We start from the raw sequence: 72,089 nt of genomic DNA on the forward strand, positions 1-72,089 counted from the left end.
TATTTGGAAACCAGAACAGAGAAGATGAGCAGAGCTAGAAATGTCAGAGTTCAGGAATGTCTTCCTCTGGCAAGTCCTGGCTAGCTAACCATCATATACCCACCATTAATGCCTGGAATAATCCGAGGGTGCTTGAAGGAAATGTGAGACCCTTTGAAAAAAACAAACAAAAAAACCCCCCCACAAAAACACCATGACAGCTGATAGTAATTATTTCTGTGCAATTTCTCTTGATTAGGTATAACTTGATTTCTGGACCAATTTGAGTGGACCAGTTTGTGGTTACAGACGTGTATGTCTGATCCATTTCTTTCCTCGTGTTGTTTTCAGTGGCTTTGCTGCTTATAAAAAAATGTAAGCAATCGACCAGTTTGATAAAAACATGTGTCCGTGGAGGATCCTCAGTTTTTTTTTTAAGTGAAATTCTTCCTGTACAGGTGAATTAATGTTTTCCCCTATTCTTTAAATGAAAAGATCACATAACCACAATTTCATAAATTGTGTTTTTTTTTATTGTCACTGTACATTCAGTGCATTGTTAGATCTGGCTGTCCTACTCCCCCACAAAAGCATTTATTTACACATGGATACAGTAGGCATAAATACAACAAACAAAACACATGAAAATGCCACACAGTCCTGTCCAGTGAATCCCAGCTGTGTTTTGGCTTCTTTCCATTTTTTTAATTCATTTTCTTTTCTTCACAGAACAGTGCATATAGTTAGCCTGTCCCCCCTTCAAGCATGAAGAAAGTTTGTAATTACAATGAACCAAAGCTCCCTTTTAACTTGATTCATATATCACAAATGCAAACATATTGCTTTTGAAGAGGGAGAGAAACCTCTTGGGTAATCACTAGTCTGTGGTGCGCACACCTAGCAGGTTCCTCTTTACACCGTGGAACAGATCGGCCGGGGAGGTTCCTCCATGTTTTATGTAAATCTCGTCATCTCAGAGTGCATGGAGATGAGGTAAGTCCGCAAATGGAGCAACGAATAAGTAGCTTTCCTCCGAGGAATGTGCGCCTCCTCCCCCCACCACCAATTGCGGTAACTTCATCTACATTTTTTTTAATACCCAGCCGGTGATGTCACTTTATTTCTGTGCCACTGGCTCCCAGGAGAATCCCATGGCCCGCTTCCAAGCCCAGTGTAATTTTCAAAATATGAATTGAGGTATAGGGTCTAGACGACTTTAGTCGCCGTTCGTCCTGCTTTGCTGATAACCAAAACACACGGAGAAACCGAGAGACAAAAAAAATAAAAAAATAAAATACAGAAAAAACAACCTCGTCTTAAAACAAACACAATGAACTCGTCCATTATTCACTTGAAACAGAGACTTGTATAATACACTGGGCTGTAAATATGTTCCTAATGCTCACGAGAACACATTAAAGTGGCAAACCGAACACGTGATCATAGTCACATCAATGCACAGCAGATACAGTATAATACAGTGAGTTGCACAATGCAGTTATACAGTATGTTCAAGTTGTAAACAAAGCACAACTACAAGTCAGTCTGATGCTCCAAACACAAGGAGCACAGGTGGCCGTACTGCCTTGCATAGCCCAGTGATCGCTGCTGCTCTGTTAGGAAACTATTGCAGATACCCATGAAATCGCCTTTTGTAGAGACTTAGACGAAAAAGCCTCCCCACCATCAGCTAAAATAAAACGCCTCTCGTCCCCAGAGTAGAGCCAAAGCAGAAATTTAATTGCTCCATTTCTTTTGAGAATTTCAAGCTTAGGACACAATTAGAATTAATTGGATATTGTAGAACCGTTTTAGATGTCTGAACATAAATTAGGCATTTAAAAAAAAAAAAAAATTTTTTTATCACATTAATTTGTGAGTGGGGGAAATTTAAAATGACCTTTTTTTCTGCCACAACAGGTTTATAGGTTAGCCTTACAACAAAAACAACAGGAACTCGGGGAGTGTAATTTATGCCGTAAGCATTAAAAAGAAAAATAATTATACTCTCATGTCCTAATTACACTTCAGTCTTTTTCTTATGTTAACCGATGCAGTTATACAGTGTGTGCGCCTTCTTCGCTATTACAAACTTAAGAGTAAATGAACACAACAGAATTGAACTATTACCCATGATTATTATGTCGTGAATAAAATATTTACGTGAAAACAGCTCATCATTTCATAAATGCAGTTGTGTGAGTTGTGCTTCTGCTTTGGTTTGATACTAATCAGAGGTAATAAATCCCTTGTTTCACTTGGGGATGGATTAGCTGGCTAACAATTGGGGAGATGCACCATGGAAACTATTCTCATCAGCGCCCGGTTAAAATTATCTATGCATTATATTCTAGTTAATTAATATGGTCTCTCTGGTAGAGCCTCAGAGTTTCTAGTTGCTTATGCTTCCGTCGCTTTTGGGCGAAGCTTATGGCAGTTGACTTTTTAAAAGACACCACAGCCTCCGTGTGGAATTTATATTTTTCTCACTAAATCCCTAAAAGCTGCTGAGTAACCTGTCCTCTTATTATTGACACATGTTGGTTAAATGTTCCTTCCTACCTGCTTAGATTAACAAAACTGTAAGAAATATGTCATCAACTGAGGTAATATTATGATATGCATGGTACTGTCTTTAAATAATTTAGAGTCAACTCATGTCAGTTTGCCCCTTCACCAGTTCATATTTCCATTTTCTAACAACTTTTTATCATTTTCTTTCACCCTATTGACACTCCCTACCTGTGATCTTGTGTATGTAACCAGTGCATATCATTTAATTTCCCTTTGTAGATAAGTAGCTGAATGTTAGGTAGACGAATTTGGGACATAAATAAAGTTGAAATAAAAATATTAATTTATTATAAGTTAAATGTATTTTATTTATTTTATCTTGACTTAAAATGAATTTATTTTGTATTGATTTTAATCTCTTCCAATTCAATTTAACTTTATCTAATGATTAAAGTCTAATAACTATGATCCCCATCTTAATTTATTGGAGTTACTCCAAATTTGTTTATAGTTTTGTTTATAAAATTACTTTGAATCCTTTATTTTCTACGTTTATCCAAAGCATCCACTAGTCAGTTGTTACAAGATATTTTCTCTTCAGATCCAAAGAAGTCATATATATTAAAATACCAAAACTGTAAAACTGGTGAAGACGCAAAATGAACAGTATCCTTTGGTAACTAGTTTGCATCTGGCAGATCCTACGATCTTAAAACCTATGATTAACTGTGGATTATACTCATGTTTTACGTTAAGTGTTGGCTCTGAATGTTTAGCACCGCCATTAAAAAACAAATATGCTAAATGTCAGTGAGCTGTAATGACGCACACTACATTGTTACAGTTGTAATGAGGTACCATATCTTGTGTTATCCAAAATGATGAAAAATATTCAATTCAAACTTAGATGTGACTTAAAAAATTACAAGAAAGTGTAAGTCTCTTCAAAGTTTAAGCTGAGCTTCAAAATTTTACCCTGTGACCCACATTTGGAGAGAAAATAAGTCTTGCATTGTAACAATAGTCAAAAAATTACTTTGGTTGTTAAATATCCCTTCAACCAAAAAGTAGGGTATCAAATATTAATTCTGTTGATAATTTATTCGTATTTAGTTATGAATCTGCAAGAATTTCATGAGCAGTCTGATTTCTGTTGGGATTCAAGGAAGACATTATAAGCTAAATAAAACCCCCCAAGACCACTGGTTGTGGTAAAATTGAAAAACAAAAAAACAAAAACAAAAACAAAACAACAACAACAACAACAAACAAAAAACAAAACAAACCAAAACAAACAAATAAAAAAAAAAACAGTAACTCCCCCACCCCCAGAAAAGTCAAGAAGTCTAGCCGCTGAATGTTTTACTTGGATGCTAATTCCAGGATTTACTAAACAAAATGTGACTTTCCTTCAATTCGCCATATTACCTAAGCTAAAAAAAACAATTCAGATTAATAGCAGTTCGAGTGAGAACGCACTTTCACCTCAATGAATCAAGAAGTATTGAAGTAAAACAATTACTTGCACAGAAGACCAAATGTAATAAGTTTGCCATTTTGATGTTTGGTAGCTTCTCTGATAGCTTCTGCAAAATATTAGCCTCACCAGATGACGGCTAAAGAGCTTCAAGGCAAAATCAATATCAGTGACACCAAGTTTCTGAGTTAAACAAATACAGATGGAACTAAAAATACAAAACTTCTATAAATAAATGGGACCAATTACAATGCTGTCTAAAATTAAAAGCCTTAAAAACTAGCATAGCATCAAAAAAGCACCTAAAATCCTCACAAAGTTGGTATCTACAGCATGACCCTCCTGTTGTATCGGTTGATAATTACATGATTTTTGAAAAAAATAAAATAAAATACACTTTCATCAGTACAAGATATAGCTTATCATTGTTGAGTTGGTTTCACAGCATGTTTAGTTTCCAGTGTCAGCACAAAAAGAAGTGCGGTTTCCTAAAAATGACTAAACAATAGCCAGTACCCATTTTGTGTCACATTAATCATAAGTGCAAACATTTCTGCTGCGAATGAAATGTTCACTCGTTCTGTCACCAATTTTGTGGAGTCAACTAGTGATTATGAGAATACAGTGTGCATTTTGGAATATTTCCACAACACTGACAGGTTGCTCAAACATAGACTATTAACAGTTAACAGTAGCTTCAGTACACAAAAGTTATATTATTCATTAAAAGCTATGACATCGTCAATGGTTTTCGCGTACACTTATGCAACATTTTTCAGATTTGTAAGAAATATACAGTTTGGAAACTTTCCATTGGAAAGTTATGCTTGGATGACTGGCAGCTGGGTTTTATACGTTTTAAATTATAATAGGTCTTTTGTTTAGATTTTGCAAGAAAAGTTTCACATTTACCTCACAAAAATGACTTCACGATCCTCCAAGCATTTTTGGCGTATGTTGATATTTTTTCGATTTATAAAAAAAAAAACACAAAACAAATGAGGATTTAGAGCATATGAGCTTGAAGTTTTCAAAAAACTTGGGAATTCAGTACAATTTACAAAAGAGGAGCACGGAATGCCTTTATGTTGTCTTTCCACTGCAGCAAACTTCAAAAACAGTAGTCTACTACTAGATTGGTCTGCTTGCTGACCAATTCCACTGTCTGCTCTTCAAACTCATAATAAAAAGCCAATTATTGAGTCAAGTTCATGGCTATTTTTAATCTCTCATATCCACAAAAGTGTGCAATAACTAAATTTGGAAAATCCTTCAAAATTTCAGAATTTCAACACATTTTGCAGTCATTAGGTGTGAATGTTAGCATTGGAATGCTAATATTGGCATTTTGATGAGTAATAAGCGTGCTCTGTCCAATCAGGGCACAGTGCACTAATGTCAATTTAGTGAAGAGTTTAGTGTTGAACTGAACATAATAAGCATGTTGCATGTTACTAATTTCCACTGAAATACAAAGTGGATGAAATTCCAGTTTGAGCATTTAAAACTTATTGCTAAATGTTGAACTCTCACTCTGAAGTGGATAGTAATTTGAACGAGTGAACAATTCAGACACACCTTTAGTAAGAAATGATAGCTGACTGACCTCTGTCATTTGACCGACCGATCGGATTAAAATATCAGTTCAATGAAGCAACTATGAGGTAATTACGTGGAAGTGACTGTTTTTGATGATAAGTTCAGAAAGGATCTTTAAACAATTCTCCCTTCCACCCGGTGAGGCTTCACAAAATTTACAGTACGTGTAAATGACGACCAGTTAGAGTCTAGTGCTGGAACAAGTGAGATAAGAAAAGAGGAGAAACTGGGACACAAAGTATGGCTACGTTGCTGTACAGTTCTTTATATTATCACTTTTTCATTTTGAGATTAAAACAAAAATAAGAAACAGATTCACAGAAGACTCAAGTGATATAGAGCAATGGGTCTCTGGTTATAACAAGACCGCAGTTGCCTGATTTCTGTACACCTCTATATACATTATCATCATCCCGTTTGTGTCAAATTTAAAGTCACCCTCTTTAAAACTATTCCAAGTCTTTTTTTTTTCTTCCTTTTTCAAGTTTTGCTATTATTTTAATAGGTAAAATGACTTCAGAGCCCAAGTGTCATCCTTTGGCTGTTAATTGGCACTCCACCTTTATTTCTCATGGGCCATTGCTCGTCTCTGACTGAATGATGCAGCTGCTCCAGGTGTCAAGCCTTGGCCTCCAACATCTCGAGGAATAGTTTGTGCATGGGAACTTTGCCCTGCATTTTAATGCTGTAGAAGTGCTGAACAGCCTTTGTGGCGGTTTGACGGAGCAGAGGCAGGGTCATCAGCAGCTTGCCTGCCCGTCGGGGGTCCTCTGGGTGCTGGGATCCCTCGTAGTCCTGCAGAGCCTCATGGAGAGAGTCTTGGAGCCTTTGGACGGCTTCGACGCTCTCTATGTGCATGGAGTCTGGAGCAAGAGGAGGGGCGTGGAGAGAAAAGATGAAGAAAGAGGTACATGTGATGCGAGGAAGAGACTAAACTTCATTAGAACATTTAGAGCAGCAGAATATTTGGGGGTTTAATTTCTTGAAATGTGCAACGTTAAAGTTTCACTACAGTTCTGTAACTAAAGAAATCGTAAATGTAATTTTATAATATTGTGCTCCTCGTGTTTTGTCATATTTTAAAGCTGTCCTGTACACTAAAACACCAACTTTAACCTTCCACACGTTTAGCTACTTGATCACACTTTTTAAAAATGCCAGTCATGACAAAAACTGATTTTTGTAAAGACTTCAAATCTGGTCAAAATAACATCTTCTCTATAAATTGCATCATATAATCTTCCAGATATAGATGATTTTAAGACCTCACTATGCTGCTTAGATTAAAAGCTCTTGGGATGACTAAAAATATTTCAAAGTCTCCTTCAAATGGCTATTTGATTACCCTTTAACTAAAGAGACAGAAGTCAACTTAGCCTGTTAATTTGCATTTGAAATTCTTTTGGTCTCAGATCCAAAGTGAGGAATAATCAAATCATAAAACAACCCAGGGCAACCTCCCCCCACCAAAAAAAACCCAAAAAAAAAAACCAAAACAGTAAATCTCTTTGCAGCCTTGAGAGAGAGAGTTAGGTGCCAGTAGGAAGCAGAAACACTTGTTTCGGGGGAAGTAAACAGCCTCTTTCTACCTTTCTACCCAAAGTTATTCACTTTTCCTATAGTGCTAACTCTTGTGCTCTCTCATGTTCTGGTTCTGGCAAAGGAAATCCCGACATTCTTTGAATTCCTAAGAAAAATACTTCTTGGTGTAAAAGCAAAGTTACACCGCAAAAATACTCTTCATACACAGAGAACGGTACTTTTGCAATACACTTTAGACTTTTAATTAACTTAGACAATAATTTGAAAGTGTATTTCCTATTCCAATTTCTTTCCTCTTTACCATGTAACAGTCTGTAAAATTACTTAGTGTCTGTCTAACCCTGTTTCTTTTTACTTAATCAAATCATTAGGAAATACACCTTGTGTGAATACTAATAATATATAGTTCTAAGCTGAATAAAATTGCAATAAATATACAAAACCTATTCCTTTCTTCTTCAAAATATATGACAAACCTGCTCCCTAATTAGGAAAGAAGTTGAGACTGATCAGATTTTGATACATTAATATAAATTAGCGTAGCCCCTCATTGCTACAAAGCTATTTAAAAATGGATTCAGTGACAATAAAGTATGTTTTTGTCGTGTGCAACGGAACACAAATATGCAGCTGCACCTACCTGTTTTGCAGCTGGTTTTACATTCCACAGCTTGTAAATGCAGACATGCAATTTTGGAGAGAGCTTTTCTCTTGTTAGTAGTTAATGATGCTCCTTAAATAAATGCCTGTGCGTGGCCGAGGCTCAGGGGAGAGAGACGTGCACCGCAGGTCGGAATAAATATACAGTGGTAAAGGAGAAAGATTCATTTCTTTTTGGTAGCACGCAGTACGGTGTACATCCCCCCATTTTGCTAATGAATTCAGATGGCTGCATTACAAGGATATCGTTCATCTGAATGATGGTGGCAGATGGCCTTCATTTCCATAAGAAAGAGCAGTTGGCCCCCTTATATATAGGCTCTAAAATAAAACCAGTTGAGACTTTTTTTTTTTTTTAATTCCTCTCTATGTATAACTCTAGACGATGGAATAATAAAAAAAAAAAGCATAGTCGTCCTTAAAAAGGACGAGCTGACGCAGGGTTTTAGTAGACAAGCGTAGTATGTCGGGTCTAGCCTATTTGCCCATCCATAGACAGAAAAAGCAGTTTTCCTCAGTGTCATATCATCCCAAAAGTGAAGCCGAACATGTCTGCTAGATGACGAGTGAGGGAATTGGATCGGCTATGTGTCATGAATTTAGGGAGTGAAGTTAAGACCGTGTATAAACATGTAAATGAGGAAGAAAAAAGGGAAAGTACAAGGCTAATTATGTTCCTAACTGACTGATTAAGTCTCTTTTACCAGTCGCCTTCTGTGTAAATTGCATTTCTATCTTGGGAAATTAACTAGGCTATGTGGACCGCACATGTGTTCCAGCAGTCTTTGTTTGAAACCTTCATGTTAATACGGATCTGATCCTGATTTGGCGGCATGGTAAGATGTGTGTGTCTGTGAAGCTATTGAAAATGTGTTCAAATGTGTTTATATGTGGAGTTATTTAAGGCGGTACCGGCCGGCATGCAAAACTAACTTTGAAGAAACAATTTCCGTGTAATCCGTCAGCAGCCTGGCGTCAATCTTGTCGATACTTTGCTAATTACAAAATCAATGGCCATGAATTTCCACAGCTGTCACCCCCTCCGGACCAGCGAAGCCGAAGCTCCGCGGGACTTTGTTCAAACGAGCCAAAGTTGCCCTATTGCCCTCGCTGAGCCTCCCGCTCAACCCCAGGCCTTTCCTCTCCCACACTTCTCCCTTACGTTTCCAATCCCTGCCTTTCCAGCCCCCCTCTTTTGCTCCCGTGGAGTGTTTGCAATCAGATGAGCAAAGCTCTGGGCTCAGCATCTTTTTTCATTTTTCAGTCAGGCAGGAGAAAAGACTCCTAACAGCCATTGATTAGTGGGGGACAGGCCCAGCCTCATGAAAAGCAAACTGTCGATACGGGCGCAGCATCTTCACATTGGAACAAACGAGGCCCGTCGCTCCCCGACGCTCATTCCACTCCACTTAACACATTTTATTGACAGCCCCTGTTTTTCTAATGAAATGCTAAATATATCTCCCTCGGCTGAGCCGCGCTGGCAGCCACTGTGATGGAGATGGAGGGAATGAGAGCGCGTCGACAGTCACAAAATGAACATGAAGCTGCACATGCACACTTACGATAAATGGGGGAAAATAACCTCTGACCTTTACTCTTATCAGGGAGCCGTTATCTTGAAACTGATGGCTTCACAAGACATACATCAGGTCTTGACATTTTTTTTTTTTTTTTTTTTTGCTGAAATTCTTTGTTTAATTAAATGCCAACTTTCTTAATTTGTTTTAGATCTCATCTGTGGATTCAAGACCTCTAATGTAAAGATGAACGAAGAATCTAATGAACTCAAATAGTTTCTAGAATTATATTTTATTTGAATTTAATTCTTTTCCAGGCTTAGATTTTGTGGCCATCATTTGTCATGGACAAATGTAAAATGAATAAAACCAATTGAACTTTTTAACATTTTTAAATGTTGTAGTCACAAATGTGAATGTATATCTGAATGCAACTAAATCAGTGTCTTAATAAGCTTACGTGGAAAAAAATCTATTTCCAGCTTAGAGCAAAGTCTAGAGCCCCTGACATGAAGAGGTTTGGCAAGACAAACAAAAGATTTAGCAAAATATTATGAAACAGTTTAAAATACCGATGAAAAAAAAAACTCCACAAAAGCTGATTTTAAAATTAAAACAAACTTTTTAAGTCTACTTTTCTACCAGTGGCACACAATTAGCATTGGCACCAATAGATGAGCAGAGTGCAAGACTGTGCAACTTTTTTGTTTGTTTTTACTATTTTATTTTGTCTGTCTTACAAAATGCACTTATATGTATTTTCTTTGGTTGCATTGTAGTTTTGTGTGATTTCATACTCCTTTAAAAAACCTAATCACCTTTCTCTACATTTAATTTGCAATAAGTCCCTTTAGGGCTAAAGAGATTGAACCTTACCAGAGTTGGCAAGCGCGATCGCTTTGAGCGTGACAAACTCCTCCTTCTCCATGCGCAGCTTCTTGTAGCGTCGCACCAGCGGCAGGATGGCGACGTGAAGATCCAGCAGGCCCGAGATCCTCGCCTGCTCCTCGTCTACCACATAGTCCTCTGCATATACAATCTCGTCCTCGCAGGGCAGCGAGCGAAACACAATGCTCAGCACCAGGATCTCCATCCAGGCGCTCTGCAGGAGACTCATTTGATCTGCCAGGGACAGTGTAGAAAAACCTATTGGAGAAAAAAAAAGATTTGTAACACTTATGTTTTCTTTCCAGGTTGTAGCCAAACTTGAAACCTCTGTACGTTTTATGGACTATAATCACTGTACAATCCCCAGAGGAGAACGACTTGAAACAGGCCGATTGCTATATGTGTTGGCTTAAGGCTGGAATATAAATCTGTCAAATGTAAAGGCCTTTGAAACATGAGCCAGAACTATTCAGCCATCATCAGCCAGACCTTTAGTGCATAAGGACGGGAGAGGCGATAAGTCAGAGCAAACTCTCCTGCAAAGAACCGTAAAGCAGAGAGCACGTTATAGTTTCCAATAACGACCAAATCACTGGTCCAAAAGAGAAGGGGTTTTGTGGTTTGTGTCACCACCGCTACATACAGGGGGATCTTAATAAATTACAATATCACCAAAAAGTACATGTGTTTCAATAATTCCAGTCAAAAAGTGACAATTATAAAAGTAATTATTATTGTGTACACTGAATCAAAACCTTGAATGACGTTTCTCAGAAAGTTTAAATAACATAAAACAAGTAATAATAATAATAATAAAAAAGGTTATTACAAAAATGTTCAGTCAGTAGCTCTCTTGAGGTGTTAAAGTCTCCCTCGAAAAAGAGATTTTATATCAAGGGAATTATTGGTAAAATAATGGTTAAAATTTAAATGTAAAACATATCAAAATGCTAGTAAAGGAAATGTTAAAAAGAGTGTGACAATGAAACTATTCAGGGATATTAATAATTATTATGGAGGAAATGTAAATATGCTAACATGGAATAGAAAAGTTTTCCCCATTGCATCTGTTGGTGTTAGCCTAGTTGCCATAACAGCGCAATAGGTCAGATGCACTAAACTGCGGAAACACAAAATGCATTCAGGTGAATTTGTTGAACTTGAATTAACTGGCTTAGAAACAAATTTAGTCATTAACTTCATAATTTATACAAAGTTTATAACAATCAAAATGTTATTAGGGACAGGTTAGTCCTCGCAGTAAACCATAATAAAACAATCCTTTGTTCACTAAGTGTTCGACCTTCTGAACTCAAAGCGGCGATTCAGGCCAATGTCGAGGTCGACCCGTCAGCTCTCTCCTCCGGCTTTCACTCTCACCTCGTCGCAAGGGCAGACAGACAGACAGACGGACAGACAGCTGAAAAGGCTCCCGGAGTCACAATGCCATTCACCATACTTGATGGAAAATAGGGAAGTGATTACAGGCCATTGAAGCAACAACGCTGCTTACCTAAATCTGAACTGGTATGGATCAGAGTCCGTCAGGCTGACTAAAAAGAGGCCCTCCCAACGGCTCTTATCAAGCAAATAGAGGGACGATGGAAAGAGGCAGAATGAGGTGGAGAGAAAAGAGTGCTGGGGGTGCCATTGATTAGTAGATTGTAATCAGTCCACCAAATGCGAAAGGGCCATCGATCCAAGCCTCAGATCTGACAAACAGACAGCTGATGGAGGACATCCGGTACATGTTTTAGCGGGGGGAGGGAGAACTACAGTGTCTTGCAAAAGTACTGCTTAACTACTTTACATTGTGCCGTGTCACAACCACAAACTTTGCGGTATTTCGTTATGATTTCTCGTGCTATGTATGGAATTGTGTAAAACATGAAAAGGTGAAAAGGTTCATCTCGATCCCCGAAGCTCTAGCTTCGTGGAACTACATTTTGCTGCAGTTACAGCTGTAAGTCATGTGAGGGAGATGGATTCTTCTTTGTTAGCTTGACGCAGAACATCTCTGGATATCAAGTTTCCAAACCAGGCCTTTGACTAGGCCACTCAAACACATTACACACTATTTATCTAAAACATTCCACTGTATCTGTGGATGGGCGTCTGGTTTTTGTCCTGAACCTTCGCCTCAGCCTCAAGCCTTATCCAGCTTTTAACATTCCCCCCAGACGGATGCTGCCGCCACCGTGCTTTTTGCTGGACAGGTAGTGCTTTCGAGGTGAGGTAAAGTGCTTTGCATGTAGTTGCACAAAATGTTAGATTTCCACTTAACTGATCAGAGCATCCTCTTCCACTCATCTGCTGTGTCCTCTACATGGTTTCAGTGATTAGTACTCTCTTCTCCTGATTTGTTAGTTTAGGTGCTCGGCCATCTCTTAGAAGGATTGTGGATGGGAGTCTCAGTTAATGGATTTTATTCAGCAATCTCAGGGTAAGATGGAGCTGAACAAAGATCCATGTGAAAACAAAAGAGAAATGATGCTTTTCTTTTACAAGTAAAGATTTTTTTGTATAAATATGTATGTATTAATTTAGAGTTTTGAGTCGATGGTTTGCTTTGAAAAATTAATTCCACCGATTTCTAGTTTATTTAAGCAAGGTGGGATGAAATTTGACACACACAAAATGTAAAAAAAACAAAAAACAAAAAAACTAATATGACTTTGAGAAAGTAATGCATGTGAGTCTTTCAGTGTCTAGCGATTCAATTTGATTCTGATTTCCAGGGTCACATTCAGAAACAATTTTCAAGTCAAAGTCGATTTTTGATTCAGAAGCCAATTTTTCTTTTCATACTGCTTAAAGATTCTGTTTAAATTATGACTGAGAAAAGGAAAAGACAGTGTAAAGAAATTTAAAACAATTCTATAAGGTTCTGTATTAGATTGCATCAGTTTATATTAAAGCATCAAATTTTGTAACTTACATTACCAGTTTAAGGATAGCTTAGTTGCCTAGCTTGTTCATAATTAAAAAAAAAAAACATAAAAGAATTATTCACCATTTAAATTTACAAAAAATTAAGCAGAGTAAAATACATTTTTGGGTATTTTGAATCGATCCAGAGTTCCCAGGACTAGGATTTTTTTCCCCTCTACTTAAAAATTGTCAACAATCTCTGCCATCACCAAAACCTTCTGAAGAGAGCCGACTCTCTTTTCAGCAATCTTTTCATTTTCTCCGTCATTCCTCACCATTCATTGTATGCAGTCAATTTACCAAAGACATGGAAAGACTTCCTGACTCCGTTTGGGTCACCCTGGAGCTTCAGGTGTGGGCAGAGTTAAGTGTTGCTGTGGTGGGTGAATCCCCTGATGAAATATCAATATTCCAAGCTACTGATTTACTGCCGTTTGACTAAACATGACACAATATTGAGCAAACAGGGAAATGTCAATGTCCCTGCATGTGTCTGCACTCTCGCTGTGTGATGGCAGAGGCAAGAAGGAAGTTGTTTTTTTTTTATGTTTGACAACGCAGCAGAGGGAGGGGAAAGGCTTGGTTTTATATGTTTTTGGGTAAATTGTTGTCAGTTTCTTAATAAAAAAAAAAAAACAAAAAAAACTGCATTGATAAAAAGATGCACAGTGTACACTCAGCAAAAAAAAGGAGAAAAAAAGAATTAGACAGTGAATCTATTAGGAAAAAGAAAAATGTAAAGGGCATGTTTACGCTGGAGTTACCAGATACTTCCTAAAAAATTATGCATTCTGCGGCTATAAATGCACCTCAAAATGAAATTTTTCTCAAATGACAGAGAGCCACAGAGAGATCGATGGTTTGGTCTGCTTCAGGTTGGGATTGGGAGACCTAGACAGGCTGCACTGCAGACACTTTCTGCTGCGCAACGCTCCAGGAAAAACAACAGAGGTATCCTGGTTCAGTCAGCAAGCATTTCTCAGGATCCACAAAATCGTTTTGAGCTTACCATGCACCATAAAAGGCCCCTACAAGATTTCGTACAACCGTGCAAGGCATTTATTTTGAAATAGTCCAATACATTTTTTTCATGTCAACCAAAAAATATTTGGATATGTTCTCACTGAATAGGTGTGATTCTCAAACCTATGAGTTTTGTTTTTTGCGCTTTAGGGAACAATACTGCAGGACACATTCAGAGCCGTGATCACAGACTCAATGACGTCTGAGCAAACATTTTGTTTAAACGAACTTGTACATTTGAAGAAGCGTGTTTTCCGTGTGCAACAAAAGATGCAGCCTACAGAAAAATACTTGGCATCAAAGCCGAGCAGCAGATTTACAGTTCAAAACGAAAAGGAAACTTCAAAAAGCCCACAGATCTCTCCCTGAGTAATCAGAGCAGAGCTGAATCAGCTCTTACCCCTCTCTTTGTGGGAAATGATTTAGTCGAGCAAAAAAATTGTTTCAGGACTTCTAGGCTATTTTTAAGTCAGAATTTCAGACTCTCTTCGACTCTAATTTATATACTTCTCCTTTAATTCAGTTTTCAAGTATTAACATTCAATTTTACGGTTAAGTCATGGTGTTTAACTTCAAAGTGGTTGGCTTTAATTTTGGAACCAGGAAAAATCTGAAACTGAAAAGACGGATCGATAGGTCACTGATTACAACTATTCAAAAAAAGCAAAAAACAATCGCTACTTGTTAATAGACTATATACGTTGACTGGCTATTTTCACAGTTTTACGGCTTATCAGTTTGCAAATTGCATACTTTTGATTAACAGTCAACTCAAATGGTGACAGCAGGCATTTGGCCTCAAACCTGAAGTTTTGTTCGACATATTCACTCCAACATAAATCTCCATAAAACCACAGCATTGTGAAATCTGCCGGCTGCAAAGTGCCACAAATAGCGTACTACTTTCTAAAGTACAACAAGAATCCTCAACGCGCCAGAAGCAAGTGTTTGTAGAAAAGAAAAGGGCCTTGATGAGGTGGCAGCACAGTCCAAGTACAGATCAGATAAGAAATTGAAACCCTATTCAGCACGGTGAAGAGAGTGAGTGGTTGGCAGCGAAGCTTGAAGCTGTCATTGAGAGCTGGGTCTAAAACAGACAGCAGTTCACTCTCTATTCATTTAGCATCATTACAGGCCTCCTAAGAGCCCTAATGGGCCTAATAAAAAGACAGAGGTAATAATGAGACTAGAGGGCTCTATATGAGCGAAGAAGAGCGGGAGGAGGGGGAAGAGTCAGGGGAACTGGAGAACAAGGAAGTCTGGCTGCGTGTGTGTGCGTGTGCGTGCGTGTGTGTGTGTGTGTGCGTGTGCGTGTGTGTGAGGGCTGACATAGGGGGGAAAGTGTTTGGAGTAAGACCAAGCAGAGAAAAAAAAAACGAGAGGACTAGGAAAGTGATGGTTTGCATTGAGTGAGGTCTTATAGCATCAGGCTTTAGCATACATTTAGAATTGTTTTGCACATGTACACAGCAATGTCTGGCAAATCAGCAGTCCCCTCCAGATTCTAGATCGTAACAGCTCTATTATCATTAATCTGGGGGCATGTCTAGAGGCGACCGAGCAACAACAGTGAGCCGCTGTGTTAAAAAAATCTAAACCTTCTCACATAAAATCATTTTAATATAATCTGTAAACTAAGTTGTTAGCTGCAAAATATGCATAAAAAAATTAAAAATCAGAGTTGCGCGTTTCTTCCTCAGTTCTCTGTATCTGAATGTTGAAGGACTTCCACATTAATGGAGCAATCTGCACTAATGACTCTTATTACCTCATCGTTAGGGCCATTTGCTCAGTGAGCTATGAGTGTAATGGTAGGCGTGGACTGTTAAACTGTAGGGACCCCTTTTTGTCTTAATTATTACTTGGTGACATTCTGACCTGGTGGCCCTGGGTAAAGTGTCCCCAGAGGGCCACGTGCCCCTTTAATATCGCTGTCAGTTCTGGATTTAGATGGTCGCAGCATAAAAGATCAATAACTCTACACAGGTAACGTAACACAGAGCATCTCTCAAAAGCTTTATGCCAAACCCATGAAAAAACCTGGAAATGTATTTTTAGATTTGGTGGTGGTGGTGGTCATTATTCGCAGAAAACAGCAAATTGGCTAAGAGAAGGGGGGGGAATATGTATCGAAGGTCCCAAGTGGCACCCAAGTATCCTCCATAGGCTCTGGTGCTGCTCCACGTGCCACCAATAAATCTGAAATTTTAAACTAATACCAGCAATGTCAGCGATACATTGTTGTTGGTCTGTTAAGTGAGGTCGTAAGAGAAAGTTGTCTTCAGGGTTGCTTCATAATTCTCTTTCTTTTTCTTTCCTACTTTCCTATGCTTGTGCAGAGTCTGCATGGGAAACAATATTTTGAAGGTGCCATTGTTCTTTTCTGGCAATTTGTAAATGCAAAACAGAGGTGCAAATACACCTGAAAAGTGTATTTGCACCTCTGCATGCTTTTATATTTAGTCTGGAAGTGAACATGAGTACAACCGCTTTCCTTCACTCAACTAATTAATATCACAACCACAACAGTTGTTGTGATAGTGAATTATAGTATTAACGAGTGGAGCATGAACGCGCTTTTATTTTGAAAACCCAAATCGCCCGGTTGCTTGTGTCAGCATCAGTCAAAATGAAGAATGGAGTATCTGACGGAAAGTGGCTTCTGTTGTGGTCTAATTGTATGTTTTAAATTTACTTTGCTTCCTTGCATAAATTAGATTTAAGATTCCAAAAAGTAAACTGAATTAAAATGTAGACAAGTAAAGACTGATGTTGCATTTTATTTTTGCTGTTTTGGCAAATTTCAGGTCTTACTTGATTATTTTCTTATTTTAAAAACCCAATACAAAGAGTAACTTGTTTTATAACAGAACAGGTTTTTTATATTTTTTTTGGATTTGCCATGAAAACTTTTTAAACAATGCTCCAAATAAACTCACAATCAGAAGTTTATAGTCATTTTAGTCCAAGTCATTTCTGTCAGGTGAGCATCGGCCAACAATGCAAAATGTTGTTTGAAATGCGGTGAAGACTTTGCACCCAGGCACTGGCATCACATAATTACTCAGTGGCAGCAGTGAAAGCTTGTGTCACCACTTAGCTAAAAAATTATGTTCTTGCTTAAAGTGTCAAACATAAATCTAATGACAAAACGGCAATTAGGGGAAACCCTGAACAGAAGGAGCAGCTGGTCAACATTTTATTTATTACATCACCCACAAGAGGTATGTCTCTATCACCTTTACACAAATAAAGAGTTTTGCCTTTTTTATGTGAAAGGGGCAGTGTTATGTAATTTTTTTTATTTTTAGCTTAGTTATCATGCTATAATTTTCTTCCCTCATGAAAAATATACCTGGAGTGTTGCCTTGATTCTTTCCTGTCTGCTGCCATCACCATCTACAATAACTCTTCAATTAAATGAGTTACAGCAACATTTAATTTGCCTTTGGGATCAATAAAGTATTTTTGAATTCGAATAGTTCTGAAAAGAATTTGCAACATTCAGACAGAAACAATGGGGAAGAGTCTTGGTATTTTGCAACAAGATCAGTTTTGCGTACAAAATGTATTTTCATTGGGATTTCAGTTTCATCTTTTGTGGTTCCAAGTTATCACATTAGATAGTTTTGTTTATTAGGAGTCATTTTCTTGGGGTTTTAATGTACACATTTTGTGATGTAAGCCTGTAATATCATAATAATTGTTTAGTAACGGAGATCGAGGCACATATTTTCAATTTAAACAAAAAACATGAAAGTATTACTTGCTTTTATAAAATGATGAGTACATTAAAAGCAAAGCTTAATTACTCATTTCTAACCTGCTCTTAAAAAACTCTTGTTCAAATTGTCGGTCTTAAATGAAAAAAAAAGGGGGAAAAACCCAAATTTGCATAACATGTCTTATTTAAGAATTAGTCAGCAAGCGGAAAGAGGGCCTCCAAATAAATCAATTCCTCCACAGGCTCTGTGTGGTGTCCTTAAGTAAGTAAGAGGATTGGTTTCTTTAAGTGTGGGATTGAAATGGAATACATTGACATGGGGCGGATCCCGGCCCCCAGACTTCCCCAGCACACCCAGTCAAATCAAAGGTTTCAGCTGCTCTTTATTGATTAGATTTTAGAATATGGGACTGGCTTCTCCCTGAGGTGCAGATGACTAGCAGATGTTAATTATCCTGTGTCTGTGCTTATCTGTGAGTGGGTAGGTGGTGGGGGGGTGGGGGGGTAAACTACCTTAGTGATCTCACACCCAAAGGTTGCAACAGAAACCTACACTACTCCTCTTCTTTCATCCTCTAGATTTGAATATAGATTTTTTTCAATTGGTTTCCAGCAAATCTATGCCACGTCTTGTGGTACGCTCTATTTGAAATCGGGAAGAGTACGATCCAAACAACATCGCTGCTCACCTGGGATATGTTTGGCCCAGCCGATGATGACCACAAGCTCGCGGTCAGCCAGGTCGCACAGGGTGGTCAAGGCCTTGATGTCGCCGTCAGGCATGGTCGGATCCGGCATGGCATAGATCTTCTCCGGCTCCACCACCAAGAGATGTGAAACAATCTTTGTCACTGAGAGAAAAAAAAAAAAAACAGGGACGTGTTCATTTGAACTCATTCGGGCTGGATTATAAATCGAAACAAGAATTAGATTGGTGGTTGAAGACTTCACAATCTTAATACTTACAGGGCTTTTTGGCTGGGGGAGGGAGGGTGAGGCCGAGGTAGGATGCATTCTCAGCATCCAACCTCCGTTTATACTTCTGTCTCCCACCTCTCACCCGGTCCAGACGTACGCCTGCATAACAGAAAGTAAAAATCCCATTTCAGTAAGCCTAAGCCAAGCAAAACAAGGTAAAAATTTAGAGTTTTACACCTGTTGGTATGATAAAGTGCTACATTTTACTGATTTATGCCTGCTCCAGTTTAGCTTGATTCAATATTTTCAAACTATGAACTATAAATAGAATAGAATAAAATAGAAATAGCCTTTATTGATCCGTAGACGGGGAAAACAATAGCATCAGAAATATAGGATCACACGAAAATGTCCAGAAGTGTTAAAAACATCAAATGATAACATTTTGTTCCAAGCCCAGAACCAGCACCAGATTGTTTGAAAAGCCAGTTCTGTTGAGGTCTGAAGAAGACTTGTCCTTTGGAGGTTTCAGCATACACTTGTGACACGTCAAGGATTATCTCCAAAGCCGTCACAAAGGACAAAAGGCTCAATGCACCTTACGTGCTGAATTTACAATCTCGCATTAAAACTTGTTTGAGCACTGAGGGAGAGCAAACAGATTTTACATGGTCAAGCAGAATTGAGTCGTGTGAGATTTCCCAGCGTCGCACATAAATTCCTTTGATTCCCCTGGAAACAAAAGAATCCGATTAGGATGGTCTTTCAATTTCCTGACACCGACTATCCACTAACCTAATTACCCGGTGTGCCCGAAGGGAGCTCATTCTTCCCAGCAAACACAGTGAGATCATTTTATGCCTGGCAGATTGAAGCTAAATCGAGAGCCCCTCTCCTAACACAGCTTTCCATTTGTACGCCTTAAAGTAATCAATAAGGCTTGCAAATAGACTTCTTGTTCTTTGAACACATGTGGATGTGGTTTTAATTAGTCAGTTAGGCAGCCAGGAGCAGGGTTTGCAGTAGATGGAGCCTTAGCTGCTGTTTTTAACATTTGCTTTGAGTTAGGGATGATTAACGACGCACAATGTTTAACATTATTTCCACAGTTCATCCCTTTTTGGGGATAGATAGACAATATAGATATTTCAAATCAGATTCCTTATTAACTCCACATATTTGCATGTGTAAGAAATGTTTATCTCTTCCATCCATCCATGAACTGTCAATACCAGCTTCTCCTTCTGGGGGTCATGGAGGGGCTGGTACCTATTTTATTTGGGCAGGTTATATGCACATCAGGTCGTAGTGAGTCATATAAAGGCATACAGACATCTTCTTCAAAGACGACATAAATGTAAAACCTCAATAATTTTATACAAATACACTTTTTTTTTTCTAGCTGTGCTCCTGTACAATTTTTACTAGCCTGATTTTCTGGGGGCTCCAATGATGTACACGTCCCTTTTAACTAAATAAACCTAAACTTTTACAGACTGTGTAAGATCAGTGTGATATTTAACAGGTATAAGCTATAAATGTATGACACAGAGGTAGGCTGCTGCTTAGTTTGAGTTGCGTTTAAATACACACACGCACGCACATGTGCACGCACACACACACACACACACACACACCCACGCACACACACACACACACTGGTTTCCCTACTGCGAGCTGCAACAAACGACAAGTGACCAAGCAGCCAGGGTTTGAATTCCAGGATCCACAGGGTCTGTTTGAACTGGAGCGTTCAACTGGCCCATAATTAATAGATGCTGACAAGAATTAAGAGCTTAGTGCCATCAATGTTCCAGTTTACAGCTCTGCTGAAAACTGCAGAGACGTGAGGCTGCAGGACACAGAGAAAGAAATGCAAAATAAAAAAAAAAAATAAAAAGGTATGGACAATGCAGAAGAGTGTGTGTGGGGAAAGAATGAAACAGAGCAGGTTGCTGTTTTTAGCTGAACGTATCAACTTTCTGCAAGATCTTTATTTTTTTCACTCTCACTCCTCCCCCCCTTGTCTGGCTCTACCTCTCAGCATCAGGTGTACATCTCCACCCTGATAAGGCTGCCGATGTCTGAACCGCCCTGTATTGGGTTATCCCCTCCTACGATGTGATAAGGAGCAGTACTGGGAATCTAACTACGAGACAGCCAAAAGCAGAAGGCATGAGGGGGATCATTGTCAGCACCCCATTCTACACTTCACAACCTACTTCAATACCAGCTTTACTGCTGCAGGACAATAAGTGTCCAGATTTTTTAAAATAATATAAAATATGTGTGTGTGTGTGTAGCCTCGGAACGATTAGTCCGTGAAACAGCAACAACGGTGGACAGTATGTCCTGATTGTGATTGTTTTTACATGTGTGCAGAAAGATGATGAGGTGTTTTTATATCTCAGCAGTCATTACAGTTACCTGACCCCAGTTTCCCTTTCCCATTCACGATCTTTATTGACTCACAGAAGCTACAAGTAAGTCACAAAGTCAGGACCTTCTTTCTGCAAGGCAACAGTGCTACCAACCATGCCACCATGCAGCCAAATTAGATAATGTTTTTATAATAATTACAATGACAAGAGAAAGTTGTTCTATTTTTCCCCAAGGTTATTAAACTGTAAAGTCTCATGCCTGCACTGGTCATCTGCGCACCTACTTCTAAAATTTATTCAGAAAAATTCTCCAATATTATATTAAAACTGAAAACCAATATATTTAAACCAGCGTCGACATTAATTTTGTTTTTATGCAAACGGGACTCTGTGGAGAGCAGATCCCGTCACACACATGTGCATGTGGCCCATTTAGCGAAGAGTGTGCGCGTCCACGCTGCCAAACCAACATGCGTGCATATGTGTGTGAATGAGTGTGTGGGTCTCACGCGACTATTTTCAGCTCCTCACCTGTCAGGAGCGCTTCTTTCTGGAGAATGTGTCAGAACTGGCTGACTGGCTAGCGCTGCCAAAGGGAGATTAGGAGCTCCCTATTTTAGCTGGGAAAAAAATCAGATGGATGCACCGCAACACCCCCGCCCTCTCCTCCTCCTGAACACACACTCGCCCCCAGCTAAGCACACAGGCCTTGCCCTTTCAGCACAACTGCTGAAGGGCGGGTGTGCTAGCCTGGGAAGAGTTACAGTACGAGCATTGGATGGATTGTGTTTGATTGCTGGGTGGGCTGAAGAACTGTGGTGGAATTTAAGGGGATGGTTGGTGCCCCCACCTGCTCCAGTCCCTTACAGGCCAGAGTTGTTCTCCCACAACTGTGAACACTGGCATCATGTTCAATACTTCCACCAGAACCACAAATCCGCCTGTAATCGACAACATGTGAGAAGCTGGGTTGATTCGGGACCCTCGGTGTGCTGAGTTCGAGGTGACGACACGGACTGTTGATTGGGCAGCAGAGGAGCAGAAAGCAAGGCGGGGTGCTGGCAGGAAGCGTGTAACTCAGGGTCTGGTTCCGTGTCGCCTGTCAGGGGTGATATACATTTGACATGTGTGTAAATGAATGCATGTTTGGAGTGTGAGAGGGTTGTAAAGAGGTCAGCGCTTCACCAAATCCCACCCCCCCTTTCTCTTCAGAAGAACACGTGTTAGCATCCGTGTCTGATCTATCACCTGCCAGACAGTGAGGACAGGCCAGCGGAGAGTCTCTGGGTGGCCGCTGACTCTCAGCTGGGTTATACCAGAGACCCTGACAGCCTAAAAGCAAAAATGCGGCTCAGAACGTGTGAAAATCGGACTAGCAGAGGGTCAAAGGGTTGTTCGGTCCCTAAACCTTGAATAACGAAAGGAAATACTAAGCCTGTAAAGACAGACTTTGGGTATATCTTTATTTTGATGATGTAACCTTAGTGTATAGATTGGTTTCCGATCTAAGCCCATTGATTGGGAAGGGACCTGACAGTCTGTGATATTGGATATGGCTTCACTAATCTTTTGTGTATGTGGCTGGAGGAAAATAAGGCTGTAACATTACTCCGGTAGCCACGTTCGGTCAGGAAAAGATGGCTGATCCCTATCTGTGGTCGGAGCGAGAGCGAGACAGCGGTGTGGGTTGCCAAAATAGTCTGGCAGCTTGTGTTCATCCACCGCATTACAGCAGTGTCAGAAAATCTCTACAAAAACACCCAACTATGACTAAAACATCCGGCTCTAATTTCAAAAGAGCAGCGGCTTAAGTGTCCTTTATTCACACTGTTAAAGATTTTCATTCACACCAGAAATTCAGCAGGGCTGCAGCCTTGTTTTCTTCTGTTTCAACATGTTAATGTGTCAACATTATCGGATGACGGCTAAAGACACAACTAGATGTTGCCACAGCATGAAAAAAAAAAAATAAAAAATACAAAAAATAATTTCTACAATCTGCAGAAATGACAATAGAAGTAAAATCACACAAATTCAAAACAGCAATAGCAAGCTATGACTTTACCTTTACGCTACACAGTAACACTAAAGAGTATTAGCGCTTCTATTAGCAGCGTGCGGCGACTCCTGGCGCTGGGTACTGACACCATACCTTCTGCAAGCTGTAATTACGTTAAGGTTTTTCCATTGAACTTGTGACCTTTTTATCAGCTGCAGCTCCTAAAAAGGCACCTGCAGCTACCGCTCAGCCAGCAGGGATTTTATAACACAGACCAATACAAAGTCTCTAATTAGAAGTTTAAGGAAAATAATGCATGGTGAAAACTGTGGCATGTTTAACATATTCAGCTTATTTGGTAACTCTGGAGGAGCTGCTGCTAGCCACAGCTCATGAACAACAGGACAACTCTACAAATCCAGCCTTCATAGAAGATGCAGATGAAAGAAAGAAACAAAATATTCTACCAAAGTTTACCAAAACAAATGAAGCAAACTTATGGAAGAAGAGACAAAAATTTCACTTTTTGTTCTACATTCCAAAAATATGTTGAAAAACTAATATTGCACATTCCTCTGATCACACAGTCCTCATGCAATTGTGTGGCAGTATAATTGTATGGGAAGGCTTTCTGTTTCAGAGACAGGGAAGCTTTTCGGAGTTTATTACTGGAGCAAAATACCTGTTGAAACTGAGGAGGAAGCAGGACTGGAACGCTAAACATGCAGCCAGAGCTTGAATGTTATTCTAAAACATATTCATGTATTAGAATGGCTCAATTTAAAATATTGGCCTAAATCCAATGAGAAATCTGAGGCAGCAGATTTTCACAGATGCTCTCTGTCAAACCTAGCTGAGCTTGGGCTATTTTTACAAAAACAAATTAGCAAAAGTTTTCGTTTTTAGCTGTGAATGACTGTGACATGTGAACAAACGGACAAAAGAACAAACAAACGAATGACTATACATCATTAATCCCCAAGGGATTAAAAAATTCCAGGGGGTTCTACAAAATATTAACTTAGTTGGTTAAATAAAAATGCATGTCACACTTTTCAGATGTTTATTTGTAAGAAATATTTGAAGCAGTCTATAATTTTCTTTTCACTTCCAAATAGAACAAATAGTTCAGATACTTTTGCAAGACACTCTATGTCCTTTTATCCTGGACTGATTTATGACTGACCAATATTTACCAATCCTGTACACAGGTTTTCACAGTAGTCCTGAACTAACACTGAACACCAAACTCATCTGAAACCAGCAAACAGTGTTAAGACTTAGTCCACTGGTTTGTGGCAGGTGTCAAAATGAAGAGGGCTATTTTTTTTTCAACCTGCTACTAATGCTGAAGCGCCCAAGCAGCTGGTGCTTTATGATGAAGGTTGGCAGAGGGCACATTATCAAGAAATATCGGACCCTTTTAAAACAACTGACCGCACTGCGCCCCAATGTTTGGCGCTACTGCGCTCTAGCTACTAGAGAAGTGGCAATTAGTTGAAGTTTGCAAGAAATCATAATTTCGCCATAATTCTTATTTTTTCACTGTTGCTTGTTCTTAGCAGTGTGTTTGAATATTGCTTACATTCATACATATTGATATATTTTTACACACATTTATCTTAGCAGTACCAAAAAGACATAGGGCATGGCCAATAACTGAAACCCGAAATGTGTTTTTCAACTCCTCACATATTAACTTATGAAAACCAAACTTCTCTTTCTTAAAGACTATCTGAGTCCAACATCCAAAAGCTCTCTCAAGTCTACAAAGAGTCAAAACCACAGTAAAATTAAAGTCTATTTGTCAGCTAATTAAACACATAAAAATCTGAAAAGTATGGCATCTACCAGCTCTACAAGTCCAGTACAATCGCCTCGTTCGTGAGTCCCCGAGTGAATAGAGCATGCCTGTGTTTAAAATAATCTCATAATAAAAGCAGCTGCTCTGAAGACATCATGAAGACCAGCATTCATCTGAAAAGCTGCCAGGAGCTCCATGCTAACTCTGGAAGAGAAGCAAAGTTAATCAACCCAGGTGGGAGTGTCTGTTGACAGAACTCTAATGCTTGTTCACTCTACAAATCTAGGAGAGGGTTGATGCTTACCATCCAGCACAACAATGATCCTGAAAATACAAAGCTACAATGAAATGGTTAAGAATATAACCATTTCATTGTTATATGAAATGATTATATTTCATATAACAATGAAATAAAATTTCATTGTTATATGAAATATAACAATGAATGCTGTTAAATTTTGTTTAACAAAATTTAACAGCAAATTTTGTTTAACAAATTTGCTGTTAAACAAAATCACTCTAACTCAGATATAATGAGCTGAGCAAATGTGTGCAAATGTGCAAGGTTGTAGGTATAATTGCACAAAATATTGACCTATCAGAGTTAACTGCTACTTTATTTTAGTCGCTTCAATAAACTCCCTTTAAAATACACTGACGTTTGTGAAAACCTGTTACTTGTTATGAACACTTTTTGCAAAATGCCGCTCTCAGAGCCGCACAGTGGCGCCCGGGGTTTTTTCTCAGACTTTAATATGGTATGTTCAAGTATAAAAAATATGGCCTGATGATGAAAACCTCAGAGATAAAACTCAGGTAAAAATGCAGTTTAAAGCTGCAGCACAATGAATGTTACAGATGCAGCAGAAGCAAGACGCCTTCATGGAAATGAATCAAGAGTCAGACATGAGTACAGTCTTGCATTATAATGGCAGCTACTGGCCTCAAACATGAGACATGCCTTGTGTGCCCAGAACGTAGCAAAACAGAGAGAGTGAGGGTATGATTTTAGGAAATATATAGCTGTTAGTGAGGCTTTAAATCCAATTCTTAAAATGCAGTTTTTTGATTTTTATGAATCGTGTATCATTCAATTAATTGTGACAATAATTAAACTGAATTGAAAAGTTAGGCATTTTTTTAACATTGTTGTATAAATCTGTTTACTTGTATTATATTTAAAAATATGTATTAGTTTATGTTATTCTGTAAAAAGAGAGCACAAACAATATTATGTATTCTTACTTCACATATGACAATATCCTATTTTCATGCTGGAATTTTAACACATGACAGTTCATTCGGAAATGTAAAAGGAAGCCAACGCTAAACCTTTTATATTTAAATTTCGCCATATAAAAACATATATTTTTTTAGCGTTAATGCATAAATACTTATGTAGCTGAGTTTTTTTTCAGGTTAACGCATAAATAAAAAAAAAGAAAAAAAGGAAAGAAAGAAAAGAAAATCTATCGGCTAGATTTTCCTCCAGTACTCCCAGAGGTCTCTCACCGGAGGAAAAACAACACGTGCAGGAAGTGAGGCGGCATGTTCGGAAAGCATTTAGCGGATCAATACGGCAGAAGCAGGAGAGGGGAAGCAAGGCAGACTCAGACGGAGCAGGAGAGGGAGAGACACCCAGAGCCCAGGGGAGAGGAGAAGTCCCCGGGGGAACGCTCTGTGCGCTTTTCAAGAGTACTGTTACACATTTCACTCAGGCTCGGTAAGAACATCCAACTCAGCAGCATTTCCAAACTGTCTGTGTTAAGCACACAGAGGCTCATCGGTGCGGGGAGAGCTAAGTAAGTAAGTGGTGGGGGATCTCCACACTGTCTTCTAAAGGCCAAAACATCTGTGCATAAAAGAGTCGTCTTCCATCTGTTCTGGTTGGTCCGTACGCCTAAGCTAAATTTACTTATGATCTTAAGAAAAATGAAATAATACACGTTCAGTTCTTCTGATGAAACTTTTAAATAGAGACAAAAAGATTTTAGTTTTTGCTTGATTTTCCAAAGTGCCTAGAAAAAATTATTCAAAACTTTTTTTCAGTAAATAATTATTTCTCAATAAATAATTGTTTCATATTATTTATTGAGAAATGAAATAAGTACACCATCTTGTAGAATTACTTTGTAGAAACAGCTTGACAGAGTTTTCTTTCTAATTATTTCCTGCAAAATAGCTCATGACGATTAAACTGGATGGAGAGTAAACGTGAGCATGTCACAGATTATTGCTGAATTTTTGATCTGGCCTTTGACTTGGCCATTTTAACTCATGACAATATGCAGCAATCAAAGTGACCCAATTGCAGTCCTGCTGGAAGTTCCCTAGTCTTTCCCAACCTCTCAGAGGTTTTCTTCCAGGATTGCTCTGCATTTACCTCTGTCCGTCTCCACATGTGTTGCCCTCTTTGGTCTTTGTTTGTTCACTATTGTTCTCTAACAAACCTCTGAGGCCTTCATTGAACAGCTGAGAGTAAATTTCATACAAATTGGATTAAGAATTAGAATGCTTTAATGGTAATTGTTTGAACTCAAATTAATTTAGAATCATTTGAGTAAGGGGGACTGACAACTTTTACAATTCATACTTTTCATGTTTTCATTTGTGAAAAAAAAAATCCACTTCTCAATTTATCCACTTTCTTGTGGATAATTACTAGAATTTTTTCACCTAAAATGCTAGTAAAATAAATCAGTTGTTATTATAAGACAAGTTTTGAAATATGGAGCGATTATGATGCCTTTTGCAAAGCACTACATTGAAAAGGAAACCAGAAGCAAAAAAGTAAATAAGATTATCATGATGTTGCTGAAAGGAATGTTTGCACCAGATGTTGAAATTGTCTTCCTGATAACTGTTGTCTACAGAGCATTCAGTGATTAAATTAGGCAAACAAAATCGCACCAGTGAAGAGAATATGGTTGAAAAGTGAGTAATCAGACTCACCTTCCTTCAACATGCCAACTTTAAGACATTTCATGAAACGGCAGGCCTGGCAGGACTTTCGTCTCCTCTTGGTAATCTCACACTCATTGGTTGCCGGACAGCTGTACTCGATGTTTCCTGTTGAAGAAAAGGTAGATCAGTTCCCACAAACCTTAGAAATAATAATAATAATAATAATAATAATAAAACGTACTTTAAGACAACATATAGAATATATGAATGAAAACAACAAACCCAAACTGACCCCATGTGGCATCTTTGTAGATGAAAGGGGTTTTAGAGGCATTTGCTTACAAACCAGTTCGGCTTCAGCATGATTCAAAAACACAATTAGCTTCTATAATGCAGGAGTTCTTTTCTAAAATATTTTCCCCCTTATATAGAGAATGAATGGACCAAGCAGCTGGACTAGCTAAGGATCCTGTATCATATAACAAGGCTAAATCTATTATTCAAGTCTGTCTTGATGGGTCTTGGCTCACTATGAATATATCTTCTGTCCAATTTAATCAGTCTGATCCAAAACAGTCATTACTGAATTTGCTGCAGTCAATTTTTCTTTTTCTTTTTCTGAATTAATATGTACATAAAAGCTGATATAACTCCCTAGAATCCTACGACTCCAGAGTCCATGACTGGAAGCCCAGAGATGTATCAATGCTACCTAAATACAGCAAACCAGGTGTTGTGGGTTGCAAATCTGCCAGAACTACATACAACCAGCACTACAGCCCCCCGCTCTAAAAAACTCACACAACCCCCCGTCGGTCAAGGAGAAGGTGCCAACATTTGTCAGAATCCTTGGCATAGATGGTGCCGGCGGGGTCACGAGCACAGCGCGGGGTCCAGGGAGCCACGCCAGGATGTTGGCAGGGACTGCTGCTGGATTTAGGCTAGGTGAAGTCTAATAAACCAAGAGGCTTTAGCAAAATGGGGAAAATCCTCTTCACTCCAGCTCTCATGTGAACAAACACATGCTGCTCAGTGTCTATATAGTGGCATCTATTCTCTGTATCTGTTCGAAAACTGATTCGGAAACATATTTCTAGAGTTGCTTTTATCAGATGCGAATGTTGAAGGTGGATTTTTCCAGCATTGCATGCTAGTCATGAACCACAAAACAGCAGGATTCAGATCAGTCAACCAACAATGTAAACTGCCTAGGTAATGTAATTTCCCAGGATAGTGTGAGACACCATCAAAACAACTTAAATATGCCACGGAAGACCCAGAATAAATGGTCAGTCTATCACAAACATGCAATTAACATTAAAACCACTTTAAAAACATCCCAGACACACTTATCTATAGAGGTAACATAGTTTGAAGGTTTTGCAGTGGAAGTGTAAAGATGTCGGTGCCATCATAAGATAACAGCAGGGACACAATCTTTTCAGGACAGAAACCAGGAGCTGCACAAGGCTACTGACAATCACAATTAATTCTAGATTAATGCAAGGTAATAAGGGATTGACAAGTTCTAATAAAGTTTTGTTAAAATTCCTTTCAAACCTGATAATCATCACTCACTTCACTATACCATCACTGAAAATGTGATCTTTGACAACCGATTCTTCTGATCTATGTATGCATTTCACCAGATAATGAATATTTGTATTTAGAACAAGTTAACGGTAGTAAAAGCATAGTAAAAGCAGACTCCAAGCAAGAGCTTTTTAATACATGTTTTCCCTATTCTGTTTGGCAAAGTGTTTTACAAGGAAATTTATTTAATCACAAATGGAACAAAAAAAGTTTTCAGCACAAATAATCCCAGACTTTTGTTTAAAAATTACTGTTAATCATTGAGATAGCTAAAAAAGCACTTTTTTCCAAAATTACTTAGACTGCTTGCTGCTGCAGGTAAGATACTGGATAGTAATAGATGCCCCACAGAACCCCATTTTTTAAAAAAAAATCTGACATCTGATATTTAAATTTTGCGTGTAAACTAATTTTTTTTTTATGACAAAGACATTTTGTCATATGTTAATGCGTTTTTTTAAACATTAAATTAAAATATAGTCTTGTTTTTATTATCATTATCATTTAAAACACATAATTCCTGAAAATGAGAGCATCTCAATAAGCGAGTTTTAGCTAAGATAAGGCAAAAAGAGAAAACACTCTGTTATTTTTTTCCTCATGTAGTATTAAAATAACCTTGTTTGCGCATGTCTGTGTGTGTGTGAGTGTGTTTGTGTGTGGTGAAGGTGGGTTGTTGGACTTAAATTGCCTATGTCTAAAAGCTCACTGTCGGCATACCCTCTTAGTTAATCAGGTCTTGTGTCCACCTTTATTTCTCAAAGGACATTTCAACCACTCTAATATCCTTCCTTAACCTCTCTTATTTTCCCCCTAAATGTTGATATATTATTATGCCATGCTATTATCTACGCGCCAATCTCCACTCAAGCTGGACCTCTCCTTGTTCTCCTCCTTTACTGGGGCCGGGACCCCCCTCCCTGATTACCATTCCATTAAAGTGGCTTCTCCTTTCTGTGAATGACCACGTCCCCACCGTCCCTTGTCCCTTTGCGTTTATTTAGAGGACTCCTCGATGCAGACCCTCCACTGTCTCCCATCTCTGTTATTGCCACTGCAACACGTGCTTGAGCTTCTAATTGACCCCCGTCTCCTTTTCCCCTTGCTTATGGGCTACGGGGGAGGGAGGTCCGAGGACAAAGAAGAGACGTGCACCTCTATTCTCCTTTCTTGACTTTTCTTCCAATGAAATGCCTGGCTCTTAATTACAGTCACCCAACACTGATTATTATTGACTGAAACTCCCGTGGCTCAGGACGAATGACGGACAGATTAAGCTCGGTACTAGGCTGTCCTCCGCGAAGGAGAGCAAGCAGAAGGAAAAAGGAGAAAAAGGACAGTAGAAAGACGGTCTTTACTATACTGACTTGTTCCACCTAAATCATGTTCATAATGATTCTTTTTACAGTATACTTAAAATGATTGCAACTGAACGTTGAATTAAACAATTCAACTTAGTCTAGACATCTGCAATTTCTCGAGTTTCGGTCAATACACAAATTAGTCTCGTAACTTAAACTAAGGTTTAAGAAACATGTGCACAGTTGAAAATGCATGTATTTTGACCTGAATGTCGAATTTTCTCTTCATAAGAAGACTCCTAAACTTTGTTGAAGTCTTAAAATAATTTCAGTTTATTCCTGAGTTAACACACTGCTGTTTCTATGTATGTATATATATATATATATATATATATATATATATATATATATATATATATATATATATATATATATATATATTTGTTTTCTTTTAATTCTGAAAGCACTGAATCTCTTTCATGATTTTGACCATTTCTCATTTTCTGCAAATACAAAATTTTTGCTTGGAATTTCAGACATGTTGTCAGTAGTTCAAAGAATAAAAGAACAAGGTTAATTTTACTCAAACATATACCTACAAAAAGTAAAATCAGACAAAATGAGAAACAGGATTCTTCCTGTTAAAGGGAAGTTTTCCTTTCCACCTTCCCAACACGCAACAGGATTTATGCTGCAACAAACTATCTACTGTCGCTTTTTCCCAACTTCACTTATAAAACTAATGCAAGATGATTTTTTTGTAACACCTTTAATTTGAAATGAGGACATTTCATTTAAAGAGGGGGAAGTATGTAATTTGATTTATTTTTATTTTTCAATTAATTAGGTTACATACAGCTATTTATTTAACTTGATCTATAACTAGAAATTGTGCTATGCCTTTAAGAGGAGCTGTTTCCTTCTTCTTCGTAGTTTTTTTTTATTTTTAGGAGGGCCCGAGACGGTTTCTGTTTGGTTAACATGAAGGTTGAATGAACGTGTGGACAGCTACGCTATTCCCCATCAGTGTTCTCCACCCACGACTTCCTATTTTATGGTAACAGAGATTTACCCCACATCGTAGTGTTATACTAAGATCGATCGGGAATGCATGTAATTAAATAAAATTGACTACATCTCTTGGATTGCATTTGAAAAATACCTTGAGACAACATCTGTTGTGCATATCTTTCCCATTTTCAAGGTTTGTCCAGTTGCTTATGCTTTGCTTGGAAATGTGTTACTGCCCAGCGAGGCGTCAATAGGAGAAAAATATTTTTCACTCTAAAGCTGCAACTCACAGGAGTCTGTAAAACCACAAAGAGACTTTGAAAAATACCTTGTATCGTCCTTTTAAAAAAGGCTTTGCAGGCCTCACAAGAGGCGACGCCGTAGTGGTACCCTGAGGCAATGTCGCCACACACCAGGCAAAGCCTCTTGGGAATGGCATTGAGCATGTACTCGCACTTAATTGGCGAGTCGTCCGCCATGCTGCCGGAGCACTCCTCATAACGGCGTAAGCACGCACTGCCGCCACCGAGCATGCCCGGGTTGAACATTGGAGGCGAGTCTAAGATGTGGGAGCGCCCGCCACTGCCGTTAATGTAGCCGCCACTGGCGTCTGAGTTGCCGCTGGGACTGTGATGGCTGCCGGTGTCTACGAGTGAGGAGGACGGACTGGAGGGCTCAGTTTTGACGTAGGAACCACAGCTGGAGGGTAGATGTCGGTCGTCAGTGGGCATTCTGGTCAGCAACCTGGAGAAACGCATAGAGGGTGACACTTGTATGGGTACATACAGTTTGATTTATCAGGTAATTTTCTGCTCAGATAGTCTTAGAATAAAACAACTACTTTTTAAGGTTATGTATAAATACCAATGTAATCTTTTCTGAAGAGATATACGATGTGTATCACTAAACTGCAGTAGAAAAAAAAAATCTCTCCTTGGCTTTTAACCATCATCAGTCCATCATTCTGTGAGAAATTCATCAGCTGGTTCATCTGAGTTTGATAGATTACGTTACACAACCATTAATGTGCTGGAATGCCAAGCAGAACACCGACAGAGCCCATTCCTCTCAGGCAAAATAGTAACTAACGACCATGTCAACAGATGCTCCATACATCTTGAAAACAATGCCTACAACTGGCCGTCTGCCAGAAGCAAATGAATGAATGAACGAATGAATGAAAGCTTAGAAGGCTGTTAATGGACAGAGAGGTGTTACACTCAGCATTTGGGGGATTGTGGGTAATAGATGACCAAATCGATAGTCCTGGTTATTTTGCCAGCGGATGATGGTGCCAGATTACTGCTGCCTCGGTTGGAAGCACTGACCTGGGAAAACATTTTTGTTTTTCATCTTATTCAGGGTTCCTGAAAGTCTTAATTTAAAATGTTAAATGATATATTTAAGCCTTAAAAGCCCTTAAATATGTCAAGATGTTTCAACCTATGTCCTAAATTACGTAGCTACGTCCTAAATTTATTTGACTGCTCATTTATGGCTTTTTACTCTTCTTAATTTTTTGGCAGGCATTTATATTATCCAATCCATTGTTATTCTACTCAAGGATTTTGTCTGTTATTGTTTTGACAAAACAAGGCTCAGGACATAAAACGACTCTTTGGGGACAGCTATATTTTTTTTCTGTGAAAGAAAATATATTATTTTAGTTTATTTAGGAACTTAAAACTCAAATATTCGAGCTATTTTATTCATTACCAGCTTTTTCTCCGCATGAAAATATAGAATAAACGAGACTTGGCTTTAAAACAATGCTTTCAATACTTGAATAAGATCTGACATCAATGACATATTGAGTTAACCACTCCAGAGCCAAAATCACCAGCTTAAGATGAAAAAGTTAAATTTTCTGTGCTTTTTAACCTATTTAGTAAGGTAAAGGTGTGTGTTCACTGCAGGATCCTTTAAGAGGAGACCCTTTAGCTACGCCATTTCCTCTGCGGGAACCAGAGGCATTTTGGTCACCAGAGCTGACCATAGTACCTGCATGTACCCCTTAAACTCAGAAAGGGAGACTTACCCTGAGTTATAGATGAAGTTTTGTGGTGGAAGGATGCTAAACATTTCACACGAGTGAAATGTTCTCAACATTTTGTGTCCATTCTCTCTCTCGGTTTACGACAAAAATGATTGGCATTAATTCGCAAACGCACATGAGAAGTTGAGATCTGAGCTTAATTGCCATAGCGTTACATTCAAATGCATTTAGAAATAAATTCGACCTATTGGAAGGATGAATTAAATCGATTAAATGAAGTGCAGACTTCCTCTTTCTCTGAGAGAGGGTACACACTCTGGTCAAAATAACAACAGCAGATGATCATGAGTTATGAACTGATTGTAAGCAGAAGCGGACATGCTGCAGTTTCTGCAATTTCTGCTTATCACGGCTAATGCTCCTTTGGGACATGTAACACAGGTTTTGAGTCATAAAAATCAATGGATTGTTTTAAACTGCAACTGGCTGAAGCAAAAACAAATGTGTGAACCAACCCACTTTGCTGTGACTGGTTATTTCTAACATGCATCTCCTGTCATTGGTTATTCGTTATAGTTACTCTGAATTTGAGAGTGTGCATGTGTGGACTTCTATAGTTCTGTTTTGTTGTAATTTGCAGAAAACAACAGATGCATTGTTTTACCATGTAACATTGTTTCATGTGCTATTCTTGATTGAACATATTTAACTGATTAACCTTGGAATCAAAAGCAATTTTAATTCTGTTTGAGAATATTACTGCAGTGAAGCATTCACACCATTTCTTGCGATCACAGCTTCAGTTTATTCACCTCAAAGGTGAATAAACCTTTGAGGTGTTTATTCACCTCAAAGGTGAATAAACATGAACTTAATTTCTGCATCAGCGAAATTAATTTACAGTTAAAAATTTTTTTAATAAGGTAAGAAGAAACTATGGAAGATTTGAATGTGACTGTGGCAGAACAACTAGTTATAGTTCAACTGCTAAAATAATTTTATTTACTGGAACTTCTGGAGTCAGTGCAGTTTATTTAAGCTGTTGTAGTCATACTCATCATCAAAATTTGGAGTGTTTTGTATTTAGCATTTAAACTGTAACTGACCTGCAGCAATCTAAAGTTAATGCTGTTTTGGCCTGATTTCTTTTTTTTCAATCACATTATGGACTCAGTTATTTAAAAGAAACTCAAAGAGATGAAAATGAATTGTGTAAAAATAATAAACATAACTATGACTAATACTTAAAGTTTACATCAATAAAGAAATTAAAAAGAAATTGTAATTTTAATTTAAAATGACAAAGTCTGTCAGTGTATGTGTACAGAATATTCGGTAATAAAATTAGGCCTGAGCTGGAGTTTGACTCTGTCCATGTTTTTATTGCCACATTAAAAATGTCAGCTGGACAGTGTACCAAATCACAGTGATCACTTCAATATAGTTGAGTCCCAGAATTGTGATGGCAAAATGTTTCCTGGATGCAATACTTAACAGATTGTTATAGGGTTTTTGAATTACATTGTATATTTGGACGTTTGAGTAAACTTTCCCTGTCCTTGATCTTAACACCTGACAAAGATTTTAGTGACAAGACTGATGAAAATGTGGCTCAGACTTCAAGAATATCAGGGTCCTTCTTTAAAGAGCAATGCACTTTCAGAAATGTTGCTGTTTCTAAAAAGCTGCTTAGAAAGGACCGTTGCATAAATCATTTTGGTCATTTAAACGTGGACAAGTCTTTAAAATCTTGAAGCCAATGTCTGGCCACCTTCTGCAATTTACATGCAAGAACATTTAGAGGGACCAAACAGACTCTAGGCAATGTTCCCACATCCTGCTTAATCAACGACTGATCGCCACCAATATCATAATTGCAACATTCAGCAGTTGCATATTTTCCTTCATTCTTACAAAAACTCTCATTTGGCTAAGGCAAGGTATATTCTTTTGGTTTCTCTTTTTTTATTTTTCCTAAGTGCTCTTGAGGGTTGCCCCCTGTTTTAGATCTGGTGCTAATGGTAAGGGATGTCCTTTTCCTCTTTGCATTAAGTCACTAAGTCTTCGGGCTCTGACAGCATAGAACTTCTCTTAAGTGCTAACGCACAGAGGATGGAAAGAGGGATGAAGATAGCCTCCCTCCCCTCAAGCCCGGATCGGATCTATCGATTCCTCCGCTTCCTTCCTGTTTAAGATGAGGCATGAGAAAATAACCCCCCCTCTTACGGATCCCAGACGTTCCTTATGCATTTTTAATTAGTCAGGACTGTTAACATAGTGCGAGATGGAGCGATACAACATTACGTCTTCAACATGAAGCCATTGTGGTTTATAAAAAATTCACAGTGCTCGTGTTAAATCTTGTTGAAAATCAGCATGTGCTTACAGTCAGTTTGGAGGGCAGATTTTTTTCCCGTCAGAGGGAGGTGCAGAAAGCGGCGTGGTAACAGTTAATACATCATCACAGCTAGATATGGGGGGGAATCCCTATGGAATAGTACATTGTGGCGTTGGTAAAAAGTAGTTCATTCCACACTTAGCACACAGCAACGCTGGGGAGATGTTTTTTGTTACGTTTAATGGAAATTTCTAATGGGTCCTTTCAGATCTGTCCAAATGAAATAATGGCACGAACCACCGATTCGCACAGACAGAAATAGGTATGTAGTTTCATAATTTGGTTTTCTTCCTCTTATTGTAATGAGACATGGAGTTCTTAAAGTGTAGGCTGACCCTCCTCGTTGTGTCCCTTGGCAAAACACACACACTATCTCAAACGCCTTGCACCTAATATCTAATAGGTTAGTGTGTGCTCCGCTGCGCAGAAAAATGGTACAAACAGAGCAGACAAGCAGGACTCATCAGACAGACATGAAGGTCACCTGCCTTCTCTGTTCTGCTGCTGTGAGACGGTCCCACTGTGGACGCAGCAGACACGGGTTTCCGTCTGTCCATCACACGGCAAGAATGAGACTTCACTACTTACGGAAAGCCACTGAGCCGTCCAGACGGCTTAAAGTTAGCAACACGAGTCAGCTGTGATTTCTTTATCCAGCCTGAAAATGCCTCGGCGGAGCACTTTACGAAAAACTCTAATGTTTGCATATGTCAATTATAACCCAATCTAATTCTGCAACTGTCGATAATAAATTTACATCCAGAACCAAAACATGCATGTTTGAAAGAATCCTCAGCACGCCTTTATTGTAGGTATCCTAATCTTACATTTCCTCACCAAGGGAACGCGTGAGTGTTAAACTTGGGGTTAAGCTTGTTGCAAGCAGTGCAGCGTAAATCTCTGTGCAGAACATACAGCCAAACATGGAAGAACACAGAAGGACAGAAGCAAGGAGCCATGCATGAAATTAGTTCATTAATCTTTCCATGATAGGCCGTCCTTGTTTGGGGCAAACTCTATCAGCTTTAAACTGAGTGGCCCGAACCACAAAACACATAGATTACGCCGTTAGTCCATGGTATCAGTGTGTCCGGGAAATGAATGGTCACGCGTGGCGAAAGGCGGGAAGGGTGGCTGTGCATGTCGTCCGGGGAGTTAAGCAGGAGCAACAACACACAAGGGGTGATGCGGGTATTCGCATCATAAATCAAGGTCATCAAAAAAAAATATATAGGCGCTCACACATAAAAGTAAAAAGGTCATGAATGGGAGAGAAAATATTTTCTTGTCTTTACCAAACAGTCTAAATCTCCTTTAACAGAGGAAAAAGATATCATAGAATAAAACACAATTTTATTTATAATATACAGGTGCTGGTCATAAAATTAGAATATTGTGATAAAGTTCATTATTTTCCATAATGTCATGATAAAAATTAAATTGTCATATATTTTAGATTCATTGCACACCAACTGAAATATTTCAGGTCTTTTATTGTTTTAATTTTGATGATTTTGGCAAACAGCTCTTGAAAACCCAAAATCCCTGTCTCAAAAAATTAGAATATTATGAAAAGGTTCTCTGAACGAGCAATAAAAATAATCATCTGAATCAACAAAGTAACTCTAAACACCTGAAAAAGTTTCCTGAGGCCTTTAAAAACTCCCAGCCTGGTTCGTTACTCAAAACCGCAATCATGGGTCAGACTGCTGACCTGACTGCTGTCCAGAAGGCCATCACTGACATCCTCAAGCAAGAGGGTGAGAAACAGAAAGAAATTTCTGAACGAATCGGCTGTTTGCAGAGTGTTATATCAAGGCACCTCAGTGGGAAGTCAGTAGGAAGGAAAAAGTGTGGCAGAAAACGCTGCACAACGAGAAGAGGTGACCGGACCCTGAGGAAGATTGTGGAGAAGGGCCGATTCCAGACCAAATTAAATTTTCATCTCCATAAAACTTTTCAGCAGATGGAAGCATGAAGTGCTCCAAAATCTTCTGATAGCTGCTGCGTTGATCCTGCCCTTGATAAAACACAGTGGACCAACACCAGCAGCTGACATGGCACCCAGACCATCACTGACTGTGGGTACTTGACACTGGACTTCTGGCATTTTGGCATTTCCTTCTCCCCAGTCTTCCTCCAGAGTCTGGCACTTTGATTTCCGAATGACATGCAAAGTTTGCTTTCATCCGAAAAAAGTACTTTGGACCACTGAACAACAGTGGTCCAAAGTGCTGCTTCTCTGTAGCCCAGTTCAGGCGCTTCTGCCGCTGTTTCTGGTTCAAAAGTGGCTTGACCTTTGACCTGGGGAATGCGGCACCTGTAGCCCATTTCCTGCACACGCCTGTGCACAATGGCTCTGGATGTTTCTACTCCAGACTCAGTCCACTGCTTCCCCCAAGGTCTGGAATCGGCCCTTCTCCACAATCTTCCTCAGGGTCCGGTCACCTCTTCTCGTTGTGTAGCGTTTTCTGCCACACTTTTTCCTTCCTACTGACTTCCCACTGAGGTGCCTTGATATAACACTCTGCAAACAGCCGATTCGTTCAGAAATTTCTTTCTGTTTCTCACCCTCTTGCTTGAGGATGTCAGTGATGGCCTTCTGGACAGCAGTCAGGTCAGCAGTCTGACCCATGATTGCGGTTTTGAGTAACGAACCAGGCTGGGAGTTTTTAAAGGCCTCAGGAATCTTTTTCAGGTGTTTAGAGTTACTTTGTTGATTCAGATGATTATTTTTATTGCTCGTTCAGAGAACCTTTTCATAATATTCTAATTTTTTGAGACAGGGATTTTGGGTTTTCATGAGCTGTTTGCCAAAATCATCAAAATTAAAACAATAAAAGACCTGAAATATTTCAGTTGGTGTGCAATGAATCTAAAATATATGACAATTTAATTTTTATCATGACATTATGGAAAATAATGAACTTTATCACAATATTCTAATTTTATGACCAGCACCTGTAAATTACATAGGTATGAGCTTGAACTATTACAGAATAAAGCATTTAGCTGAAGTGAAAGGATCAAATTTATAGTTATTGATAAGAAGCACAGAATTATATCCATAAGACGCCAAGATCAGTCAGAAAAACGGAATCAGAATTACAGTTTAGCTCAAAGTATTCACACCCCTTGCAGTTTTACATTTACAATGATGTTCATCCAATCCATAAGTTTCTCTCTGAAGGAAATGAGATAGACCTTTCTCTAAATATGATAAAGTAATGTAAAAGAAATATATTTAAAAAAATCTGTTTCATTTACATCTTACCATATAGCGGCATGTCAAAAGATAGTTGAACATTTTTTTGATGAGCCATCAAACCTTTTATATAATTGCTGACCTGCTTATTGCATTTTTTGACCAGGCACACATTTTTGTGACATTTATGGTTGAATTTTTAGCTTCCTCCACAGATGACTGGGCCACACCAAAAAGTTTACGTTATTTTCAGTTACAAAAAAAAAAAAACATGTTGGTAAATAAAGCAGAAACTTTCAACCTAAATCTGCCAGAGGTAGGATTTTTTATTTTATTTTATTTTTTGGGGTTTAACCGTACACCTAATAATTGAAAAACCAAATGTTCTGCTAAAAAGAAATGGTTTTAGCAAATATGGAGACTCTGTGTGTCTCCATATTTGAACTTGAGTCAAATCAGAGACAGTAAGCCAGTGAAGGAAGTGACGAAATGGTTTGATGCTTTTGTGATTTCACTCTCATCAGGATCCAATACAAGCAGAGTTTCGCTTGTATTGGAGTTTCACAATGAGTGTGTTGCAGCAGCTGGGAGGCAAAGCTGTGGATGGATGTGGTTTCCTAAACTTAGGGTATACACACTACATTTAATTGTATTTAAATTTAACATTACTATAAAAAGAAAGTGTAACTTTGTAAGATTTTTTGAAAATTTTAGCATATTTTTCTGAATTTTTAATTTTCGTTTAATACAGGAGACCTTCGTGGAGTCTGTTGTTTATGATTTTCATTACTTTGAGCTGTTGAGAAGTTATCTTATGTTTTTTTTTTTTCATCTTAAACCCTGTACCATTTATTTACAGTGACTGTGTTAAAGGCTGTACTGAATGAGCACCTTTCTTTATTTAAGCTCTGCTCCTCAGTGTCTATTTTTATGCTTTCAGAGGGAAAATATTTGCTTGCTACTTTGACGCGAGTCTTTTTTCCAGCACAACTTTACGCCAAGAAAAGTTTTCCTGTCGGGAAAATGAAGGTGCTGAATCTCTCATTCTGACATTTTTGGGGAGCTAAAATTGTTTCATGGAAAACAAACTAGCATAAAAGAGAATCTGTTTTTGCACTTTTTAACAAAACAAAAGGCAAATATTTATTTATAAGGAAAATACATCCCTGGAACTTCGTAGTGTATTGTATTTACACCTGGAAGTGCCTGGAGAGTTGGTAAATTTGAAGGTGTTATTTATTATTGTTCTGTTCACTAATATTTTCACTTCTATTTGTTGGAAAATTTCTGAATATGTCCATCAAGTCTTCATATATCAGAAGGAAAAATACAGATTTATTTAAAGCACATTTATTTGTACCAATTTTACAAGAACTACTTTCCTTACTTTTTCACTCTGATTTTTTCCCCCCTAATTAACAATACAATTCTCACTCTCTTCTTTACCAGACAACAATGGAAACCTCATTTAAGCTATAATCACGATGATTCTTCCATTAACAGCCCACCTGGGCAAACTCTTTTTTTTTTTCCTGTCGCTCTACAAACAATCAAACACAACACACACCCTGACAGCAAGAAAAGCATAAAACAGCAAATGTGCTTTATTAGAAACATTAGGGACTGAAATCAGAGAAAGATAATATTTTTCTGCTAATGGAGAATTTCAGTCTTCTTTTCCTAAGGGCTAATATAAATAACAGAGAGGAAAGAGTTTTAAATTCAACAGAAAATAAGAGAATTACAAAATGACTCCTGAAATATGCATCAATCTAATCTAATCATCATGTGAATTTTGTTGAAGTCTAAAGAAGTGTTGTAAAGTGCATGTTTGATGCATTTATAGAGTAAAAATAGTGGAAGTTTTTAGTTTTCATACAGGCAATGAGTAGGAATTTTATTTTCACGATTTGACCTGGAGATTAAAGGAAAAGTGATCTTGGACCAATTAATTACAAACAAATACTATTAAGATCTACATTTTAAATGTTAATTTGATCTAGATAAATACTTAAAAAACACCAATACACTTCAAAATTCATTAAAACATTAGTCACCTTCAGAGTATATTTCCATACATGTCTTGTATACAACATGGGAATGGGCTATTCTTATTGTCTGGACTTGTAACTAAGCTGTTGAATATTTGTTTGAGGCACAGTTGCCACATTGTATCCATTTGTTTTGCCATGTGCACCTTCACGCCCCCAGGGCTATGCTGCCCTGGGTAGAAACCTGTCACAACATGGAGCTGCACAGATTGACTTGCTAGAAAAAAAAAAAAAAAGGACCTTTAGGTTTCGGTCTAATTCTCTCACTTTCAAAGTTACTATTTTCCTTCCAAGTTCCTAAGTCCCAGCGGTAGGTTTATACCGCATTAGTGTACTTTAATTTTCTGCGTCCCCAACGCAAACACTCACATGCACGAACACGTAGTGCACAGAACTTCCAGCATATGGCCTCCTCAATGTCACAGCCACGAGGAGAGATTGCATAGATTTCCCACATGGATGATGTCTCCTTACCTGGAGTATCAACCCCCCATCTACATACACATCCAACCACCTCGAGGAAATTGCTCTCTCTGCAAAGTCAAACACACCCCTAACTGCCTTTTAAAAAAGAGACAGAAGACAGAGGTTGCAGGGGTGGCGGTGGAGGGAGGGGGGGGAAGGGGGAATAAACGGCCAGAGACTTAAGCCGTCATTGGGAATCAGAGGAGGACTCATGTGGGACAGTTACGATATTGATTTCATAAATAAACAGAGATGGCCATCGATCCTAATGTTATTTTGCATTTCAATTACTGCCCAGAAACATAACCTTCAAACGTCTGCTTCTCCACAGTAATAACATCCACTGATAATCACAACCGAGTCTTGTTTGGCACAAATTGGCTTTTCTCTCACCCCTCCTTCCCTTCCAGCTTTCCCCTTTTTTCCCCTTCTTCTTCTTCTTCTTCTTCTCAAATGTGTAAATGACACAACTTTGCATTTGCCTAATGGTATTAGGGCATGGGCTGAATTTCAAGCGTGACTCGAGCTCATACAGTAAGCGCTCCGGTCAATTGACACAATGCAAATGAAGGTGGTGAAGAGGAATTAAGTTCACAAAGTGAGACCTCGCAAAGCTACAATGAGGCCCATTAAATTAAACATCTCGCCTGAGTTGCGCTTCATGATTAGACAAACTGCTTCATCTCTTCTCTGTGTCTGTGTGCTAATTTCATTTGATCAATAAAACAAACTCCTTCTAAGAAGTCCTCTCTGAGCAATATTGTTCAGGTTTGCACTGGGGAGTCATTGCAAAACAAAAAACAAAATGCGTAAAAAAAAAAAGAGGTGGCGGCATCCATCTACATCCTCATGAATTCAGAGTCCTTGACAAGCTGCCTAAAGGATATATCTATATCAAGGGGGGGTCATGACATGTAATGAAGTTATTTTGCCTCTTATACCATCACTGTGAACCAATAGAGCTTGGCTGTAGCCGCATGTTGAGCCATTAATAAACAAGCTGGCCGTGAAGAAAATACAGCACAAAGATTAAAAGTATTTTTTTTATTATTATTATTATTATTATTTAAATTCTGGCCTTTTCTGAATTCAAGAAAATTAAATGCCGATTGATGGCAGCAGGAAGCATTCAGATCATTTTTGTCCACACACGGTAAGCGCAGTAGAGTCACCCTGTCCTCCATCCTAATTAGTTTTACTTTGAAATTAACTTTAATTTCCTTTTTATTTCATGGTATACCAACATTTTCAGTAGTTGTTATAAGCTTTATTAAAAATGCAGAAATACAATTTGGCTTTGGTTATTTATTTTTAAATTTTTTTGCATTTCTTTCAAGGTTATTATTTCTATGTTAAAAGAGAGACTTCACCGTGTTTCTGCATTAGGGCTCAAAACTGCACTGTAAAGCATTTGGTTATAGAGAAGTGAGTTAAAACCTTAACCATTCTCTGAAGAGATGAATCACATTCAAAGACTCTTCATCGTATAGTTTCCTCTTTACATTTACTTTTAATTGAAGAAAAAAAATAACAGAAAAATCACTTATTGTGTACCTGTCTTTATTTTTGCCTGATTTTAAGTCCAACCATGTTCATAAAGGTAAATTCATATGTTTTCATTTTACTGACATGTATGTTCTGACTTAAAGTGATATTCTGAGTAGCTCAGTCAAACTCCTGACTTGATTCTGAGAAAAAAAAATCTGGGGAGGGAACTAAAGTTTAGGGTGATGGTTAAGAGGCCTTCTGACCACAGAAACTTGAAGATAAATCACCAAAGTCTCAGTAGAAACTTGAAAAAAAGATGGCCAGTGTTTATTAGAATAGTTTGATTGCCAATAAATCTTGACTTCTTGGTTGAATGAAAATTATTTTACTCTTTAAACTGTCAGCAGTATGAATATTTTTGGGCTTAACTTTTCAGGTAACATTAAAGCAAAGCCGCTAAGCTGTTAGACAGCTTCCTGCATCAAGAGGTTAAAATACAGACTTGTTGTTTAGATTGTTCTAACATTGCTGCTAGGGATTTTTTAGTTATATATAATATATATAATTATTGCAGAAAAAAAGTACTTATGAAACGGTAAAAGATGCTCTAATATCCATAATTATTTTCTATGATAATCAGCCATGAATTGTACCAATAAGACTAATTTCTCCATCTCTTTCATCTTGGCAACCCAGTGAATTCACCGTTTTCCCTCATAGCAACAATAGGAAATATTTGGCTGCAGCTTTTCATGTCAGAAAAGCAAAAAGTCATGTGTCCTGCTAATCGGGCAAGAAGAATGTGATAAAGTTGACTGAAATCCACTGTCTTAGCTTTCTTATATTGCACTAAAAGTTTACATGAATTGAAATTTTTTTTTCTTTCTGTTCATTCCACTTTCAGCGGGAAGAACGAACAACATTATAAACGCTTGTCTTAACAGACACTGTCAGGTGTCTTTACAGCCAAATTTAGATCAGGTCGGAGCGCGACGCTTTGGTCCATTATGTATTTGCCTGCACATATTCATGTGTGTAATTGTGATCGAGTAAAGATGTTTGAACGCTTAAACATTCCAGTTTGTGAACGGAAACTGAGGTGAGACAGCTGGGCCAAGAGTAAATAATGTGAGCAAGAAGAGCAGTAAAAACTGGAAGGACTGCTCTTCAGTTGAAATGAATCTCACAAAAGTCTTTTTTTTTATTTTAAACAATTGAAAGTTAAAAGTTTCACATAAAATAAGCAGAAAGTGCTCAGCACTGAAGGAATGTATTGATTGTGGACTGAAACGTCAAGGGAGTTACTTCAGTTATTCCCATCAAGCTCTGATGCACTTCTTATTTGCTGTTCCACTGTTTCTGCAGAATATTTTATTTTTATCAATTAAAAAAACAAGTTAATATAAGTTCAGTTAAGGAGCAGTGGAAGAACATGCTTGTTTAATTAGTAGAGCCTACAGTAAGTATGAGAGCTGGACCGCCATCAGAGCTCTCACCTCCGGCTACTAGGCAGGTCGTCTTACCAAAAGTTCTCGGCTGGGATTAATGGCACTCTGCAGAGCCAAACTGATCCCAGCACAGCCCTGTGTGTGTGTGTGTGTGTGGGGGGGTGTGTGTGTGTGTGTGTGTTGCCGGTCGTGCAGACTTTTTGTTTGCAAAAAGTTGAGCAGCTACACCACCTTCAAGTGCCGGTGGTGAAAAATGTTGAACAACGCAAATGTCATGGCAAAAGTTTAATTTACTGCTTTAGAAAAGCATAAGAAGAATACATGTAAATACATTACATTAAACAATAGAACATGGTCAGAGCAAATTATAAAGTATAAATAGTGTTTTTTCTCATTTATATATTTGTTTTCACTTGGAACACATGTGCAGCAATTCATATGAACTTACACTTTGTTAAAATGATCAAATAAATCACAAAACAAAACTATAAAAGTCTAAAAAAAAAGTTGCAACTGACCAGTTTTATTAATATTGTGAGTGCAAAAGTTTATCTTCCCTTCCTTGAGTAAACTACACCTTACATGACTTTGCTGACTGAATTAAGTCCAACACAACAGTACTGCAGAAAATATATGTTTTGCTAATGTTGTCAACAGTTTATTGTTTTTAATGCTTAAAAAACATTTTTAAGTCCTAGAACGAAAAATCATAGTGTTTAGATGTACACTGATTATACTTTACTGCAAAGTAAATCAGCAAAAGCACCAAATATTCAACTTTTTAAAAATGAATCCAAAGAAATTTCTCCGAAACAAGCAGCTCTTTGTGAATAAAATAACACCTGGTCATTTTTTTGTGTCATAGTATGATTAGAATAATAGAAACAATTGTAAGTCAATTTTAGAGCCAAAAAATATCGTTTTGATTTTTCTTTTCTTTTTTTCTTTTTTTTTTGCTGAGAAAGCTTGTCTCTGTGTGTAACAACATTAAATACTTAAGACAGTTTCAAATAGGAAACATGGTGTCTGATGTGGTCAGTTTTAAACTGAATGCAGAAGTGAGCAGCAGTTTTAAACTTACATTATCTCTATATTTTTTTATGAAGGTTATTTAATTCAGGATGTTCTATAAATCCTAAACAACACAAAACCGTCAATCCTGGCTTTTTTATCAGAGCAGCCAAAAAAAAAGAAAAAAAAAAGAAAAAGCCCTGCAGAAACTTTTCTAGGTTTTCCAAACTTATAGTTAGTTTTAACTGTCTGTCCTCCGAGCTTATGTAAGACTACATGTTTACACTGTAAAATTATATTCAATAAATGCTCTGAAATGTTGCGTCCTGAAGCCGAGCTGGACCGTTCTGGTGCAGCCGTGCATCCTGGACTCCCTGCAGGCTTTGCTGCTGTAGCTGGGATTTATGACATCAGATGTCCCATGCAGAGACGTCCTCCTCTGTCGGAATGCTTACTTTAGGTACCAAGTTTCTTTTTTTTTTTCCCTTCTGTCTTGTAAGTGACAGTTTTGATGTTTACATTGTTGAAAAGTACTGACACAAAGAGCAAAGGACAGAAAGATGAGTAAAGAGGAACACTCACTGGTTGTGGTAGCAGAGGGGATCTGGGATGCACAGTTCAGAAACATCCATCAGTCCACATTAAGCATTCCAGGTGTTGCAGTAAAAAAACAAACAAAAAACAAACAAAAAAAAAAACAATGAACGAAGAACAACAGGACGAACAGCTGGAGAAAAGCTGGAAGAGGAGATCAACTCCTCATATTGTCACAAATTAGGGTCTCGCCTCGCTCCTTTCTCCAACTCTCTCAAAGTAGCAAATAAAAAAGGAAATAAACCTTCTTCCTTGGGTCACACAAAACTCCAGTCTGAGCAAGTGCTGAGCGTTCAAGATTGCTGAAAAGGAGGAAAAAAAAAAGTGAAGAAAAACAGGAAAAAAGCAAATGCAAAGAAAGGAGAGGGAACTGGGACTCAAGGAGGAGAGACGGATGGAGAGACAGAGAGAATAAAAAGATGAAGAGACAGATGGATGGAGAGCAGCAGCAGCAGAGAGAGAAGAAAGCGTGCTCTCTGGCTGAGTAAAGTGAGTGAAGCGACTGGGTCTCCATTGAAGACGATGGGGCTCTTTAAGACGGGGAAGGAGTGGTTGGGGTGCGCAGAGCTGAGGGTTATTGGTCGGTTTGGGGAAGGATGTCCTGGAAGCGGCCAATGGGAGTGAACGATTACAGGACTGAGATGGGCTAGTGGACAACCCGTCTGTGTCCATTCACAAGGGAGCAAAACATGGGCAAAACATGGGCAGACCCCCTTAAAATAGATAGATAGATAGATAGATAGATAGATAGATAGATAGATAGATAGATAGATAGATAGATAGATAGATAGATAGATAGATAGATAGATAGATTTCAGTGTTTACACATTGCAGGAATAAGCATGTTCACTGAGGCTGACTTACAGGTCTGTTTACTCGGCTTTCGAGGGCTCAGAGTCAGCTTATAGAGTTAAACTGTTCCCTTTAGTCTTTTATCCTCTCCACCACCGGTCTGGCTTTTCCACCGCCTGCCCTCGTTTGAAGCAGCAACAGCTGCTTCCCACGGCACTTCTGCGATCTGTGCAGGGGTGAACGATCCGCCAAGCCTGCAAGAGGCAGGATTCCCAAATAAATAGTGATAACAGCCTCTGAGAAGCTGACAGCACAGAAGTTTGAGTGGATGTTTACGGCGGCTGTGTGGCGCGGCGGCCATCAGAGGGAAGCCAAAGCTCCGCGGCCCAATCCTCCCAACCCACTTCATCAACCCACATTTTCCTGATCGATGCAAAACCCATCACACGCTCTTATTGATTACGGTGTGCCTGTGTCACCAGAAGCCTGAGGACAGACTCTGTTTTCCTTCAGTCTTTTAAATAATAATAAAAAAAAACTAATAAAAAAAGGGAATTATGAATTTGAATGTTTTCTTTTCATGTCACTCCGTATCAGAGTCACTGGACCAAAGGGCGATTGCTTTAATGACAGAACCGTGCAGTCTGAAATAAAACATGATCAATATTTTGGCATTCAGTGTACTTTCCTGCAGTAGAAAACACAAAATATTCCTGCTGATCTGATTAAGACATCCAGACATAATCAATACAGGAGATGTGTTTATGTTTTTAATGAAGCAGAGGAAACAGGACTGATGTTCAGTGGACATGTATGGCTTCAGATCAGGACTGGACAAAGGAACAGATCTCGTTTAAATGAGTTTGTATGCCGTTTCCTAGATTAAACTATATGCACACTTATCTACAGCCTGAAAAGCTGAACTCCTCTTTATCTGAACTACAACTTATTGATGGGAATTGACTTAGAAGATTTAGAAATTTACTGACCAAAAAAAGAAGTGAATAAAAAGTTAAATAAAAGAAATGCATTGGCCTGAACAAATAAACGATGTTTGCTTACAGTATGAAAATAAGCAACAACTACTATAGTAATAAATTTAGCAGCCTTCCTTTTTGCACATTTGTGTATGTTTTTCTTATTTTTATTTGCTCCCCTCTCCTTCCGGCTCACCACATCGATTTCCGGATGTCTGTGAGATGTTGCTTGATATTTTACAGTAAATTCACTGAGCCTAAAATGCACCTATCATTTGAAGAAACAGTCAAATCTGCATGTAAGCATTTTTTTTGCTGCGTTGGACAGCAACCGGTGTGTGCATGTGGAGTTTGTAGTTTGCTCTCATTTCTCTGTTTCTCATTGTCAGCTAAGTATTCCCTCGATCTCCGGTGTCTCCCAGTGCCTAGAACGTAGTCTTAATTTAGCAGAAAACAGCTGAACAAAGGAATTTAATAAATGTAAAGTACAATGGGAACCTTTGAGAAACTAAACTAGGTCAGACGGCGATGAGATTTTACAGCCTGTTGAATCAAAAGCTTGGTGTAAAGTGCAACAATCAATAAGCAGTAAATACATAAAATGTTGGAGTCAGGAATATCATCTCCTGCTGTGTTGCTTTCATGTAATTGAGTTTCTCAAACAAGAAAAATATTTTTTTTTCTTCCTTGTGACTGCAGAAATTTATAAAACCGATGCACCTTCTTTGTTTTCCTACATATTATTTAAAAAGTTAATTTAAACTAATACAAATCTATAGCTCAACAGTAAATTAAAGCAAATATCAGGGTCCTAAAATAATTTCTTACAACTTTATTACTTAGTTGCGACAAATGATCAAGATAAACAAATAGAAAAAATATGCCACTTGGAGCACAAGCCTGACAATATATATTACAGAGAATAAGCTGCCAAAAAAAAAAAAGATTTTAAAAGTCCAGCTCCACCTCTGCGACCCGTTAAATCAACAAACTCTTGTCGAGCCTTTATCAAGGTAACACAAGTGGCACAGAAACATGATTTACACACTTTGCTCTCGCTGCCACACACTTGTTTGGCTCGTCTGCCGGAGGAGTGTGGAGAGGGATAATTGCTATAGCCACAGGGCTCCATTAATCAGCTGGGTGCAATTGTTGGGGTTTTGTTACATTCCACCCCACCTCTCTCTTTCTCTCTCTCTCTCTCTCTCTCTCTCTCTCTCTCTCTCTCTTTTTCTCTCTCTCTGCCGGGCTATTCCGTATAGCGAAGCCACCAGAACAGGAGCTGGAGCAGCCTGTGTGGAGGACCGCTGCAAACTCACGCTGGGTTAATAAATGCTATTAGCCTCTATCTCTTGCCTCTTAATTTCTCATTTCACCAAGGAGCGTTAAAACACAGCTACAAGAGCAGCAGAGTTAATCAGAGGACGGTGGCAAGGCTGGGATGTCTTGATTGAGACAGCTGGACTCACACAAAGAGGCAGAGGAGCTGGTGCTCACACCTCTGGTCATATTTGTGGACATGTTTCTTTTGTGCAACGCTGCATCACTGGGGTCAAATATCACTCCATATTTTATCAATAAGTACAGCTAAATATATTGTGTTGCATCTTTTACAGTTTTAAAACCTGGACTCAGATTTTCAGACATTTATTTTAGTCTCATAAAACAAGATCTTAGGTACTTTTGATAATACGATTTTAAATATATTGTGTTGTACCACAATTGCCGGTCTTGTCTCCACATTGTCCGCTTTCGGTTCTGTTAAATGTAGTCACCAAATGCTGCGCATACTGTATATTTTTATTATTTTGAAGGTATTTCTCTCACCTTAAGCCTCTGAAAGTCATAACGCTGATTCTGACATAAACAGCAAGCTGTTTACAGCTTTATGATGCTTCTGCGTACGTAGCACGGGTTGCTGCTGCTTCGAGCGCCGCAGAGAAAACAGGTTGTCCAGTGTGAAAGGTGCAGCTTTCTCCAGATGTGTTTAGCATCAGGCACAACTCAGCCAAAAATTAAGTAGATATTGATGACGGGGTGGTGCAGTGCTCGTGAAACGTTAATAAAGAAGAGTTTGTCATACTTCTATGGATGCTGAATGTAAGAAAAACATAGCAATGTGATATTTTTAAGGTTTTTAAAGACTTAATTTTCGATTAAAAGTGTTCAAAACTGCCATTTGGCTTGCTTGTGTAACTCACAATCGGTTGGGCTTTTAGCTTGGTTTGCTTATGTTGTTCCATCTCATGTTTCATTTATTTCTGTCTCCTGATGTCTGATGTTACTTTTCCCTCAGTGCTCGTTTTCAACCCCCTACACCTGTTTTCCAGCTGCTCATTTACTCACCTGTATTGCATCATGTAATCAGTATAGAGAAGCATAAATGCTTGTCAGGTTCAAAACGTCAGAGTCTCCTGCTGTTCTGACTCTGGTTTCATGGCTGGTCCTGTCAAAAAATAAGAAAAGAAAAATGCAAAATACAAAATTTGCAAATATAAAGATGTTTTAATGTACCTATGGAAATATGAATTAGGCACTCCACCATCACAAGCAGGTACTGCTAATGGCTTCAAAAAATGTTAGCTTTTTTTTTATATCTAAAAATGTAGCGATAATATTTAGCTTGCTTTTAAAAGCATACAAATAAAAAAAAAGGGGAGAATTGTTTTCTTAAGAAATGGGCAGTAAATGAGTTAAGTACATGTCTCAAAGAATCAAAAATCTAATTTCCTTCTCTATTAATTCAGATAAAATAAAAACTTCAACATGTAGTTGGCAGGTTTTATCCAGCTTTTTACATGTGACAATGCAAACTGTCAGGTGTATCACCCTTCTTTCCGGAAAAGTTGCCATAGAAAATGTTCTGTAGATTTTTATGTTCATCTATTAATAATCCCAGTGAAGCCCAATGTAAAGGTGCTCATCATAACGTCAAACAATCAGTTTATGACAAGATTGAGTTCCCTTCTTATTGTATTTTGCATGGTTCATCCTGTACAAAAAAAAATCAGCTGAATATTAATACGGTGCTTTAAAAAAAAAAAAAAAAAAAAAAACTGCTTTAAAAAATTCCCAAACATGCACAGATGCAAAGCACCACTAAAATCTGATCTTCTGGAGCGAGCTGTTGTATTCCAGACTTGGCTCCCACAAGATCTGGGGATGACTTTCATTTAGCCTCACCTCTCCATCCAGCCGGGGTCACCCCTGTTGGTATAGCAAGCACAGCAGTCACATTGCTCCACCATGCGCACAGATTGCTTACTAGAGCCGCCTGGAACCTTTCATATTTCCCAGTCAGCATTTTTTGCAGGATAATTTTGGCAGCCTTTAAGGATATCGCTGCCTTAATAGAGGATAAAAATAAACGGGTGGTGGAAGGGCTATATCAGGCTTTATAATCTTGTATTCTACACTGTGAGGAGCCAAACGTCTGGCTGTGGCTCCCTTCGATGGGATTAAACTTTTCCCCCAGCTGATTCTGAACGAGGACCACTTGTCCTATTTTTTTTTTAAACAAGAGTGTTTGAGTTGAGAATATTTAAAAAGTGGTATTGATTAAAATAGGAATATATATCTAAGAATTATTTTGGATATTAGCAAATTTGACTTTCAAATGTTTGTTTGATTCAGCTTGCATTTATGCAGGTGTAAACGTTCTGTTGTATTTTTGTCGTCATTTAGAGACAGGGTAAAGTTAAGAAAAAAAAAATCCTGATATTTATCTTTCTATTTCATAGGTTTGCTTACTATAAGGCAGCATCTGTCAACTATGTTGATTACGGGGGAAATAAAAGTGCAGTCCAATTTATTATTAGACATCTGTTTTATATTTCATCATGGAGAGAGGAAAAATGCTCCTCACAGTTTACTTCAACTTTGTGCAATTAATAAAATCAGAAAATCTATAAACGGATATACTGGAAAAGGTGAACTACCTGGTGAAAACTTTATCCAAGAGATTGCTATTTTTTTCAGTAACTTTTTTTTAAGAGCCATAAAATACATAATTATTGGAAGTATGAAACAAACACAAGTTATCAGCCTTATAATTCAATTAAATTTTTTTAAATCAAATCAGACAAGTCATTTCATATGCACTTTTGAAACACTCTAAAGTTGGCTACAGTAACCAAAGATCCAGAGTTGGCACAGTTTGCTTTAGGGGCATCTTGATACCTAAAATAAGATTCTCTCAACAACAACAACATAAATGCTTCATGTCTCCCAACCAGGTATTTTTTTTAACCTTGTTTAACCCTTAATTAGGAAGATCAACTCCTCTCTTTTTAACTTCTAATTTGCAGCAGTGATCTACGCATACATTCATGAGTCCTCTTGGTATTAGAAAACCGTGAGGATTTCATTGCCTCAACTGACTTGCTCTCATAAACGCTTGAATCCGAACCAAACCGCTTAATTCAATTAGCGCCAATGCTTTCAAAAACCACCAGGGAGCCGGCTGATGGTGTTGGAAACTTGAAAAGTTCGAGAAAATAAGCTTGAGGAAGTTCTCACTACCTGGGAAAGAAGTCTGCTCCTTGAGGCTTTCGCATGCCGTATGATAGTAAAAGCTCCACTCTTCTGGGCCTTGTTGCGCCTTTGTGAGCTCAAATGCTGGATTTTAGTTTGTGCTTCTCCCAGGAGGGCCTGAGCTTTGCAGAAGTTAGAAGAGGGTTATGTGAAGTTCAGTGGAAGTGTTTTCACTCAGCCAACTTTTTAATAAAAGACAGGAATATGGATCGAGATATTCCACGGAAGCATGTTCGTAAGGGAGAGGAGAGGGAGTTGTTGAAGAATACAGAGGTTTTGTCAAAAGTAAAAAAAAAATAAAAAATAAAAAGCATCCTGTGGGCTTTACCTTACAGAATTAAGAGAGGCAAATTTTATGCCAGAAGCTGAAGAAAAAAAAAAGGTCTATGTTTAAGGCTGTGCAGTTAAACCTCTGGTCTGTAAAGGCGTCCGCCTCGAATTTGTTTCCTGCACCCTTCCCCCTTTCGCCGACATTCACCCACATTAATTCTGTAATTGTGCCTTCCTCTCATTTTCCCCCTCGTTATGCATTTAATGTTTCCAATTTGCCATCATCACAGAAAAACGCCACAAGAAGCTATAAATTCTTTTCTAATTCAAAATAATTAGGATTACACGGATCAGTGGTTTTCAATCAGCGAGATCATCGCAATGATAGATGGTAGGATAACTGGTCATTGGCGAGACATAAATATTGTGTCGTTCAATTAATCTGGTCTAATGAGGTGTCAAAGCTGCCACTCATCCATCAAATACAATTAGGAATAAACACATATGCATGGAGATGGGTAATTAATAATTAGCAAAGCAAAGAAATCAGTATTGGTTTCAGCAGCCACATCCAGAGAGCAAATTACCGCAACCCTTTCTTCGTCTGAGACAATGCCACATCAAAGGAATTTGAATCAGGTTTTTATTCCTCCTTATATTTCATTATTCTGCGTGTATGCTATGAGAAGTGTGTTAGAAAACTGTTAAACATTTAAATAGGACGGTCCAACACAGCTAATAGTAGCAATTCTAATAATTTGAAAGCTTTATACGATTCTCAGAAATTATTTAATTACAAATATAATGGAAAACTATACTAAAACTGCATGGACAACATGCAAATTCATAGGATGTAAAAAATATTTTCTTACACAGAAACATGTGAAGCTCACAAGTTACCAATTTTAAAAAAAAATGAAATCGTATGTAAAATATGCAAAGGCCAAACAACGATTATGATGAGTCGGTATTGAAAAAACACCTTGTGGTTCTGCCAAGACGTCTACAGAAACCTTGTGAATTTTATATGAATAAATGACATTTACACCTGTTGTAAAGTGCATTCTTTTTATAGAAGTGCTATTATTGTTGTTATTAATAGACAAAGACCTTCTCTCAACCAGAAACAAGGAAAGCATTTATTCTGGGTCGAGGGGATTAGAAATTGTCACCAACACTTTGTCTTCATATCTCTCTAAAGCCCACAAGACTCATTGTCCTAAAAAAACCCACATTTTATACAGATTGGGTTTTCGCCTTACATTTTTAGAGGCCAGTCAAGCCTCTTCACAGACCTAGAGGATTGAGCTGTTGGAACAAGACCATTTAGGATGAGAGTAACATGTCAAAGGTTTTACCTGTATCTGTGACACAAACATAGAAACATCTTTGACCCAAAGTTGTTAACTTTGTGAAAAAGATCCATCTTACTTTACGCTTCAGGAGCTCCAAAGTTGACACCTGTCAAACTCGAGTAGGGAGGCATTTTGACATTTGATTGTTACAGGTTTCACCTCCAAACCACGAGCTGGACTGGTGCTAGAGCCTAGTTTGTACTTGTTTCATAAAATAACTTGTTTGCTTTCCAACAAGCCAGAACCATTTCAGAACCACGTTACTACAAATGTGTAAATTGTAGAGTGAGCAATCTTGTCCTGCTTTCTTTCTCTTTTTGAGAAGTTTAACCAAACAAATAATTATTTATCCCAGTATACATGTTTATATCGTATGCTTACCTTAGCTTATTTACTCTGTTTTCAACAACTAGTGGTGCTTGTGAACGCTTCACAAGGGATATTTTCAGTCTTAAATAATGCAAAGAACATAAAATGGAATAAAAGGCCATCTCAGACTTGCAGAAAGTTGGTGAAAGTGACCACAAAGTTAAAGAATCTGAAAATGACAAATTGTTCCTGCTTGACTATCTTAAACCATGATAAACTGAACCAATGAGGTCAGCCAAGGGTTGTGTTGATTATAAAAGTCTATAGCAACATTTTAAACTGGGTATTGAGGGGCTGAAACTTGGTATGTACCCTTTTTTGTTCTAAAAAACAGTTGATATACTATTCATGTCTGAAATGCACAAGCTAACTTTTGTGGAGACTCATAAATGCAACGTGAAGTCAGCGAGGACGTCTTCTGGGAATGTGCGTAACAGGCCAGAGTCACTGAGATACCCTGACGGTTCAGTTCAGACGACGCAGCAGCAAAGAGGCAATTACCCGGAGGCATCGGGGCGAAAGACAGGAAGAAAATCAATACATAATTTCAGCATTTCAGAGGGTGTTTCCTTCAACTGAATCAATGTCTCAATTCACCACTGTGGGTTAGTTGTTTTTTTTTTTTTTAGCTTAATCTGTCTTTGTCTTTCACATAATGCAACCAAAATGCAAATAAATAATGATTTACCTGTAACTCTGGCTGAGGGGTTATTTAACCGAGTGTCAGAGGATGTATGCAAATGCAGTTTGAAATTGAAACTCTTCTACATGAGCCAATAGCACCGTCATGAATTTTGACTCTTAAAAAAAAAAAAAAAAAAGAAAAACTCATTCTAAATTCACACGCAGACACAAACAAGGTTATACAGACACCTCTGAGTCCTTTGCATGAAACATTTGTGTAAATCCACTTTACTCGACCCTGGGTTAGGCAGCTGACGAATTTACTCAACTCCTGTTGGCATGGGAGTGAGGCGTAAGTTCATACAGAGTTTACATCTTCCCCACAATGCCACCCTGTTACACATGGGTTATGGAGGTGTTCAGATAAACGACCTCAACTTGCTCTGGACCAGGATACCATGGCTGAGTGACAGGCGCCAGACACAAAAAATGGAACAAATCAATAGCGTCGTCTCTTATCTCGAAGACGAAACCGCAGCACAACATGATAATGACCACAAACCCACTCAAGCATGGAAGCAACCCCCCCCCCCACACCCCTTTAGAGGCAATGTAAATGAATGTAGTTGAATATGATTGACTAACCACCTACTAAATTAGAAAAGACAGTATCACACAGCTTCCTGTCTGCTTCTGAGAGCAAATCATGATCTGCAGTGATTGTTAATCATAACCATACACCTTTTTCCATAACCTGGCAATTATTCTGCCTGCAAAAACTTTATGCATTGTCTCTTTGTAAAACAGTAAAAGACCAATTTTTGGGATTAGATATGGCTAACTTTTATGTCGAGGATTTGAATATGAAAGAACTGTGGCGGGGAGCTTGGGGCGCCCAAGGGAGTCAAACACAGACTTCCTCTAAAATGTTAATCGTTTGGCTAATTGAAGGTATGTTCTTTGTCGGCTCCACGTTTTGGAGGGTCCCTTCAATGGACCGGCTGAGCACAAGGTAACAGGGCTCTCAGATGTTATTGGATTTGACTGCTTCTGCACAGCGGCGCCGGAGGATTTAGGCGCTTTCAAGATAAGTTACGCGGAAAACACACTCGTACCCACAGGTGTGCATGAAGTAATACACAAACCTGTAAACTCATCTATTCACACACTCTCGTACACACACTCGAGCATGTACATGCCGCCATTTGCATTTCAAAGGGCCACAATTGCCCAGGGCGGTGGCAGGGGGAGTGTGGCCTCAGGATTCCCCGAGAGTGCCTGTGAAGTTAACGAATCATGAGCGGAGACTCAACCGAAGCTCCTCTTTCATACGAGCACATTCACAACAGCATCCTCCTGAGTATGAGGCAGGTAGAGCAGCCAGAGACTGCTACACAGACAACCAATTTACTGCGCTTTGCAAAGAAAAAAGAAATAATTTTATCTGACTAAAATGTCGAGCTCACACATTAGTTGGCATTTGAGGTCTTTACTTGAAAAGTTTGACAGGTCTACATATACCGCGCTAGAGGGGAATAAAGTGGCATAAGATTTTGGGGGTGGTTTTAACTTTAACTAGATGATAATACAATGATTTGAATGTGCCAACTCTGGCCTAATATTGAATTTATGACTGTTGGCTTAATTGATCTTTCTGAATGGACCTTAGTTACGAGCGTCTGCTTGCTATGTTGATAGTCCTGTATGTTTCTCTTGCCCTGTGATGGACTGACGACCTCTGCAGAGAGTTTGGATGGATGGATGAATGAATGGAGGCCATTTAAGGTGTAATCAACACACTTCAAATTTTAAGAAACCAGTTTGAGATAATCTGAGCTCAGTAACATGTTGCATTATCCTGTTGGAGGAAGCTATGAGACAATGGATGCGCCATGCTGTGATAATTCAGTAATTCTTGGTGCTAACATGTAGAAAGTAAACCAATAAAATAATCTGTATACCTGGACACCATTACCACCTGCCTGAACCTTCGATACAAGGTAGGGTAGATCCATGCTTACAGGTTGCTTGAGCCAAATTTTGAACCTAGAAATTAAATGTCTCGGCTGAAATCAAGACTCACTGTATGTTTTCCAGTCAAATGTTGTCCAGTGTGATCTTCTGGTGCTGCTTTAAGGTTTGACATGTTGTGCTAACATACAAAATACATTCGGATAGATAAAGCTACTGTTCTTATACTGATCGCATTCATATTTCTTCCTTTCATAATGTTGCGAATAACAGAAATCTCTGCAATATGAAAACTGTCTTCTGATTAGGAGATAAGATGGTCACACGTATAGTTCAAACTTGGTGTATAATATTTTTTAAAAACTTCAGAGAACCGTCCTCTTTGCAAACAGCGTTCCCTCGTCTCTAGGAAGGCATTAGGGAAATGCTAATGAAGAAAAGAGAGCAAGTCCAATACCACACACTGGCTTTGTAATGTGAAAGGCGAGCAGTTGTGTTTCTGGATAGACTGATGGTACGGCAGAAGTGTTATTTGTCTTGTGTCGCTGACTGAGTCTTCAAGTCCACTCAGGAAGATGCGAACAAGGGACTGGCGGTCCGCTGGGGAGAAGGGTTGTAGATGTGGTGGAGGACAATCTGTCATCACTTAACCAAGCCCAGAGCTGCACCACTCACCCAATGACAACCTCACCAGATTTAAATGGGAACACTGGGCAACGCCAGAAAGGGATATGATTAAAAATATGCATGAGATGAAATGCAAATTTTTCAGTTTAATGCTGGCATTTCACACATACACAGACACACACAGCTGCATTTAGCTATAGAAAAAAAAAAGAGTGAAATAAAGCAAGTGCAACATCTGATTTAACAAAGCACGTCTTACTCTGAAGCACTCAAGTCTCCCACTTGTTTTGACACCTGCATGTTTCAGAAAATTTCACCTAAACACATTTTAGTACCTAATAAGAGCCGACATTGTGCGCTGGAGGTGAAGGACGCACGGAGGGGGCTGCCCTGTCTTACGACGCAATAAATGGCTGGGCTTCCAGTTACAGCAAAAACAAGGACTGCTTTTCAATTCCTCCTTTTTTAGCTGGATGAATGATGAACCCTGGGTAAGAGGTTTAGTGTTGTGGTATTAATATACATCAGGAGCCAGAGTGCCACTCTAAATCAAGAGGACCCGGAGCATTTGTTAGTTTGCTGACAATTAAGCAGCCATAAAGACTTGAAAACAAACAAACTAAACGACAACCAGAAGACGATACGGTTCTGTGTAAACATATTTTGATGTGAAAATGTTCGTCTATTTTCAGCACTTTTGAGGTAACACTTTGTCGCCAGGTGTTTAAGGGAATGTCTCCACAGGTTATAATGCATAACGAACTTCTTAAATTAAATTATAAAGTCTGTACAATTATTCCAAGTTGAGTTTATGTTTATTATGTTTGGTCTAAACTCGTCTTTTGTAGTTTTGGTTATATGTTTAGGGTTGTTGTGAAGGTGAACTTTCGTTCAAAATAGCCTCTCTTCTATAACCCAGATTTGTGGAAAGCTAAACATTAAATTATAGATCTAAAAATCATAATAAAACACTTCATTTTCCTTTATTTATGTACAATTTTCTTTACATGACAGCTGAGCAAAAGTTAATTAATCTGCTCTCAGAAGTAGGTTGAATGAAAAGACGAAGGGAAGACTGATGATTCCGCCGAACACTCTGAACTGAATAATCAATAATGACATAAATTAAGGGCTTATCTATTAATGAAAGTCTGTGATCCACAATATAGCATCATTGCTTCAATGTGTATTTCATACACTTGGAAATTCAGTTACTACCTGCTTTGTGGTTTGTAAATCACTTGTGCATTGACTTTCACTTCACATGGTTATATCTGCTACTTTTGGACATTTGGAGCGGAGGCGAAGAAATCAAGGCTGAACCGTTCAATACTATAAAAGCTTTATTATGCTTTATTGTGTAAAATTACTGCACAATATTGACAACGGCACTAAAACAAACAATTTGAGAAACAAATTATGATTATGCATCATTCTGAAGCATTGCAACCTGATGAAAGCTATAATTAGGACAATAATTTACAAATTACCAATGCAGAGCTTTTACTTATTTATTGTCTGACCTGTCTCAGTAGAAAGGTGTTGGTAAAAAGACATCCCTGTAAATCCTTACAGATTAAACACAAAGAAACCAGCAGGGTTGGAGGGAAATATGTTTGGATCAATGACGCCAGATTAATGATCAATAGGTCGCTCACACCGGCACACACCTCCTGCTAAAACCTCCAGAAAATGGTTGGGCAGATCCTCGGTGTGATGATGATTTATGCCAGTGAGGCAGATGTGTCTAATAGAGTTACCTGAATGTCACCACCTGGATCTCTGAGAGCATTTCTAAAACATTTAGACATCAATCAAATTTTGTGCTTTGTTTCTTTTTTTCTTTTATGGCAGGAATTAAGGGCTCCAGCAGCACTTGAAGAAAACGGTCGCCTCAGCATATGAAGTCATGACAGAAACTGCTGGATTTTATTTTATTTTTTTTTAATTGTGAAAATGTATGAACTATACATGAAAAAGCTGATTTTTATTTGTGTGTGAGTGTGTGTGTGTGTGTGTGTGTGTGTGTGTGTTTGTTTGGCAATGAACATCAGCTGTATGAAACGAGCCATTTAAATTTTCAATGTATTTTTTCTGAATACTAAATTATGTGATGGAGAAAGGAGCCCAGTGCAATGGATCCAAAGAAAGTGCATGCAAATATAGCAAAATGCAATAAGTAAAAAAAAAAAACAGATGTAACAGGGCAAGTATTCCTACTTTTTTCCCCAAGTGTTTTAGAAGTATTAACATTCAAATCTCTTTAAATTCTGAGTGAGTACGCTTGGTTTGTTCAATTCAGATCTATAATCCTATGACAGAGATGCTGCATTAAAAATGCACAATTTTCTTATGTGAATAACCTTATTTATGTAGCACCAATTCAAATCAAATGACAGCTCAAGGAACTTTATTGGACAAAAATGGTCCAGTTATTTCCATATAAACGGAAGTCCTTAACATAAATAAACAAGACTGTTTAATTTAATTTAGAAATTGTTTGAATGTTTTCTACCTAAAGAAGCCAATTGCATTGAGTCATTGACTTGCAGCAATCCCTCCTCCTGAGTGGCTATTTAGAAAACATAAGAAAAAGAGCAACTGGCCTCCAACCATCATATTTAAACTGAAACCATCAGGCCATTGTTTCTAATCTTATGAAAAAATATAAAGCTGTTCACAAAATGTCCAACAAAATTATTTAGAACATGCGACTTCAACCTACAGGTGAGCTCAAAGCCCATGTTCACACACCTACATATTCAAATGCAACCCCCATTTCGACCTGTCAGTCACCCATGCCACTCACAGCCAAGGTCTAGTGACAACTGTTAAATCGGGGCAAGCTTTAGTCGCTGCTGTGACTAATGCTGTTAACTGCAGAGCAGCATCTCGGCCAACACCTCCTGGGCAGCTCTAATTACCCCCCAGATGAGCCCAGTTCCACCGTACACTCACAGGGTACCTAACAAGCAATCACATCAGGGTGAAAAGCACAAGCATGGTCACTATGTTCATGTTTTTCAAGCTGAACTCTCTTGCTCCCTGGCTAAAATCACACATTTTCATTAACAAAGGTGTGAATGCTCCGTCTCCATGCCCCACCTTAAGGTACCCCGTTGCAGCTGTATCCACCTGTCTGTCAGCTGTGGTTAAACTGGGTTAACGCACACTAAGTGTCCCATCATTAGGTCTGTTAATTGACTACTGCGTTTGATAATTAACAGGGAGCGGCCTGCCTACCTTGCTAATCTTATTTAGGTCATTTGCATTTAAAATGGTTTTGGTTTCTGTGGCGACTTGGAAAGAGAAACTGATGGGGGAGAGCTCAACTGCAAGAAGTTTACATGAAGAAATGTAAAACGAAATGCTTACAAAACTATGACATTTTCTTGTTTCTCTCTTCCTCTTATTTTTCATATTACACATAAAAAAAAATTTAAATGAGGTGGCGTGAGGGGAAGTGCATATTTCCATCTACTGTTGTGCAGATGGAAATATGCAGCCTCATACGTGAAACATAGGGAGCTATTAAGGATGACGCCCAGACTCCCAACCTGAGGAAGAGATTTTAGAGCCATTGTTGGAGAGACAAACACTGTGTATGTTGGATAATAGTAATAGTTTCTACAGGAAGGAGTTCAGAACAACAAGCAGCGCTCAACAAAGAGTTGTTCAGTTTTGTGGTCTGCTAGATATTTGGGGTATTTCCCTGCTGTCTCACACCTGAATTATTAACTGGTTGACTAACAGGCCCATTCTGTTGCACTTGATGATGGCATTCACAGAAGGTAATGCAATCCTTTCAATCAGGTGTGCTTTGGACACATCCAAAACACATCGACTGATCCTAAACCCTGAGTTGTGGTTTTCTGTAGTTCTTCCAGAATTACACCACAGGCATCTTGGCTCCTTCTCTCCATAATGCTCTCCTTGCTCAGTCCATCCATCCATCCATTTTCTTTACACCCTTGTCCCTTAGTGGGGTCGGGAGGGTTGCTCAGTCTGAGTCTTTTTCTAACTGGGTGTGCAGTTGTATCATGTTTATCCTAAATATGAATTACTCAAGGGGAGATGAAAGCTTAAAATATCATTCAACCCTCCTTCAAGAGTCTGGACAAGAGCTCACAGCAGAAGAGTTGAATTTATACCCAGATTAAAACAGACACAGGGGATTTTTTATTTATTTGTATTATTTTTTTCACTAATTTGAAGGTAGTTGATTGCACTCAATTTTATTTCAGGCCAAGAGAGTAAAATGGGCTGAATGTACGCCACACTTTTTCATTAGTAGAAAACTGTAAATAGTAGCAATTTCCCCTTCATAAGAATGTGCTGCTCTGTGTTAGTCTATCAAATGAAGCCCTAATAAGTAGCATTGAACTTGATGGTTGTTCAGAGGATGAGTACTTTAGCAAATTAAGTAAATAACTGTTTTCCAAAGACATACTGTACTAGATCATGCTTTTCCCTCTGACTGCAGTGGGGAACTCACGAGGCTAATTTTGTTGCTCTGCTGCGATACCTCCAGATAAATGTTTCCTTTGTTGAAGAACCGTCTGCCCTATTTTGGCAATGACATGAGCACTCAGTAGCTACAGGGGAGACACACGACTGAGCACTCTTCCTGATTCACACAGGCATTAACACAGCACATTAGCTTAGCAGAGTTGTGGGAATGAAAGATGGGCCGAGACCGGGGCCCCAGGCAAAGTGAAGACGTACACTAAAGCCAGCTGCCATCTATTATGGATAGCCACTGCCGACCCCCGCCGTTCATGTTGCAGGGTGACAGTGCTGTCCTTGCCGAGGCACTGACCTTCCTTGGCGGGGAGAGGGCGCTGGGCAGATTAAAAGTGGACTGGCTCACCGTGCGGTCCAGGCGTACCCCTGATGTTCTGCCCAGATGGTAGCCGCACACACTCGTGAACACACACATTCTGCTGCATCCAGGGAAGGCAGATGTGAGGCATGAACGCTGCGGCTCCCAGGCATTAGACTCTATATCTGCTATGTCTTTACTTTTCTCCCTCAACACTGTGACTCTGAAAGCACAACACACACACACACCATGTAGTCCTAAGAGGTTGAAAGACCCTCACTTCCTCCACTTTCCTTCTGAGTGTTTCTCCATCACTTAATTCTGGGTCTTTGTATGTGAATCATCCATCACTCACTCAATCAGTCCATTGAATTTCATTTAGCGCTGTGTTACACAGGGCATGTGATTGATTCACTGGTACCTTTTCACTGAAGCTTGAATGACACACAATGCTGGTTTGTGAACACACACACACGCACGCACGCACGCACGCACGGAGGCACACACTCACACCTACACACACACACACACATGCCCTAACATATCACTTGCTTATGCGATGATGCACTGGGCCTCCTTTGCCAGGGGGAGAGTAGGTGCCCACGCTGCCAAAGAGGACCCCTTCGAGAGTTACTCAAGGTCGCCATGTCCAGCTGGCTGTGCCAACATCTGTTCAGAATCGCCTCAAGACTGGCATGAGAGACCCGTCTAAAAGGCTTGACCTTGGATCTAAGGCTACATTTGGAGAAATTACAGTTGAAATCATACAAAGCCACAATAGTATGCAAACACACACACACACACACACACACACACACACACACACACACACACACACACACACATTCAATCAATCCAATTCAGCACTCATTTTGAGCCCATGAATAAAGAGTACAGTTTGATCTACTTAATCACCAATTCCAGACAATTAGATTAATCATATTTGTAAAACGTTTATCCATTATCACTAAATCTGCGCTTTGTTGCTCTCCCAGATTCTGAAAAGGCATGTGGCGATAGCGGAGAGGAGAGACTTCCTCTCAACGGCAAGAAAGATCCAAATGAGAAACAATCTTACTCAACTACCTGATGGATAAGAGGACAGACATAAAATAAATCATTTGTCTGCACACAGAGAAAACGCATCTGTGCACCAACATGCAAATACCTCTGTGTGAGGGAACAATCAGCTGTTTCAGAAAATAGACGTCCATCATGTTTTTCAATTAATATAAAGCTATACAATAGTGTACCCTTTAGGAAGAGCAAATGTTAAAATGTATTAAAATGTTTTGGTTCTGCTGGTTTAAAACGGATATTTCATCAGCTTGGTGACATGGGTTGGCTGAATTTTTCCACATTAAATGTTTTGTGGTGGACGAAGTAATGAGGTATGCTTAACGCTTTCCTTGCTTTAGTTCCTCACAGAGGTTGTTCTCTGCCAGTAAACTCATCGATTTTTCTATCAAATACAAAAATAGGCTTTGTGGAGGGGCCTCAGAGGTCACTGTGAATAACGACAGAGCTCCAGTTATGTGTGTGTATCAGACGGCGTTCCCTCCTGTTCCCCAACATCCTCACTGTCACTCCCTGAAGGCGTCTCTGTTAAATTGGCTGACACATAATAAGATCATACAGCAGAGTACAGATACAGAGACTTATGTCCAAAGGTTCAAAAGACTTCTGGTCTTCAGTCAGAAACAACACAGCAGCACTAAAGTATATGTCTTATTTATGATTTTAAACAAAATACATTTAGGTATAGGTATCAGAAAATAATGATAATATAACCGCTAAGTGTACAAAAAACAAGAAACAGCACGCTGTCATTTTGAAATAAACAAAGAGCTGTCCACAAAGCAAAGGTGTTAGAAGATTATATGCAGGTGTGTGTTAACATAATGCCTGGAGGGAAATACATCAAACAATTATCTTAAATAAGCAATTACTGTTCATCAATCAAGGGGAGGTTATAAAACCATTCCCAAGCAATTTGAAGTCCATCACTCTAAAATAAGGGAGATTATTCACAAGTTAAAACAGGAGTTAATGTTCCAGGAAATTCATTGACAAGGTGAGTTCACAAAAAGCTGTGAGAATCTGCAAAAAAAATCCACAACTCGGATTCTACAGAAAGCCAGCATTGTTTAGTTGAAAGGGTTGCCAGAAGAATAACTTTGTAGCAGTCTGATTTACAAACTTAATGTCGTTGTTGAAATGTAGGTCTGGGCCCATGAGGATAGGTTTCTCTCTGGTCTTCAAGGCTGATCCATTCTATGCAATGAACGGTGTAATTTGTTCTCTCTCCCAGAGCTGCACGGGAACAGGAACAAACTTCTTTCTGGTCACGACATTAAATATTTCACAGACCTAAAGAGCAGAACTTTTGGAAAGTTTAATAGGTCCCTTGAATGTAATAATTGTCAGATATGACACAAGAAAAGAAATTGAGCAGATGTATCAAGAGCAAAGTTGAAGAACTCCCAAACCAGGACTGCAAGAGCAACCCTGGTTGTTCTTCTGGGGACAAATTTGAAAGCCTGTATAGCTTTAGCCTCATTGAATCCATCTCAGTGCAGGTCTCTAAGTTGTTTACAGCTATATTAAAGTTTAAAATTCTTGTTCTTTAACCTTACTTGTGTGACTCGTACATTAAACGCATCATGTTAAATTAGAAAAGTCAAACTTTGCATTTACTTGTGGTCTTAGGATTTAAACATCATCTCTGACTTAAACCCCAAATGGGCCAATTTTATTCAATCATTATCTGCTTTACATGTATCTATAGTTTATTATTTTGAGATATGCCACTCTCTTTTTCTGCAAAACACCCCTCAGTACATCCCCCTAGCGTGTCCTCGGGCCTTCTGCCCTGGGGCTCATGGGATACGTCTACTCCCTGGGGCTGGTGTTTTCACAGCCTGTGAGAGAAGCACTCGAGAGAGAACAGTGGAAAAGCAGCAGCACTGTTTCTCTGTTTGCTTGATGTCACTATAATGGAAATATGCATAAGTGAGAAAAGGCATAGTGGGCCTTTGGGGCCCAAAAAGTACAAATATTTTAATAACAAACACGTTCAGTGTTTGCCTCCTGTGATGGCACCTGGGTATTGTTTCGTTCTGAGTGCAGTCAGTCAACGGCAGATTTTGTATGCATAAAGATAGAGATGTTTTCTTCTTTTACTGGAAGTGAATTTCATGCTGTGGAAAGTTTTCCTGGCAATATGTCCTTTGGAGAACTGTCATTAATCAAAAGTCAAAGTCACCTCAGATCTCACATTAGAAAAGACCAGTTTAGCTACGGCTGAAATTGCAGCTGACCCTCTCGCCCTGAGCACTTATTCAAAATCAGCAACACAGCCATAGGGGGCTAAAACAACTAAAATGAGTGAGGTTGCAAGAAGCTAGTAAGACTACTAGGGTAAAATGCCCAATAAAGTGCTGCCAAGTGGAAATCTCAAGGGTTTCTTTGAGCTTTCTAACTTTATGCTGGGTGACTTATAGCTTTGCATGGGCTATAAATGTAAATGACATGGGGGTTACATAGCTAATAATAAAGAAAAATGTTAAAAAGTTGTAGTGTTCATGCAACTGCAGAAACTTCTGTTCAGACAAAGCTGATCAAAAGAGAAGTTCACGAGTCACATAGTGAATCTGTTTCTGATGTTCGGACAACCAGGAGAATAAGAGAATGTTCTCTACTGAATTATCTGCACTTAAGATAACAATATTCAGCCTTTGATTTTGTGAATAAAAAAAACCAAAAAACTATTACTTAATGTCAGTGTGGTTCCTTGAATTTATGTTAGTTTTACTCTTACCTCTTGGTCTGGGACCTAAAATGATCTCAAACACAACTACCCAGTGTCCTATAATGTGTCCTATAATGGTAACCTTGCAAATATTCGAATTATATCAATTCATGCTGTTTTCAAAAAGACTCGTACCTAAAAATAGCAGGATAATCCTCAAGGACTGGTGTTTGTGAACCCTGCCTTAAACCAAAGCCACGAGAAAGCAATTAAAAAAATGTTCCTACTACGTCATAAAAGAAAGATATTGCATCATAAATTTTACTTTGTTTTACATAGATAAACACAATATATATTTCCCCTTCCCACATAAAGAACGTTGTTGATATCTATCCATCCATTAATTATGTAAATTTGCTTATTCTTGCAGGAAGACTGGTGTCTATCTCCAGCAGTCATTGGATGAGAGATGAGGTACGCCATGTTTTTGATGTTAATTCATTTCTTCTCTTTGCCAATAAAGATTACTGTAATGATGGAAAATCTAATATATCAGAACACATGAAGCACTATAATGGCTGTTGTGAGGACAATATGTTTGTCACAATAAAGAAAAAAACAAAAAAAAAAAAACATGGAGAGTGTAGTTTGAAGGGCCTGTATTATTCTGTTCTCTCTCTTTTGGGTTAAGAAATGGTGCGAATGAAGGAACTAGGAAACAGAAACAACATTAATGGTTTAAATTGGTCAGAAAGGGTTAATCTAGAAGAACGAAACGCTGGAGATGGCCATGACAGCAAGAGCAAGCATAGAAATAAAACCATATCAACTTCTGGTTACCGTGACAACCGAATTTGTAAAAAATGAAGATGGCAGAAGTTCTCACAGCACCCAAAGATTATCAGCGTTCGTGAAAAGAGGTTTGACTTCAGAGACTCTTTCCAGAAGTAGAAAAACAAATCAAAGTATACATCAGATTTTGTTAAATGCCTACTACAGAAAAGCAGATGCAAACGTCGATGAATGAGCTTCTGCACAGGTTCTAGCTGAGACAAAATAGAAACATGTACAAAATCGAGAATTTCTTATTGTGGCGGTAAAACGGCTATGTGTGGACAGATGAAAGAAAATGCATCGAAGTGAGAGCTTGAACATGTCTGACTGTCTTTGTTGATTTTCATAATGAGCTGTCAGTCATTTCTCACTGCCCAACAACTTTCATCTGCCCTGATTCCTCCCAACCTCCTCCATTTATCACTCCTTTCACTCTGCTGTGACGCACTCCTCTGACGCCCCATGTCGTTTATCACGTCAGGTGGAATAGAGTTTCTCCAGCTGTCAATTTAGGAAATGGAGTGACGAGTGGGACCCCGGAGGCCCCTCGCTAATCTCAAACTGCTGTGTTAAAAAAAAAAAAAAAAAGAAAAAAGATGTATATCTGTGGAAGCCAGTTGCGCTCACGTTCTGGGGAGCCGACGAAGAGATCGGTTGCATCCGGTGCATAACTGTAACGTGCCAAGAACCAATATGTTGGGGTTTACCTCTTGCATTGTTATAAAGTCACAAACGGCTTACAACTACTCAAATAGTTCTTCACCTTTGTGTTTTACGATAAAATGCAGCCTTGTTTCCAAAAGGGAAAATAAATCATATTCTATCCCATAACAGGTGAGGCAGACAAGCAGTCTATATGAGACCTCTGCTCAGTTCTCTACTATCTACTGACCGGTGACGAGAGTAGGCACCAATGCTTACACGTTACAGCAGGGGTGGGTTTTTCCCAAAGAGCCGTATAAGCAACCGAGTCTTGACAGTCTATTTCCCGAAAGCAACTTGCTTCAAAGTGTTCATTCATTTAATAATAAGCTGTAAGTAGAGGTTTTATGGTATTCTTGATAGACTTTCGAACTGAATAAATGAGAGTAACCATACAGAAACAAAAACACAATCAATGGAGCTCTCTCATTTTTTTCCCCTGCTTGTCTCAATTAGACACAAAAGATGCGTTTTTTTTATAAGAGCCACAGAGCATTTTATCTTAACTGGTCAGAGTTCATGACCCACAGTCACCCCAGTATTGACAACTTATAAACCTAGTCAAGGAGATTTTTCAGTCATTTTTTTTTAATTCAGTCATTTATTTTTGCATTAATTATCAGGTATAACAATCAGAGCAATACAAAACTACTGTTGTCATGAAAATACAGACAATTAAAAAGTGAAACTGTTGAATATTTAAATATTGAAATTATGTAGCTTTAATTTCCAAGCTTATCATTGAAGCCGTGAACTAAAAATAATCAGCTTTTTCAGTCGCAGAGTGAAAAAGCCGAGAATGAAAACACCCATGAAGAGCCCTGAAATTGAAAATTAAAGTAATAACAATAATAATTTTCACTCCATATTACACAACCAGGAAAATCTTAGACCAGTTGTGTCAAAACAGTCAAAATTATGCAAATGTGAAATTTGAAAAATGCGCAAGAGGCGTAAATATCTTTTGTAAAGTGTTTGATCTGATCAATTCAGTTTAAACTATAACCAATGATTAACGAGTCTGTTTTTTTTCTTTGGAATATGAGTTTGGCACCTTAACATTTGTCAATAAATAATCAGGCCCATGTCTTATTAGAAACTCCACATTTAGCACCGATCTTTCTCTTAAGAATGAGCTGAAATGTCCTGGTGGACATCCGCTCACATTCTCCACTCTGCTGACCATTGAAGAGATGAGAAAACGAGAGTCGCATGCTGCTACGCATCTTGACACATCTCAGAAACTGCACGGTTGAGAATCTGTCTTCTTGTGCCAATAGGCGTTCTATTGACCGACCACTTGTAATCACCTTTGTGGCTTAAAGGGTCGAGGGGTCAGAGGTTACAGAAGATAAGGACACCGGGGACTGTCGCAAAACATGCGGCACACTTTTGTCCTCATTTTTCATGCCAGGGCTCGATAACAACACATTCATCTTAGTTAGCGTGCCATCAATGGACGTCTTGCGCTGCGATGTTTCCTTGCAACTGAATTTTCTGAAACTTGTTAGAAATTATTATTTTTACTTCTTTTTAGAGTGGAGAATGATGACATGCTGCCATATGGTAAAAAAAATGCCAGTAATTAGATGAAGTAGATGAATTTTTTTCCCTCCCTTCTTTGAGAATAAATTGCCTTTAGGTAGAAGTCAAAGTCAAAGCAAACTTCCTCAGACTGGGTGGTAACAGTGACTGCTCACCCTCATCCACTTCAGCGCTGGGATTTTTCTAACTCTCCGGTGTAGAAAGGCGCAGTCAAATGGCCAACAAAACAAATGAGATTTCCTTACATTAGAGAAAACATGTAATCACATTTCCCCATGCTGGTTCCCTGTGTGCTGCGTCCTGTTGAAACTGGAGCCGGAGAGAAACCATTGGGTCACAGTGCAGCCCGTTGCAGACCTCCGTGCCGTTACCTCTGCATACAGAGACGTTTGCTCTCGCTGATACATCTCATTTAGTGCGTCTGCAAACAACATTACAAGTGGAAAAGCTTTTGGAGATCTCTCGCAAATATTAATCCAATTTGTGTTAAAGTCCAATCTCCGTGTGTTTTCCACAGCACTCATGAAATGAGATGCAACACAAACATTTCCAAGGACTTCCGTGGACATGCAAAGAATATGTCATCACCAGATCTACATTCAGTAAGAAGGAGGAGACTGAACACTCTAAAAATGGGAAATTTAAGAAACTAAGCATTGATTTAACTTCAATTGTTTAATATCTGTACCAGAAACATTGACTGGCAATAATTTGAGGCAACCATTTGTCACCAAATTTCTCCTAAATAATGCTCATATCGGAGAGTTTAGAAATTATATCGACATGGTGTTTTGTAATAACTGGATTTTAAATTTAAAAAGTAATCCATGGAAATAGACCTTTATTAACCCTGTGATATAACTAAAAATAATCTTCCAAATAAATGGCTAACACTTCCGAGAACTTACATTAATCATGAACAGACACAGGCAATGGACTCTATATATGTTTTTTTTTTTTTTTTTAAATCATATTTATTTAATATTTGCATGTAGTTAAATACTACCCTCTAGTGGGCTTGACAGCACTGTCAGATGTTTGTTACAACCTGAAAGAAAGGGATTACACTTGATGGATGAAGGATATTCAGTAAAGTAATAAGTAATATAATCATTGTTAAGGTTATTACGTTAGTCTGTTGAATCTCTGAGTCCAAGTCTCTATCAGGGGACAAAAAATTGGTGGTGTTTTAAAATGGATTACACGTCAAAGTCTCATATCTTTGAATAAGATATACTACAAATGTTTTACATGCCTTTTTGGGATTCACTGCTTTGGTTTCATGTCCTGTAGGTCTGATAACTTGCCTGTATGCTTTAGCTTTCCCCTGGTTTGTTTGTTAACTGTGCGTCAATCCACCAAGAACCCTGCAACCTCAAGAGGCAACCGTAACATTGAAATAAGCCCTCAAAATTCAAAATATAAACATCTTGAGGAAGACCGTAGTAACGTAGATATAAATCCTGGATATAAATCCAGTATCTTCCTGGAGGACAAACAAAGCTTTGTAGGAGCCTCAAACAGCAACAAGTTTAATGCAAATAGACCTGACAAGTCTGATTGATGCCTGTTAGCTGGTTTAGCTCATAATAAACCTGTAACCGTATTAGTTGAGGAATGAGACATAGAGCTCAAAAATCTAACCACTAATTCTGCAATCCCAGCTACATGAGCTAAAACCTTGGCAGCCCGCGTTCTCCACAGATTGTCTTGTATGATGAGTCTTCAATTTAATGCGAATGTCGGACCTCTGGGATCTTCCAGAGAAGGAGGCGTCGTGAGGGTCTGATCAGCCAATCAGAAACGTTTTGAAAGTAAGAAAGAATGCATGTATTTTTTTCCCTTCTCACTATATTCTTAAGATTTAAAAAGAGGACCACTGTGTGAAAACTGTCACCAGGTGAAATGAAATCTAACCTGTTTACAATTCAGTGTTGTCACACTGTTGAAGAAACCCCTTCTCGTTCAGGAATATTGCAACATTAGCCTATATATCCTCAAAAATGTCATTAGACTCACTCTACTGCGCAATTGGCTGAGTTAGAAACTCAAGTTAAATTAATATTTTTCTTCTTTTCCACTGTCTTCTATGGAGTTTCTTCAGTGCCAGTTTAATCATCAAATTATTTACACCATCCAGTCACCATCTCTGTCTGCTCTCTGCATTCTCCTCCTTGGTCACATTCAATTAGCCATCCCATAAACACTTTTTCTCATCAGACTACCCATAATCTACCCATCACATCTTGATTTAGTGAATAAATCACACTCGGCGTGTTTCTCTTTTTTTCCCCAGACTCTTCCTGTCCTGCCGTCCACTCTCCCTCAGTCTCCTTAACTCTGTCCAGAGTTTCTACGGTGACAGTCTCCGCCAAGGCTCCTCATTGGACGTGGCAGCCGGCAATTTGCATGCCAGACTATTTCTCTTCATCATTGGGCCTCTTTCTCGCGCTCTCGATCAGCGTGCCTTGCTCTCTCCTTCCCTATGCTGGA

The 72,089-nt window shown here is 38.6% G+C and overlaps 1 protein-coding gene across 1 annotated transcript; it reads right to left on the minus strand.

Moving 5' to 3' along the window:
* Positions 1–489: 489 nt before the first annotated feature.
* On the minus strand, positions 490–32,506 carry LOC106919680 (steroid hormone receptor ERR2-like). The gene is made up of 6 exons (XM_014990208.2): positions 32,097–32,506; positions 27,912–28,028; positions 18,824–18,934; positions 18,547–18,708; positions 10,168–10,437; positions 490–6,432 (listed from the first exon to the last, which is right to left on the minus strand). The coding sequence occupies exons 1-6, from the start codon at positions 32,497–32,499 to the stop codon at positions 6,188–6,190; spliced, it is 1,308 nt and encodes a 435-aa protein (XP_014845694.2). The 5' UTR covers positions 32,500–32,506; the 3' UTR covers positions 490–6,187.
* Positions 32,507–72,089: the final 39,583 nt, after the last annotated feature.

Source organism: Poecilia mexicana, unplaced genomic scaffold, assembly GCF_051168715.1.
Source record: "Poecilia mexicana isolate PSO_F unplaced genomic scaffold, ASM5116871v1 scaffold_21, whole genome shotgun sequence".
NCBI classification, from domain to species: Eukaryota; Metazoa; Chordata; class Actinopteri; order Cyprinodontiformes; family Poeciliidae; genus Poecilia; species Poecilia mexicana.

What these genes read in the sequence shown, in the direction of transcription:
- LOC106919680 (XM_014990208.2), bottom strand. Translation starts at nt 32,499, where the DNA reads ATGCCCACTGACGACCGACATCTACCCTCCAGCTGTGGTTCCTACGTC. An exon ending in TCCCCCAGCCAAAAAGCCCT is followed by an intron (nt 18,709 to 18,823) that starts GTAAGTATTAAG and finishes TTTTTCTCTCAG; the next exon opens with TGACAAAGATTGTTTCACAT. An exon ending in GATCGCGCTTGCCAACTCTG is followed by an intron (nt 6,433 to 10,167) that starts GTAAGGTTCAAT and finishes CTCTTGCTCCAG; the next exon opens with ACTCCATGCACATAGAGAGC.